The sequence below is a fragment of the Oncorhynchus nerka genome, unplaced genomic scaffold (assembly GCF_034236695.1).
Source record: "Oncorhynchus nerka isolate Pitt River unplaced genomic scaffold, Oner_Uvic_2.0 unplaced_scaffold_1931, whole genome shotgun sequence".
Taxonomy (NCBI): domain Eukaryota; kingdom Metazoa; phylum Chordata; class Actinopteri; order Salmoniformes; family Salmonidae; genus Oncorhynchus; species Oncorhynchus nerka.
In genome coordinates, this window is record NW_027039395.1 from 1 (window position 1) to 61,761 (window position 61,761).

General features: G+C 48.4%; 1 protein-coding gene across 1 annotated transcript; it reads right to left on the reverse strand.

Annotated features, from left to right (window-relative positions):
• Positions 1–8,514: 8,514 nt before the first annotated feature.
• On the reverse strand, positions 8,515–54,807 carry LOC135567618 (translation initiation factor eIF2B subunit delta-like; the record flags this gene model as incomplete). Its single annotated transcript, XM_065014904.1, has 11 exons — positions 8,515–8,653; positions 10,281–10,460; positions 14,002–14,129; positions 14,928–15,030; positions 16,891–16,967; positions 21,713–21,827; positions 39,364–39,455; positions 40,186–40,212; positions 40,501–40,583; positions 53,869–54,093; positions 54,636–54,807. Coding segments are annotated over 11 exons (1,341 nt in total), but the record flags the coding sequence as incomplete, so codon positions are not given.
• Positions 54,808–61,761: the final 6,954 nt, after the last annotated feature.

Consider the following 61,761-nt stretch of genomic DNA (forward strand, 5'->3'; position numbering starts at 1 on the left):
AATTCTGTAAAATGTCTTTAACTTATTCCTCAAGCAGTAAGTGATTTTCTCCAAAGGGATACAACTATTAACTTCCGATAGCCACATTGCAACTGGCAGGGAGGAATCCGATTTCCATTTCAAGGCAATACATTTCTTGGCCATCGCTAGCAATATTTCTGTTAGCTTTATAGTATGGCTTTGCCTAAGATTGGTGTTAGTAAAGTTACCCAGTAGACAGACCTCCGGGTCTAAAGGGAATGCAACCCCGTGAATTGAGGATATGGTATCGCATACCCCCTGCCAGAAACCGTGTAGTTTTGAACACTGCCAAGTGGAATGGAGGAATGTTCCTTCATCTGAGCCATATCTAAAACATAGGGAGGAGATATCTGGGTTGAACTTGTGCAGTCTAGATGGGGTGATATAGAGCTGATGGAGGAAATTAAACTGGATCAGTCTGTATCTGGAGTTCAATGTGGATGTAACCCCATCCCTGCATAGGTCACTCCATAGATCCTCATCAAGATCAATACTCAGATCTTTCTCCCATCTAAGTCGGGGTTTATCTAGCCCAGGCAGTGTTAGTCCTGACATAAGAGCATTGTAAACACGGGAAATGGTCTTCAACAGTGGTTGGTCTGCGTGGCAGAGTTGTTCAATAGGTGACATCTTAGGTAGGTTCCATTGTCCCTTGAGAGTCACCCTAATAAAGTTTCGTAGTTGTAGGTAGCTAAAGAAGTCCCTGGTAGGCAAGTGGTGTTTCTGTTTCAGCTGATCAAAAGACATAAGAACTCCCTCCTCGTAACAATGTTCCAGAAGAGTGATCCCCTTATCAGACCATGGTCTAAAGTTACTATTCTGGAAAAACATAGGGATCAATCTATTGTTCCATAAAGGGGTTTTAGGGGAAAGGAATCCCCCTCGTCCGAACAGCTCATGCAGTTTGCACCATGCCAGGACAGAATGTATGATTAAAGGGTTGTCTGTGATGGTTTTTATAGATTTTCTGTCCCATTTGTAAAACAAATCTGCCCCAGTGTCATCATTTACCTCAAGCTTTTCAATGTTCAACCATGAGGGAGAGGGACCATTGTCAAACCTCTGAGCCAGAAACCTAGACTAGTGCAGCCCAGTAGTACATTCTAAAATTGGGGAGGTTTAAGCCCCTTGACTGTAATCAAGGGTCAGTTTATCCAGGCCAACCCTAGGGGTTTTGCCGTGCCAGATAAACCGTCTGGTCAGCTTGTCGAGAGAGGAAAAAAATGCTGCGGGAACAGGGATAGGGAGAGATTGAAACAGATATAGAAACCTGGGCAGGACATTCATTTTAATTACATTGATTCTACCCAGTAGAGTGAGAGGTAAGTCCATCCATTTACAAAGGTCAACCTCCACCTTTTGCAACAAACTGGCCAGATTGAGTTTATAGAGGTTGTTCAGGTTACCATCCACCATTATGCCCAAATATGTGAAGCCCATAGGCGACCATCTGAAAGGAAACTTGTGCTTGATGGTATGATGGTCAAAGACAGACAACGGTAAGATTTCGCTTTTATCAAAATTGACCTTATATCCAGAGAAAGAACTATGACACTGTAGTAGGATCTGCAAGTGAGAGAGGGAGTGTTCTGGGTTTGTTAGAAATAAGACAAGGTCGTCCGCAAAGAGTGATAATTTATGGGTATGGGGTCCCACCTCAAAGGCATGTATGTCAGGGCACGTTCCAATAGCCTCAGCCAACGGTTCGATGGCGAGGGCAAAGAGGTGGGGGCTAATTGGGCAACCTTGTCTGTTCCCCCTATAAAGAGGGAAAGAGGAGGAAGTAATCCCATTGGTAGCAATCCTAGCTTTAGGAGATTTGTAGAGTGATTTTATCAAATTTACAAACACGGTACCTAAACCGAACTTTTCCAAGACGCGAAAGAGGTGTGGCCATTCAACCCTATCAAAGGCCTTTTCAGCGTCGAGGGAGACTGCGACACTAGGTATTTTGTTTTTGTTAGCAAGGTGAATTATATCAAAGAACCTTCTGAGATTATTGGAGGACAATCTATGAATTATGAAGCCAGTCTGATCTGGGTTGACCAACAGGGGAAGACATGACTCCAGTCTCTTAGATAGCATCTTGGTGACCAGTTTACAATCTGTGCTAAGGAGAGAGATTGGTCTGTAGGAGGCGCACTTTAGCCGGGTTTTTCCTTCTTGTGGATTACAGTAATCACTGCTTGAGAGAAGGACTCTGGAAAGCAGTTGTCTTCTGGCTTTTTTAAGTACCTCAGGAGATTTATTAGAAGGTAAGGATTTCAATGGCCTCCAACAATTCAGGAACTGAGAAGTGTTCACTCACCAGGCGCCACCTTCCTGACAGGCATGAGAGGTTGAGAGAGGAGAGAGAGGAGTCGATCTCTGATAGATCATCGCTTGATTGGGAAGTGTAGAGGTCTTCATAGTATTTTTAAAAGTATCATTAATTTCAGTAGGGTGGAAAAGATATCTCTTTAGTAAGAGTTTCTCTGGCATTAATTGTCCCTCTCAACTTCTCTCTGCTTTCAGTTGCCATGCCACTACTTTGTGAGCTTCTCTCCAAGCTCATAATAACGCTGTTTTGATTTAGTGATGGCCTCAGCTTGATATGTGTTCACAATATTATATTTAAGTTTTTTATTACTAAAAGCCCAGGATGATCTTTAGTCGGGCCTCTTGGTAGTTTTCTAGCTCGGAGATTTCAGATTCAAGGCACTAGTTTCCGCACCGTGTTTTTTCTTCAGCCCTTTAGTATAGGAAATAATCTGTCCCCTCAGATAGGCCTTCAATGTGTCCTAAAGAATGAAGTTGTCAGGAGCAGAGGTTTGTTTGTCAAAGAAAAATATTGATCTGCTCTTTGATGAATGCACAAAATTCAGGTTGCTTAGAAGTGTGAATTTAGTCTCCATCTATATGCTCCATTTACCTTGGTAGGAATGGAGATTGATAATACCAGAGGAGAATGGTCACTAGCAATCTGGGGAGATACTCGACATCTAACACTCTATGAAACAGTTGTGTCGAAAGTAAAAAGTTATCTATGCGTGTGTGTGTCTTGTGTGGGTGTGAATAAAAAGAGTAGTCCCTATCCTGTGGGTGCAACTGTCTCTAGATGTCTAGTAAATTGAGATCTTTCATGAATGACATGGTGAGCTTGCCAGCTTTGGTAAGAAGTGAGGGTTTATCAGAGGACCTATCAGGAACTGTATCTAAGCAAAAATTAAAATCTCCTCCAACCAGTAGCCATCCTAGTGGTGCTTGAGCAACCTGAAGGAAGACATTCTGAATAAACATTTGGTCATCGGAGTTAGGAGCATAAATATTCAATAGGGTCCAAGACTCTGAAAACATATGCCCCTGCACCAAAACAAACCTGCCAGAAGGATCAGAGATGGTGTTGTTGACGCAGAAGGGGATGTGTCTACTTATCAAAATTGCAGTTCCTCTTGCTTTGGAGTTAAAAGAGGATGCAAAAACCTGTCCTACCCTTTCCCTCTTCAATTTCTTGTGTTCACTGGCTGTAAGATGTGTTTCTTGTAAAAACACAATGTCAGCCTTTCATTTCTTAAGGTATGTATAGACTCTTTTCCTTTTAATCGGGCTGTTAAGACCTTTACGTTGAATGTGACATATTTTAGTGGATTAAACATAGGTTGGGTTTCAAATATGTAACTGAATTAGAAATCTATCATATTTAGATAATTAGGAAATGTTTCAACTTTGGTTTGAGCACAAAAGTGACCTGTGTGTCTCTTTAGGAAGGAAACAATAAACATAGAAAAAAGGAAGAAAATAAAAATCCCACCACCCCGATTGTCAGACTAGAACAACAATCCCAACAATCAAACATGAATACACTTGTAGAGATACGTTGCTGCTCGCTTTCCATCTTGTTCTTACTAGCTAAACCTTGGCGTAAACTAAAACCTGCGAGCTCACTAAATTGAAAACAAACGTTGTGAATAGATATTTATATTTATGGCTGAATATTTACTGCCCACGGTAAGGGATGCTTGAGTCTCTTTACGAAAGATTAACATAAATGAGGGGGAAAGCAGTGGGCCTAAACCCACTTATTGCTTCGCCCAGTAGATATGGACTAAACCAAAATATACTCTCCTGTAAATGTAATAGAACTCACCCCGGAAAGATACGGTTAGTTGAAAATGTACAAATCAATTATAGTGACCGGGAGATACCAGCAGTTCAATCCGGATAAGAGAAAACAAACCAACTGCATCTTATCCCCCAGAGAGACCGTCCTGGCTCAGACGTTGCATCTTATCCTCCAGAGAGACCGTCCTGGCTCAGACGTTGCATGTTATCCCCCAGAGAGACCGTCCTGGCTCAGACGTTGCATCTTATCCCCCAGAGAGACCGTCCTGGCTCAGACGTTGCATCTTATCCCCCAGAGAGACCGTCCTGGCTCAGACGTTGCATCTTATCCCCCAGAGAGACCGTCCTGGCTCAGACGTTGCATCTTATCCCCCAGAGAGACCGTCCTGGCTCAGACGTTGCATCTTATCCCCCAGAGAGACCGTCCTGGCTCAGACGTTGCATCTTATCCCCAGAGAGACCGTTCTGGCTCAGACGTTGCATCTTATCCCCCAGAGAGACCGTCCTGGCTCAGACGTTGCATCTTATCCCCCAGAGAGACCGTCCTGGCTCAGACGTTGCATCTTATCCCCCAGAGAGACCGTCCTGGCTCAGACGTTGCATCTTATCCCCCAGAGAGACCGTCCTGGCTCAGACGTTGCATCTTATCCCCCAGAGAGACCGTCCTGGCTCAGACGTTGCATCTTATCCCCCAGAGAGACCGTCCTGGCTCAGACGTTGCATCTTATCCCCCAGAGAGACCGTCCTGGCTCAGACGTTGCATTTTATCCCCCAGAGAGACCGTCCTGGCTCAGACGTTGCATTTTATCCCCCAGAGAGACCGTCCTGGCTCAGACGTTGCATCTTATCCCCCAGAGAGACCGTCCTGGCTCAGACGTTGCAGTTTTATCCCCAGAGAGACCGTCCTGCTCAGACGTTGCTCAGTTCTTTGAGAAAAAGTGCACTTCCGGTGTGTTGAAGAGATGGCTTGCCTTTGTACTGAACTTTCATCCGCGCAGGGTGGATGAGGTAGCCGGTGATGTTCTTTCCTTCAGTGCTTTGGCGGCAGGTCTGAACTGCTTGCGGCGTCTGGCAAGATCCGCGCTCACATCTGGGAAAAGGCTGACCCCTCTTTCCATCGATGGTGATATCCTGTCTTGGAAACGGAGGAACCTGATCAGGACGGCTCGTGGGGGCTCATCTGGCCGGGTTTCGCACTGATGTTCTGTGGGCGCGTTTCGATTTGTACGGCTTGGTGAAGCTTGCCATGTCTCCGGGATCCATTGAGTGAAGAAACGGGACCGGTCACTGCCCTCGCTGTCCTCTTTCAATCCACCACACGTGATATTAATATTGCCTACTCTGATTCTCCATCTGATCTACTTTGTTTTTGAGGTGAAAATTTGTCCTTTTTTAGCAGTTGTGTCAAGACCTGTCATGTCTAGCGATGCAGGTCTTCAACTGTGCTAATGCGCAGCTCTGCCTCAGTCGTTTTCTCAAAAAGAGATCATTCATGGAGGATTTCAGGTCACAATGGAAGAATGGAGTTCAGCCGATTTCTTATCGATTTTCAGAGAAAGACCTCTGTTACCATCCTGAATTTCCGGGAGGAGAGTAGCCAGCATCTTCCTGCAGGCTCACAAGAGGTTGTTGAGAGCAACAGTCTGAACTGTCGCCTGAGCAGGAGGGGCTAATGCTAATCTTGCTAGTTCAGATTATCATATTTTGGGAATCAACAACGCTTTGGTCAGCCTTCTTATTTTCGTTAGAGGTCCATGGCTCTTGGGAAGGTACTTGACAATTTATCAGCCGATGTTAGAATATTGTTTCAACGTTGTTATTTAGGTGTGTAATAGAATAACTTTGAAGAGCTCGGTTTGTCAACGTCTGCTCAGCTCCGCGGCATCACGTGCTCCCCCCACTATCTTTTTATCATACATTTCTCTCAGTCAACACCAACATGCTTGGTAAGTGCTGTGCTTGAACATCCCTTCCCTATAAGCTGCTCCGAAAGTCTGTTGTCAATTTGTTTACAGTAAAATAGCATTGTGATTGGTAAAACACCATTTTTCCCAAAGTTTACTTAAATGTTGGTAGAAATACTACTATCAAACAGCAAGAGCAATAATATATTATTCGTTAGTATGTAGAACATTGTAATACTGTAGGAAGATTCATCTCATTAGTCCAATAGACATTCATAAAAGGTAACTATAATTTCACAAAGTAATCACCCAATGGATACCATAAGGCTAATCATCTGATCAAATGCTTCCTTGGGAAGAAGAAATGCTGAAATATTCAAATGCAATGTTTGAGCTTCAACTTAGAAAACACTAAGTTTGGATCCTGATTGGTCAATGGCCATTTGTTGTTGACGATAATCCATGCAAAATTCTAAAATTCCATTTCAAGTATCAATCCACTGTCCCACGGCCCAGCCAGTCATTCAGAAACTGTCCCACGGCCCAGCCAGGCATTCATAAATGTAATCCATTGTCCTGCAGCCCAGCCAGGCATTCAAACTTCATCCGCTGTCCTGCAGCCCAGCCAGGCATTCAAACTTCATCCTCTGTTCTGCAGCCCAGGCATTCAAACTTCATCCGATGTTCTGCAGCCCAGCCAGGCATTCAAACTTCATCCGATGTTCTGCAGCCCAGCCAGGCATTCAAACTTCATCCGCTGTCCTGCAGCCCAGCCAGGCATTCAAACTTCATCCTCTGTTCTGCAGCCCAGCCAGGCATTCAAACTTCATCCTCTGTTCTGCAGCCCAGGCATTCAAACTTCATCCGCTGTTCTGCAGCCCAGCCAGGCATTCAAACTTCATCCGCTGTCCTGCAGCCTAGCCAGGCATTCAAACTTCATCCTGTTCTGTGCCCAACCAGACCAAACTTCATCCGTCCCTGCAGCCCAGCCAGGCATTCAAACTTCATCCCTCTGTTCTGCAGCCCAGGCATTCAAACTTCATCCGCTGTTCTGCAGCCCAGCCAGGCATTCAAACTTCATCCGCTGTCCTGCAGCCCAGCCAGGCATTCAAACTTCATCCTCTGTCCTGCAGCCCAGCCAGGCATTCAAACTTCATCCTCTGTCCTGCAGCCCAGCCAGGCATTCAAACTTCATCCTCTGTCCTGCAGCCCAGCCAGGCATTCAAACTTCATCCGCTGTCTTGCAGCCCAGCCCAGGCATTCAGAAAAGTAATCTTCCATGGATAAAATACTTATTTTCCCATCCTTCTTGCCTAACATTTGGTTTGGTACAGGGGTTAATACACCCATCTGACCAAAAACTGCCAAACATTTTCCTCTGCATCTCCACCGTGCCATGCATATGAACGAGACAGACAGCTTCTCTGAGCCAGGCCAATTCATTTATTAGGATCATTATAAAAATGGATATATCCAAAGAAATGGCAATAGAAACAAAAAGGTCAAACAACCAAATGCACAGTTTGCTGTCAATGCAGCTGCTTGTTGTGATTGTGTGTTTAGTTTAGATGGCTAGCTAACTTTAGCTAGCAAAGGAGAAGTAACGTTAGCCTAGCTATCCTCCATAAACATCTTATTGACCCGACAATCAATTGGTTGTTGCCTATTTGTACCTCTGCTATAAAGCTTACATGCCAACGATTTGTTTAGCACTTAGCGTGGAATGAGCAACTGGGAATAGAACGGGTCAAAATCCATCCCAATGGAATGAACGACTGGGTCAAACCATCCCAATAGAATGAACGACTGGGTCAAACCATCCCAATAGAATGAACGACTGGTCAAACCATCCCAATAAGAATGAACGACTGGGTCAAACCATCCCAATAGAATGAGCGACTGGGTCAAACCAATAGAATCCCAATAGAATGAACGACTGGGTCAAACCATCCCAATAGAATGAACGACTGGGTCAAACCATCCCAATAGAATGAACACTGGGTCAAACCATCCCAATAGAATGAACGACTGGGTCAAACCATCCCAATAGAATGAACGGCTAGGTCAAACCATCCCAATAGAATGAACGACTCAGTCAAACCATCCCAACAGAATGAACGACAGAACAAACAACTGGCTTTTACACAAACTATATCAGTCTGGTGGAAGGATGAAATAAAACTAATTTACTCATTAAAAATGTTCATGTTTTTAAATGAAAACATATGGTTAATCTTTTATTTTTATAATTTGGCTAACTGTTTTATAAAAGTTACAAGGTGCTGAACTCGAAATTATTGTGTGATAAACAGTCCTTTTTAGAGGGAGTTTCCGACCTAGGCTCAGAGCAGCCCTCTGTCGGGAGTTATCACATAATCCTTAGGTTCTCAGTGCCTTACTTATTAAATAATAAACTCAAGAAGGCTAAATGAATGCTTGTCACCTTAACAGCTCATTGAGACAAAGGAGTCAGTCTGTAATCTCTCACAGGAACTTGTATGTTTCCACAGCAGACCAGAACTGGCACGTTGAACGCCCTGGCCACCAGAGCTATCTGAGATGTGCCCACACGAGACATCACATAGCCATTAGCCAAAGCAGGGCATGGGCACCAGGAACACCCACACCTGGGGGAAAGGGCAAGTTTAATGATGGGAATTTTTAGTTAAATTAGACCACTTATAAAACGGACACATGTGCTGTGGGGAGGTTAGTTAAAAGAACAAGGAAGAGTTAAACCAAAATAACATTGTAAGGAAAACTTTTCACTGGGATTTTGGATTATCACAAGAGGTCCACGACGGGATAAATCAACAAGTGCATAAATTATAAAGTTCCACAGTGCAATGACACCTCCAGTCCTCTAGGAGGCAGTCAACTGTTTTGTGCCCACATCAGGGTGGTAGGCTGGCTACTGCCAGGATGACACAATGTTATTGCGATATTTAGGTGTCATTTGATACGATATTTACTGCGACCTCACGATTTCTACAGTGCCTCCAGAAAGAGACGGAATTCTAAACAGATTTAATAGATTTTGTAGCTCACCCATAATGACTGTGAAAACATGTTTAGAAAATGGTTGCAAATTTATTGAAAATGAAATACAGAAATATATCATTTACATAAGTATTCACACCCATGGCTTCCATCTGGCCACTCTCCATAATGCCCAGCTTGGTGAAATGCGGTAGAGACCGTTGTCCTTCTGGCAGGTTCTCCCATCTCAGCCAAGAAACTCTGTAGTTTTATCAGACTGGTCATTGGGTTCTTGGTCACCTCCTGACCAAGGTCCTTCTTGCCCAGTTTGGTCAGACATCCAGCTCTAGTCTGGGTAGTTACATATTTTTTCCCATTTCCCAATGATGGAGACCACTGTGCTCTGGGAAACCTTATACACTGTAGAAATTGTTTCATATCCTTCCCCAGATATATGCCTCATCACAATTCTCTCGGATATCTACGGACAGTTCCTTGAACTTCATGATATAGTTTCTGCTCTGACCTGCACTGTCAACTGTGGGACCTTACATAGACAGGCGTTTCTTTCTAAATCATGTCCAAACAATTGAATTGGCCACAGGTGGACTCCAATCAAGTTGTAGTGACATCTCAAGGATGATCAAATGAAATTGTCAAGTATCATAGCAAAGGGGTGGAAATGAAATATTTCTGTATTTAAGTTTTCACTTTTTCCACTTATTTTCCACCATAATTTGCAAATAAATTCATTAAAAATCATTTTTAATCATCATTTCTAATTTGTCTGTCATAGTTGAAGTGTACCTATGATGAAAATTACAGGCCTCTCATCTTTTAAGTGGAGAACTTCCACAATTGGTGGCTGACTAAATACTTTTTTGCCCCACTGTATGTATGAGGACTAGGTTACCTCAGGTAGTATGTATGAGGACTAGGTTACCTCAGGTAGTATGTATGAGGACTAGGTTACCTCAGGTAGTATGTATGAGGACTAGGTTACCTCAGGTAGTATGTATGAGGACTAGGTTACCTCGGGTAGTATGTATGAGGACTAGGTTACCTCGGGTAGTATGTATGAGGACTAGGGTTACCTCAGGTAGTATGTATGAGGACTAGGTTACCTCAGGTAGTATGTATGAGGACTAGGTTACCTCAGGTAATATGTATGAGGACTAGGTTACACTCAGGTAGTATGTATGAGGACTAGGTTACCTCAGGTAGTATGTATGAGGACTAGGTTACCTCAGGTAGTATGTATGAGGACTAGGTTACCTCAGGTAGTATGTATGAGAGCGCAGAAATGAGGACGTAGAGTGCAGCTGGATGCCTCTCTGTACGAGACGTCTCAGAGCCTCCCTTCCCTCCAGACGAGGCCGGCTGTCCACCACAATAACACGGAACTTCCTGCTCTTCTCAAACGCCTCGCACAGGATGTGGTTCACCAGGGACGAGCTACGGAAGGACAGGATAATGACATCAACAACTGATGAGTTCCTGACTGACCCCCTAGCCTGGTCCCAGATCTGCTAATAAGGGGGCGAAGGACGCAGGCACAACCGACCTCTAACCCTCAAACTCAACTCTGAACCTCGAAGCCAAGTCCACTGCATTTTACCCCCACTGTTCCCCTCTAATCAAATCAAATTTATTTACAAAGCCCTTCGTACATCAGCTGATATCTCAAAGTGCTGTACAGAAACCCAGCCTAAAACCCCAAACAGCAAACAATGCAGGTGTAGAAGCACGGTGGCTAGGAAAACTCCCTAGAAAGGCCAAAACCTAGGAAGAAACCTAGAGAGGAACCACGCTATGAGGGGTGGCCAGTCCTCTTCTGGCTGTGCCGGGTGGAGATTATAACAGAACATGGCCAAGATGTTCAAATGTTCATAAATGACCAGCATGGTCCAATAATAATAAGGCAGAACAGTTGAAACTGGAGCAGCAGCACGGCCAGCTGGACTGGGGACAGCAGGGACTGATTTAGACCTGGGAGACCAGGTGTGCATTTAATTATCAGGTAGATCAGAAAAGCAGCAGGCTCTGGACCTCGTAGGGTCAGAGTTGAGTACCCCTGTCCTATACTCTAAGGTGGTACTACTGTAGAGTTGAGTACCCCTGTCCTATACTCTAAGGTGGTACTACTGTAGAGTTGAGTACCCCTGTCCTATACTCTAAGGTGGTACTACTGTAGAGTTGAGTACCCCTGTCCTATACTCTAAGGTGGTACTACTGTAGAGTTGAGTACCCCTGTCCTATACTCTAAGGTGGTACTACTGTAGAGTTGAGAGGATTGGATAGACTTTACAGGTGAGAGACAGGATGGGAGATCAGTTATGTATTGTATTGTAATGTAGTGAATTTGGGGTGTATCCCAACCGCGACTCAAACCCTGGTCTCTGTGACTGTCAGTACAACACTTATACATGAACACCTTGGAGCGGATTCCACTTAGTCATTAACACCATGTAGCGGTTTCTACTTAGTCATTAACACCATGGAGTGGTTTCTACTTAGTCATTAACACCTTGGAGTGGTTTCTACTTAGTCATTAACACCTTGGAGTGGTTCTACTTAGTCATTAACACCATGGAGTGGTTTCTACTTAGTCATTAACACCATGTAGCGGTTTCTACTTAGTCATTAACACCTTGGAACAGATTCCACTTAGTCATTAACACCTTGGAACAGATTCCACTTAGTCATTAACACCTTGGAACAGATTCCACTTAGTCATTATCACCTTGGAGTGGTTTCTACTTAGTCATTAACACATTAACACCATGTAGCGGTTTCTACTTAGTCATTAACACCATGGAGTGGTTTCTACTTAGTCATTAACACCTTGGAGTGGTTTCTACTTAGTCATTAACACCTTGGAACAGATTCCACTTAGTCATTAACACCTTGGAACAGATTCCACTTAGTCATTAACACCTTGGAACAGATTCCACTTAGTCATTAACACCTTGGAACAGATTCCACTTAGTCATTATCACCTTGGAGTGGTTTCTACTTAGTCATTAACACCATGGAGTGGTTTCTACTTAGTCATTAACACCATGGAGTGGTTTCTACTTAGTCATTAACACCATGGAGTGGTTTCTACTTAGTCATTAACACCATGGAGTGGTTTCTACTTAGTCATTAACACCTTGGAGTGGTTTCTACTTAGTCATTAACACATTAACACCATGGAGTGGTTTCTACTTAGTCATTAACACCATGGAGTGGTTTCTACTTAGTCATTATCACCATGGAGCGGTTTCTACTTAGTCATTAACACCATGGAGTGGTTTCTACTTAGTCATTAACACCATGGAGCGGTTTCTACTTAGTCATTAACACCATGGAGTGGTTTCTACTTAGTCATTATCACCTTGGAGTGGTTTCTACTTAGTCATTAACACATTAACACCATGGAGTGGTTTCTACTTAGTCATTAACACCATGGAGTGGTTTCTACTTAGTCATTATCACCATGGAGCGGTTTCTACTTAGTCATTAACACCATGGAGTGGTTTCTACTTAGTCATTAACACCATGGAGCGGTTTCTACTTAGTCATTAACACCATGGAGTGGTTTCTACTTAGTCATTATCACCATGGAGCGGTTTCTACTTAGTCATTAACACCATGGAGCGGTTTCTACTTAGTCATTAACACCATGGAGTGGTTTCTACTTAGTCATTAACACATTAACACCATGGAGTGGTTTCTACTTAGTCATTAACACCATGGAGTGGTTTCTACTTAGTCATTAACACCATGGAGCGGTTTCTACTTAGTCATTAACACCATGGAGCGGTTTCTACTTAGTCATTAACACATTAACACCATGTAGTGGTTTCTACTTAGTCATTAACACCATGGAGTGGTTTCTACTTAGTCATTAACACATTAACACCATGGAGTGGTTTCTACTTAGTCATTAACACCATGGAGTGGTTTCTACTTAGTCATTAACACCATGGAGTGGTTTCTACTTAGTCATTAACACCATGGAGTGGTTTCTACTTAGTCATTAACACCATGGAGTGGTTTCTACTTAGTCATTATCACCATGGAGCGGTTTCTACTTAGTCATTAACACCATGGAGCGGTTTCTACTTAGTCATTAACACCTTGGAGTGATTTCTACTTAGTCATTATCACCATGGAGTGGTTTCTACTTAGTCATTAACACCTTGGAGCGGTTTCTACTTAGTCATTAACACCATGGAGTGGTTTCTACTTAGTCATTAACACATTAACACCATGGAGTGGTTTCTACTTAGTCATTAACACCATGGAGTGGTTTCTACTTAGTCATTAACACCTTGGAGCGGTTTCTACTTAGTCATTAACACCATGGAGTGGTTTCTACTTAGTCATTAACACCATGGAGTGGTTTCTACTTAGTCATTAACACATTAACACCTTGGAGTGGTTTCTACTTAGTCATTAACACCATGGAGTGGTTTCTACTTAGTCATTAACACCATGGAGTGGTTTCTACTTAGTCATTAACACCATGGAGTGGTTTCTACTTAGTCATTAACACATTAACACCTTGGAGTGGTTTCTACTTAGTCATTAACACCTTGGAGTGGTTTCTACTTAGTCATTAACACCATGGAGTGGTTTCTACTTAGTCATTAACACCTTGGAGTGGTTTCTACTTAGTCATTAACACCATGGAGCGGTTTCTACTTAGTCATTAACACCATGGAGTGGTTTCTACTTAGTCATTAACACCATGGAGTTGTTTCTACTTAGTCATTAACACCATGGAGTGGTTTCTACTTAGTCATTAACACCTTGGAACAGATTCCACTTAGTCATTAACACCTTGGAGCGGTTTCCCAGACACAGATTAAGAATAGGCCTGGACTGAAGATATTTCAATGGACATTCTCAATTGACCGTGCTATTTAACTCGGCTTAAATCGGTGTCCAGGTGTCCGGCCCTAAGAGGCTCAGACCTCTTGATTAAAAGTCGTTATTGTTTTCTTACCATCCATAAACTAGAATGACATCTCCATCACTGATCTTCTCTATAGCGTATTTAGATATGGCCTTGGCTGCCAGAACTATCTTCTCCTCTATGTACTGGTCTATACACGTCAGCAGTTTGGTCTTCGCCTATGGAGGGGGAGAGAGACAAAATGACCATATGGGGGAGAGACAAAATGACCACATGGGGGGAGAGAGATAAAATGACCATATGGGGGAGAGAGAGACAAAATGACCATATGGGGGGGGGGAGACAAAATTACCATATGGGGGGACAAAATTACCATATGGGGGGGACAAAATTACCATATGGGGGGAGAGAGACAAAATGACCATATGGAGGGGAGAGAGACAAAATGACCATATGGAGGGGAGAGAGACAAAATGACCACATGGGGAGAGAGACAAAATGACCATATGGGGTGGGGGGAGACAAAATGACCATATGGAGGGAGAGAGACAAAATGACCATATGGAAGGAGAGAGACAAAATGACCATATGGAAGGGAGAGAGACAAAATGACCATATGGGGGGAGAGAGAGAAAATGACCATATGGGGAGGGAGAGAGACAAAATGACCATATGGGGGAGAGAGACAAAATGACCATATGGAAGGGAGAGAGACAAAATGACCACATGGGGGAGAGAGACAAAATGACCACATGGGGGAGAGAGACAAAATGACCACATGGGGGGGGAGACAAAATGACCACATGGGGGGAGAGAGACAAAATGACCATATGGGGGGAGAGACAAAATGACCACATGGGGGGGAGAGAGACAAAATGACCACATGGGGGGGGGGAGACAAAATGACCACATGGGAAGGGGAGAGAGACAAAATGACCAGACGTAATATGGATATGATGAGTGAAACATCTTTCTGACCACAACCTGGCCACTGACACACTGTATTCTGAATGTACCTCCTCCTCTTTGCATTGACTTGGAATATTGGAGATTTCTTTCTTGATGTACTTGATTGCGTTGCCCATGCTCGCTGACAGAGGTCGACATTGATTGAGAAAGCTGCAACAACAACATGGTGGTACAAGCTCAACCCTGAGACATGATTCACAAGATGCTATTTCCACAGTAAGATGTGACATACAATGCATTCAGAAAGTATTCAGACACCTTGACTTTTTCCACATTGTTACGTTACAGCCTTATTCTAAAATGGATTAAATTGCCCCCCCCCACAATCTACACACAATACCCCATAATGACAAAGCAATACCCCATAATGACAAAGCAAAAACTTTATACATTTTTGCAAATGTATAAATAAATAAAATAACAAGTATTCAGACCCTTTACTCATTACTTTCTTGAAGCACCATTGGCAGCGATTACAGCCTCCAGTCTTCTTGGGTATGACGCTACAAGCTTGGCACACCTGTATTTGGGGAGTTTCTATCATTCTTATCTGCAGATCCTCTCAAGCTCTGTCAGGTTGGATGGGGAGCGTCGCTGCACAGCTATTTTCAGGTTTCTCCAGAGATGTTGATTGGGTTCAAGTCCGGGTTCTGTCTGGGACACTCAAGGACATTCAGAGACTTGTCCCGAAACCACTCCTGTGTTGTCTTGGCTGTGTGCTTAGGGTCGTTGTCCTGTTTGAAGGTGAACCTTTACCCCAGTCTGAGGTTCTGAGTGTTCTGGTTTTCATCAAGGATCTCTCTGTACTTTGCTCCGTTCATCTTTCCATCGATTCTGACTAGTCTTCCAGACCCTGTCGCTGAAAAACATCACCACAGCATGATGCTGCCACCAACATGCTTCACCGTAGGGATGGTGCCAGGTTTCCTCCAGATGTGATGCTTGGCATTCAGGCCAAAATAGTTCAATCTTGGTTTCATCAGACCAGAGAATCTTGTTTCACTCAAGAGTCCTTTAGGTGCCTTATGGCAAACTCCATGTCATGTGCCTTTACCGAGGAGCGGCTTCCGTCTGGCCACTCTACCAAAGGCCTGATTGGTGGAGTGCTGCAGAGATGGGAGAACCTTCCAGAAGGACAACCATCTCCACAGAGGAACTCTAGAGCTCTGTCAGAGTGACCATTGGGTTCTTGGTCACCTCCTGACCAAGGCCCTTCTCCCTCGATTGCTCAGTTCGGCATGGTGGAAAGTTCTAGAAAGTCTTGGTGGTTCCAAACTTCTTCTATTTAAGAATGATGGAGGCCACTGTGTTCTTGGGGATCTTCAATGTTGCAGAAATGTTTTGGTAGCCTTCCCCAGGTCTGTGCCTCGACACAATCCTGTCTCGGAGCTCTACGGACAATTCCTTCTACCTCATGGCTTGGTTTTTGCTCTGACATGCTGAGACTTTATATAGACAGGTGTGTGCCTTTCCAAAATCATGTCCAATCAATTGAATTTACCACAGGTGGACTCCAATCAAGTTGTAGAAACATTTCAAGGACGATCAATGGAAACAGGATGCACCTGAGCTCAATTTCGAGTCTCACAGTAAAGGGTCTGAATACTTATGTAAATAAGGTGTAAAAAGAAAAAATACTTATGTAAATAAGGTATCTGTTTTTTTTATATTAGTAATACATTTGCCAAAAATTGATAAAAAAACATTTTCATATTGTCATTATGGGGTTGTGTGATGTCATTATGGGGTATTGTCATGTCATTATGGGGTTGTGTGATGTCATTATGGGGTATTGTCATGTCATTATGGGGTTGTGTGATGTCATTATGGGGTATTGTCATGTCATTATGGGGTTGTGTGTGTAGATTGATGGGGGGGGACAATTTAATCCATTTTAGAATAAGGCTGTAACATAACAAAATGTGGGAAAATGTTAAGGGGTCTGAATACTTTCCCGAATGCACTGTATAAACAGAGTATTTCACAGAATGTGTTATGAGGATCCTGTACCTGATATAGGGCTTCAGTTTGTTGACCAGATCCCTGGACAGCTCTTCATTGGGTGGAGTAGTGTAGTCCCTGATCACCTGTTGGAAGAGGTATAGTCGTATGGATTGTCGCAGGTATAGTCGCAGGTATAGTCGTAGGTATAGTCCCAGGTATAGTCGTAGGGTATAGTTGTAGGGTATAGTCGTAGGTATGGTCGTAGGTATAGTCGTAGGTATAGTCCCAGGTATAGTCGTAGGGTATAGTCGTATGTATAGTCGTAGGGTATAGTCATAGGTATAGTCGTAGGTATAGTTGTAGGTATAGTCCCAGGTATAGTCGTAGGTATAGTCCCAGGTATAGTCGTAGGGTATAGTCGTAGGGTATAGTCGCAGGTATAGTCGCAGGTATAGTCGCAGGTATAGTCGTAGGTATAGTCGCAGGTATAGTCGTAGGTATAGTCGCAGGTATAGTCGCAGGTATAGTCACAGGTATAGTCGCATGTATAGTCGTAGGGTATAGTCGTAGGGTATAGTCGCATGTATAGTTGTAGGGTATAGTCGTAGGTATGGTCGTAGGTATAGTCGTAGGTATAGTCGTAGGGTATAGTCGTAGGGTATAGTCGCATGTATGGTCGTAGGTATAGTCGTAGGTATAGTCGTAGGGTATAGTCGTAGGTGTAGTCGTAGGGTATAGTCGTAGGTATAGTTGTGGGGTATAGTCGTAGGGTATAGTCGTATGGATGGTCGTAGGTATAGTCGTAGGGTGTAGTCGTAGGGTATAGTCGTAGGGTATAGTCGCAGGTATAGTTGTAGCAGGTATAGTCGCAGGTATATGTAGTCGTAGGTATAGTCGCAGGTATAGTCGCAGGTATAGTCGCATGTATAGTCGCAGGTATAGTCGTAGGGTATAGTCGTATGTATAGTCGCAGTTATAGTCGTAGGGTATAGTCGTAGGTATAGTCGCAGGTATAGTCGTAGGGTATAGTCGTAGGTATGGTCGTAGGTATAGTCGTAGGTATAGTCGTAGGGTATAGTCGTAGGGTATAGTCGCATGTATAGTTGTAGGGTATAGTCGTAGGTATGGTCGTAGGTATAGTCGTAGGTATAGTCGTAGGTATAGTCGTAGGGTATAGTCGTAGGTGTAGTCGTAGGGTATAGTCGTAGGTATAGTTGTGGGGTATAGTCGTAGGGTATAGTCGTATGGATGGTCGTAGGTATAGTCGTAGGTGTAGTCGTAGGGTATAGTCGTAGGGTATAGTCGCAGGTATAGTCGCAGGTATAGTCGCAGGTATAGTCGTAGTCGTAGGTATAGTCGCAGGTATAGTCGCAGGTATAGTCGCATGTATAGTCGCAGGTATAGTCGTAGGTATAGTCGTAGGTATAGTCGTAGGTATAGTCGTAGGGTATAGTCGTAGGGTATAGTCGTAGGTATAGTCGTAGGGTATAGTCGTAGGGTATAGTCGTAGGGTATAGTCGTAGGGTATAGTCGTAGGGTATAGTCGTAGGTATAGTCGTAGGGTATAGTCGTAGGTATAGTCGCAGGTATAGTCGTAGGTATAGTCGTAGTCGTAGGTATAGTCGTAGAGTATAGTCGTAGGTGTAGTCGTAGGTATAGTCGCAGGTATAGTCGTAGGGTATAGTCGTAGGTATAGTCGCAGGTATAGTCGTATGTATAGTCGCAGGTATAGTCGTATGTATAGTCGCAGGTATAGTCGTATGTATAGTCGCAGTTATAGTCGTAGGGTATAGTCGTATGTATAGTCGTAGGTATAGTCGCAGGTATAGTCGTAGGTATAGTCGTAGGTATAGTCGTAGGGTATAGTCGTAGGTATAGTCGTAGGGTATAGTCGTATGTATAGTCGTAGTCGCAGGTATAGTCGTAGGGTATAGTCGCAGGTATAGTCGTATGTATAGTCGTATGTATAGTCGCAGGTATAGTCGTATGTATAGTCGCAGGTATAGTCGTAGGGTATAGTCGTAGGTATAGTCGCAGGTATAGTCGTATGTATAGTCGCAGGTATAGTCGTATGTATAGTCGCAGGTATAGTCGTATGTATAGTCGCAGGTATAGTCGTATGTATAGTCGCAGGTATAGTCGTATGTATAGTCGCAGGTATAGTCGTAGGGTATAGTCGTAGGGTATAGTCGTATGTATAGTCGTATGTATAGTCGCATGTAAGGTCGTAGTCGCAGGTATAGTCGTAGGGTATAGTCGTAGGGTATAGTCGGAGGTATGGTCGTAGGTATAGTCGTAGGTATAGTCGTAGGTATAGTCGTAGGGTATAGTCGTAGGTGTAGTCGTAGTAGTATAGTCGTAAGGTATGAGTCGTAGGTATAGTAAGTAGGGTATAGTTGTATGGATGGTCGTAGGTATAGTCGTAAGGTGTAGTCGTAGGGTATAGTCGTGAGGTATAGTCGCAGGTATAGTACGCAGGTATAGTCGCAGGTATAGTCGTAGCCGCAGGTATAGTCGCAGGTATAGTCGCAGGTATAGTCGCAGGTATAGTCAGCAGGTATAGTCGCAGGTATAGTCGTATGTATAGTCGCAGGTATAGTCGTAGGTATAGTCGAAATATAGTCGAGGTATAGTCGTAGGGCATAGTCGTAGAGTGTAGTCGTAGGAGGTATAGTCGTAGGGTATAGTACGTAGGTATAGTGGTAGGGTATAGTCGTAGGGTATAGTCGTAGGTATAGTCGTGAGGGTATAGTCGTAGGTATAGTCGCAGGTATAGTCGTAGATATAGTCGAGTCGTAGGTATAGTCGTAGAGTATAGTCGTAGGTGTAGTCGCAGGTATAGTCGTTAGGGTATAGTCGTAGGGTATAGTCGAGGGTATAGTCGCAGGTATAGTCGTATGTATAGTCGCAGGTATAGTCGTATGTATAGTCGCAGGTATAGTCGTATGTATAGTCGCAGGTATAGTCGTATGTATAGTCGTAGGGTATAGTCGTAGGGTATAGTCGTAGGTATAGTCGCAGGTATAGTCGTAGGTATAGTCGTAGTCGTAGGTATAGTCGTAGAGTATAGTCGTAGGTGTAGTCGCAGGTATAGTCGCGGGTATAGTCGTAGGGTATAGTCGCAGGTATAGTCGCAGGTATAGTCGTATGTATAGTCGCAGGTATAGTCGTATGTATAGTCGCAGGTATAGTCGTATGTATAGTCGCAGGTATAGTCGTATGTATAGTCGTAGGGTATAGTCGTAGGGTATAGTCGTATGTATAGTCGTAGGGTATAGTCGCATGTATAGTCGTAGTCGCAGGTATAGTCGTAGGTATAGTCGCAGGTATAGTCGTAGGTATAGTCGTAGGTATAGTCGTAGGGTATAGTCGTAGGTGTAGTCGTAGGTATAGTCGTAGGTATAGTCGTAGGTGTAGTCGTAGGTATAGTCGTAGGTATAGTCGTAGGGTATAGTCGTAGGTATAGTCGCAGGTATAGTCGTAGGGTATAGTCGCAGAGTATAATCGTGTGTATAGTAGCACCAAAACAAAAAAAAGGCTGACATGTGGAATTGTTTTAGGAGATGGTCGCATGTATAGCTATTTGATTTAGAGTTGTAGGACCCCTTTGTTATAAAAAAATATTAAGTATTAGGATTTTATAGTCAATCCTTTGGTAAATATATATAGTCGTAGGGTATACACATAGGAGGTAAATATATATATAGTCAATTATTTAATAAAATATAGGTAATTTGGCCTTTACGTAGGTATACCATTCACATTCAGAAAAAGGTATAGTCCAAAAATGTTTTACCAAGGTGTTGAAGAGTCTGTAGGTATATCTAGTCGTAGGTATAGTCATAGGGTATAGTCGTATTTATAGTCTTTAGGGTATAGTCGCAAGTATAATCATAATTCCATTAGTTAAGAGAGTATAAGAAAAGGTATAGTCGTAATAGTCGTAGGTAGTCGATGTATAGTCGTAGGGTATAGTCGCAGGTATAGTCGTAGGTATAGTCGTAGGGTATCTCGCAGGTATAGTCGAAGTCGTAGGGTATAGTCCCAGTATAGTCGTAGGTAACAAAAAATAGTCGTAGGGTATAGTCCCAGGTATAGTCGTAGGTATAGTCGCAGGTATTGATGCAGGTATAGTCGTAGGTTTTGTTATGTAGTCGCAGATTTACTCGCAGGTGTATCAGGGTATAGTCAGGTATAGGGGTCGCAGGTATAGTCGCAGGTATGCAGGTATAGTCAGTATACTGTACAATCACCCGTGTGCATACGTAGCACCAAAACAAAAAAAAGGCTGACATGTGGAATTGTTTTAAGATGGTCATACTATAGCTATTTGATTTAGAATTGCAGGACCCCCTTTGTTATAAAAAAATATTAAGTATTGGATTTATATATTCAATCCTTTATTAAATATATATATATATATAACAATTATTTAATAAAATATTGAAACAAACCTTTACCCACCATACCATTCACATTCAGAAAAAGGCCAAGTCCAAAAATGTTTTACCAAGGTGTTGAAGAGTCTGTCCTATATCTAGGAGATATACACATTGTACACATATTTAACCACTTTCAGGGCACAGAACTAGAATCATAATTCCATTAGTTAAGATAGAGAAGAAAAATATGGTCCCATAGATCTAAGACAGAACCAAACAGTCGGACACATCAGATCTCGAGAAGACCGACAATTACCCACCAGGTCAGACAGAACACCGCTTGAGATACATCCAATGCAACAAAAATACAAAAATAAACAACCTCTAGCTGAAACAGACTCATTTTGATGTGGATTTGTTTGTTATGTAACAGATTACTCACCAGCATCAATCGACTCTAGGGGGTTAACTAAGAGCAGGTCTGGGGGTGGTCAGTCATACTGTACCTGTTTGAAGGCATGGAGCAGGGCCACAGAGCGAGCGTTGGATCCCGCCACGATACCCTGGGAGTACTGCAGACCCAACCGCACGATGGAGGGGTGGATCACTGTGGAGGGAATGCTGACAGACAGAACCACACAATTACCCACCAGATCACAGACAGAACCAAACAATTACCCATCAGATCTCAGACAGAACCAAACAATTACCCACCAGATCTCAGACAGAACCAAACAATTACCCATCAGATCACAGACAGAACCAAACAATTACCCATCAGATCACAGACAGAACCAAACAATTACCCACCAGATCTCAGACAGAACCAAACAATTACCCACCAGATCTCAGACAGAACCAAACAATTACCCACCAGATCTCAGACAGAACCAAACAATTACCCACCAGATCACAGACAGAACCAAACAATTACCCATCAGATCTAAGACAGAACCAAACAGTTACCCATCAGATCTCAGACAGAACCAAACAATTACCCACCAGATCTCAGACAGAACCAAACAATTACCCACCAGATCTCAGACAGAACCAAACAATTACCCACCAGATCTCAGACAGAACCAAACAATTACCCATCAGATCTCAGACAGAACCAAACAATTACCCATCAGATCACAGACAGAACCAAACAATTACCCACCAGATCTCAGACAGAACCAAACAATTACCCATCAGATCTCAGACAGATTAATAAACAATTACCCATCAGATCACAGACAGAACCAAACAATTACCCACCAGATCTCAGACAGAACCAAACAATTACCCACCAGATCACAGACAGATTAATAAACAATTACCCACCAGATCACAGACAGAACCAAACAATTACCCACCAGATCACAGACAGAACCAAACAATTACCCACCAGATCACAGACAGATTAATAAACAATTACCCACCAGATCACAGACAGAACCAAACAATTACCCACCAGATCTCAGACAGAACCAAACAATTACCCACCAGATCTCAGACAGAACCAAACAATTACCCATCAGATCTCAGACAGAACCAAACAATTACCCACCAGATCTCAGAACCAAACAATTACCCACCAGATCTCAGACAGAACCAAACAATTACCCATCATCAGATCACAGACAGAACCAAACAATTACCCACAAGATCTCAGACAGAACCAAACAATTACCCACCAGATCACAGACAGATTAATAAACAATTACCCACCAGATCACAGACAGAACCAAACAATTACCCATCAGATCACAGACAGATTAATAAACAATTACCCACCAGATCTCAGACAGAACCAAACAATTACCCACCAGATCACAGACAGAACCAAACAATTACCCACCAGATCTCAGACAGAACCAAACAATTACCCACCAGATCTCAGACAGAACCAAACAATTACCCACCAGATCACAGACAGAACCAAACAATTACCCACCAGATCTCAGACAGAACCAAACAATTACCCACCAGATCACAGACAGAACCAAACAATTACCCACCAGATCTCAGACAGAACCAAACAATTACCCACCAGATCACAGACAGAACCAAACAATTACCCACCAGATCACAGACAGAACCAAACAATTACCCACCAGATCTCAGACAGAACCAAACAATTACCCAACAATTACCCACCAGATCACAGACAGAACCAAACAATTACCCATCAGATCACAGACAGAACCAAACAATTACCCACCAGATCACAGACAGAACCAAACAATTACCCACCAGATCACAGACAGAACCAAACAATTACCCACCAGATCACAGACAGAACCAAACAATTACCCAACAATTACCCACCAGATCACAGACAGAACCAAACAATTACCCATCAGATCACAGACAGAACCAAACAATTACCCACCAGATCACAGACAGAACCAAACAATTACCCACCAGATCACAGACAGAACCAAACAATTACCCACCAGATCTCAGACAGAACCAAACCCTCCAGATCACAGACAGATTAATAAATTAATAAACAACCACTTGCCGAGACTTTTAGTTGAAAGGGTTAGACAATATGAGACGGATTTTACTCACTTAGTCCTACCTCAGGATTATATAGAAATTACAATACATGTGCATTTAGCTACAAGACAATCTTATCCATCAGGATAATTGTTTTTAAATAAAGAGGCAAAAACACGCTCATACTACAACCACTGTTATGGTCTGATATACCATTCCTGTCAGCCAAATCAGGGCTCGAAACCACCCAGTTTGAAATCACTTAAAAACAATCCCAGATCATTAAAACTAAGAGAGAACGGTTCAGGTGGGAACAGTGTCCCCGGGCAGAGCCATAGAAAACGCTCTCTAAATACCTCTGGTTGCACCAGTCGTAACTCTACGTCCGACAGGGGAAATGGTTCTCTACGACGGACCTAAAAATCCTCTCTGTTACAGCCAGCTGGGCAGAAACCCTTTCATGAGCCAACTCCGTTTCACGTTTCATGATATGCACAGAACATCTATATTTTCAAAAAAAAGGGTGCGAGTTTCATGTTCGTATTTCACAACCTCCGCGGGGGCTTCGAGTTTCCTCAAAGTCAATAATCCACTTGATTCATTCCACATCGCTAAATGTGTCTGATCAGATATAAAAAATATAAAAAAATAGAGGAAAGGACACCTCCACTTATTTATTTGCCCAGTCAGAGATCAAATAACCAAATACTGTTTACAGACAAGACATTCTAGTGAAACAAAAAAATGACAATGATTGACTATCGGAAGTCAAGGACTTTCAGCCATGATATAGCCGAAGCTAATACGCCAGTGAAGAGAGAAATAACCCACCTGTTATACCAGGCTAGCGTATGCTACATAACATGCTAGCTAAATGTTCTGATAACACTGTTAGATGAGCAAACTAGACTAAATATTATCGTCATGAACACGCAACTCGGCTAACATTTCCCCAGCTTTAATTGTGACCAAATATCACAAACGAAGATTCAGTGAAAACACAAAATCGGACATCGATCGATTTGTCAAGATGAGTCCCCCCCCCCCCCCTTTTTTAATGCCCAACTGGTGCAGGTAGGTAGTTACCTGAGTACCTGGGTGAGGGGGGCTCTGGGTAGGGGCAGGTAGGTAGTTACCTGAGTAGCTGGGTGAGGGGGTAGGGCAGGTAGGTAGTTACCTGAGTAGCTGGGTGAGGGGGGTAGGGGCAGGTAGGAGTTACCTGAGTAGCTGGGTGAGGGGGTAGGCAGGTAGGTAGTTACCTGAGTACCTGGGTGAGGGGGTAGGGGCAGGTAGGTAGTTACCTGAGTAGCTGGGTGAGGGGGCTCTGGGTAGGGGCAGGTAGGTAGTTACCTGAGTACCTGGGTGAGGGGGTAGGGCAGGTAGGTAGTTACCTGAGTAGCTGGGTGAGGGGGGGTAGGGGCAGGCAGGTAGTTACCTGAGTACCTGGGTGAGGGGGTAGGGGTAGGTAGGTAGTTACCTGAGTAGCTGGGTGAGGGGCTCTGGGTAGGGGCAGGTAGGCAGTTACCTGAGTAGCTGGGTGAGGGGGTAGGGGCAGGTAGGTAGTTACCTGAGTAGCTGGGGTGAGGGGTAGGGCAGGTAGGTAGTTAACTGAGTACCTGGGTGAGGGGGACCTGGGTAGGGGCAGGCAGGTAGTTACCTGAGTACCTGGGTGAGGGGGTAGGGGCAGGTAGGCAGTTACCTGAGTAGCTGAGTGAGGGGGTAGGGGCAGGTAGGTAGTTACCTGAGTACCTGGGTGAGGGGGCTCTGGTAGGGGCAGGTAGGTAGTTACCTGAGTAGCTGGGTGAGGGGGTAGGGGCAGGTAGGTAGTTACCTGAGTAGCTGGGTGAGGGGGTAGGGAAGGTAGGTAGTTACCTGAGTAGCTGGGTGAGGGGGTAGGGGCAGGTAGGTAGTTACCTGAGTAGCTGGGTGAGGGGGTAGGCAGGTAGGTAGTTACCTGAGTAGCTGGGTGAGGGGGTAGGGGCAGGCAGGTAGTTACCTGAGTACCTGGGTGAGGGGGTAGGAGCAGGTAGGCAGTTACCCGAGAGTGCTCTCTAGGGGCAGGTAGGTAGTTACCTGAGTAGCTGGGTGAGGGGGTAGGGGCAGGTAGGTAGTTACCTGAGTAGCTGGGTGAGGGTAGGGGCAGGTAGGTAGTTACCTGAGTACCTGGGTGAGGGGGCTCTGGGTAGGGGCAGGTAGGTAGTTACCTGAGTACCTGGGTGAGGGGGTAGGGCAGGTAGGTAGTTACCTGAGTAGCTGGGTGAGGGGGCTCTGGGTAGGGGCAGGTAGGTAGTTACCTGAGTACCTGGGTGAGGGGGTAGGGGCAGGTAGGTAGTTACCTGAGTAGCTAGGTGAGGGGGTAGGGGCAGGCAGGTAGTTACCTGAGCAGCTGGGTGAGGGGGTAGGGGCAGGTAGGTAGTTACCTGAGTACCTGGGTGAGGGGGCTCTGGGTAGGGGCAGGCAGGTAGTTACCTGAGTACCTGGGTGAGGGGGTCTGGAGGGGCAGGTAGGCAGTTACCTGAGTACCTGGGTGAGGGGGCTCTGGGTAGGGCAGGTAGGTAGTTACCTGAGTAGCTGGGTGAGGGGGTAGGGGCAGGTAGGTAGTTACCTGAGTAGCTGGGTGAGGGGTAGGGGCAGGTAGGTAGTTACCTGAGTAGCTGGGTGAGGGGGTAGGGGCAGGCAGGCAGTTACCTGAGTAGCTGGGTGAGGGGGTAGGGGCAGGTAGGTAGTTACCTGAGTAGCTGGGTGAGGGGGTAGGGGCAGGTAGATAGTTACCTGAGTAGCTGGGTGAGGGGGTAGGGGGCAGGTAGTTACCTGAGTAGCTGGGTGAGGGGGTAGGGGCAGGTAGGTAGTTACCTGAGTAGCTGGGTGAGGGTAGGGGCAGGTAGGTAGTTACCTGAGTACCTGGGTGAGGGGGTAGGGAGCAGGTAGGTAGTTACCTGAGTAGCTGGGTGAGGGGGCTCTGGGTAGGGGCAGGTAGGTAGTTACCTGAGTAGCTGGGTGAGGGGGTAGGGGCAGGTAGGTAGTTACCTGAGTAGCTGGGTGAGGGTAGGGGCAGGTAGGTAGTTACCTGAGTAGCTGGGTGAGGGTAGGGGCAGGCAGGTAGTCACCTGAGTAGCTGGGTGAGGGGGTAGGGGCAGGCAGGTAGTTACCTGAGTACCTGGGTGAGGGGGGGAGCAGGTAGGTAGTTACCTGAGTAGCTGGGTGAGGGGGCTCTGGGTAGGGGCAGGTAGGTAGTTACCTGAGTACCTGGGTGAGGGGGTAGGGGCAGGTAGGTAGTTACCTGAGTAGCTGGGTGAGGGGGGTAGGGGCAGGTAGGTAGTTACCTGAGTACCTGGGTGAGGGGGTAGGGTAGGTAGGTAGTTACCTGAGTAGCTGGGTGAGGGGGCTCTGGGTAGGGGCAGGTAGGTAGTTACCTGAGTAGCTGGGTGAGGGGGTAGGGGCAGGTAGGTAGTTACCTGAGTAGCTGGGTGAGGGTAGGGGCAGGTAGGTAGTTAACTGAGTACCTGGGTGAGGGGGCTCTGGGTAGGGGCAGGTAGGTAGTTACCTGAGTACCTGGGTGAGGGGTAGGGGCAGGTAGGTAGTTACCTGAGTAGCTGAGTGAGGGGGTAGGGGCAGGTAGGTAGTTACCTGAGTACCTGGGTGAGGGGGCTCTGGGTAGGGGCAGGTAGGTAGTTACCTGAGTAGCTGGGTGAGGGGGGTAGGGGCAGGTAGGTAGTTACCTGAGTAGCTGGGTGAGGGGGTAGGGGCAGGTAGGTAGTTACCTGAGTAGCTGGGTGAGGGGGTAGGGGAAGGTAGGTAGTTACCTGAGTAGCTGGGTGAGGGGTAGGGGCAGGTAGGTAGTTACCTGGTAGCTGTGAGGGGGGGTAGGGGCAGGTAGGTAGTTACCTGAGTAGCTGGGTGAGGGGGGGTAGGGGCAGGTAGGTAGTTACCTGAGTACCTGGGTGAGGGGGTAGGAGCAGGTAGGTAGTTACCTGAGTAGCTGGGTGAGGGGGCTCTGGGTAGGGGCAGGTAGGTAGTTACCTGAGTAGCTGGGTGAGGGGGTAGGGGCAGGTAGGTAGTTACCTGAGTAGCTGGGTGAGGGGGGTAGGGGCAGGTAGGTAGTTACCTGAGTAGCTGGGTGAGGGGGTAGGGGCAGGTAGGTAGTTAACTGAGTACCTGGGTGAGGGGGACTCTGGGTAGGGGCAGGTAGGTAGTTACACTGAGTACCTGGGTGAGGGGGTAGGGGCAGGTAGGTAGTTACCTGAGTAGCTGAGTGAGGGGGTAGGGGCAGGTAGGTAGTTACCTGAGTACCTGGGTGAGGGGGCTCTGGGTAGGGGCAGGTAGGTAGTTACCTGAGTAGCTGGGTGAGGGGTAGGGCAGGTAGGTAGTTACCTGAGTAGCTGGGTGAGGGGGTAGGGAAGGTAGGTAGTTACCTGAGTAGCTGGGTGAGGGGTAGGGGCAGGTAGGTAGTTACCTGAGTAGCTGGGTGAGGGGGTAGGGGCAGGTAGGTAGTTACCTGAGTAGCTGGGTGAGGGGGGTAGGGGCAGGTAGGTAGTTACCTGAGTACCTGGGTGAGGGGGTAGGAACAGGTAGGTAGTTACCTGGTAGCTGGGTGAGGGGGCTCTGGGTAGGGGCAGGTAGTTACCTGAGTAGCTGGGTGAGGGGGGTAGGGGCAGGTAGGTAGTTACCTGAGTAGCTGGAGTGAGGGGGTAGGGGCAGGCAGGTGTTACCTGAGTACCTGGGTGAGGGCTCTGGGTAGGGGCAGGTAGGTAGTTACCTGAGTACCTGGGTGAGGGGGTAGGAGCAGGTAGGTAGTTACCTGAGTAGCTGGGTGAGGGGCTCTGGGTAGGGGCAGGTAGGTAGTTACCTGAGTACCTGGGTGAGGGGTAGGGGCAGGTAGGTAGTTACCTGAGTAGCTAGGTGAGGGGGTAGGGGCAGGTAGGTAGTTACCTGAGTAGCTGGAGTGGGGGTAGGGGCAGGTAGGTAGTTACCTGAGTACCTGGGTGAGGGGGCTCTGGGTAGGGGCAGGTAGGTAGTTACCTGAGTACCTGGGTGAGGGGGTAGGGCAGGTAGGTAGTTACCTGAGTACCTGGGTGAGGGGCTCTGGGTAGGGGCAGGTAGGTAGTTACCTGAGTAGCTGGGTGAGGGCAGGGGCAGGCAGGTAGTTACCTGAGTAGCTGGGTGAGGGGGTAGGGGCAGGTAGGCAGTTACCAGTAGCTGGGTGAGGGGGTAGGGGCAGGTAGGTAGTTACCTGAGTAGCTGGAGTGAGGGGTAGGGGCAGGTAGGTAGTTACCTGAGTAGCTGGGTGAGGGGGTAGGGGCAGGTAGATAGTTACCTGAGTAGCTGGAGTGAGGGGGTAGGGGCAGGTAGGTAGTTACCTGAGTAGCTGGGTGAGGGGGTAGGGGCAGGTAGGTAGTTACCTGAGTAGCTGGGTGAGGGGGGTAGGGGCAGGTAGGTAGTTACCTGAGTACCTGGGTGAGGGGGTAGGAGCAGGTAGGTAGTTACCTGAGTAGCTGGGTGAGGGGGGCTCTGGGTAGGGGCAGGTAGGTAGTTACCTGAGTAGCTGGGTGGGGGGTAGGGGCAGGTAGGTAGTTACCTGAGTAGCTGGGTGAGGGGTAGGGGCAGGTAGGTAGTTACCTGAGTAGCTGGGTGAGGGGGGTAGGGGCAGGTAGGTAGTTACCTGAGTAGCTGGGTGAGGGGGTAGGGGCAGGTAGGTAGTTACCTGAGTACCTGGGTGAGGGGGGTAGGAGCAGGTAGGTAGTTACCTGAGTAGCTGGGTGAGGGGGCTCTGGGTAGGGGCAGGTAGGTAGTTACCTGAGTACCTGGGTGAGGGGTAGGGGCAGGTAGGTGTTACCTGAGTAGCTGGGTGAGGGGGTAGGGCAGGTAGGTAGTTACCTGAGTACCTGGGTGAGGGGGGGTAGGGGTAGGTAGGTAGTTACCTGAGTAGCTGGGTGAGGAGCTCTGGGTAGGGGCAGGTAGGTAGTTACCTGAGTAGCTGGGTGAGGAGGGTAGGGGCAGGCAGGTGGTTACCTGAGTAGCTGGGTGAGGGGGTAGGGGCAGGCAGGTAGTTAACTGAGTACCTGGGTGAGGGGGCTCTGGGTAGGGGCAGGTAGGCAGTTACCTGAGTACCTGGGTGAGGGGGTAGGGGCAGGTAGGTAGTTACCTGAGTAGCTGAGTGAGGGGGTAGGGGCAGGTAGGTAGTTACCTGAGTACCTGGGTGAGGGGCTCTGGGTAGGGGCAGGTAGGTAGTTACCTGAGTAGCTGGGTGAGGGGGGTAGGGGCAGGTAGGTAGTTACCTGAGTAGCTGGTGAGGGGGTAGGGAAGGTAGGTAGTTACCTGAGTAGCTGGGTGAGGGGGTAGGGCAGGTAGGTAGTTACCTGAGTAGCTGGAGTGAGGGGGTGGGGCAGGTAGGTAGTTACCTGAGTAGCTGGGTGAGGGGGTAGGGGCAGGTAGGTAGTTACCTGAGTACCTGGGTGAGGGGGTAGGAACAGGTAGGTAGTTACCTGAGTAGCTGGGTGAGGGGGCTCTGGGTAGGGGCAGGTAGGTAGTTACCTGAGTAGCTGGGTGAGGGGTAGGGCAGGTAGGTAGTTACCTGAGTAGCTGGGTGAGGGGGTAGGGGCAGGTAGGTAGTTACCTGAGTACCTGGGTGAGGGGGCTCTGGGTAGGGGCAGGTAGGTAGTTACCTGAGTACCTGGGTGAGGGGGTAGGAGCAGGTAGGTAGTTACCTGAGTAGCTGGGTGAGGGGGCTCTGGGTAGGGGCAGGTAGGTAGTTACCTGAGTACCTGGGTGAGGGGTAGGGGCAGGTAGGTAGTTACCTGAGTAGCTAGGTGAGGGGTAGGGGCAGGTAGGTAGTTACCTGAGTAGCTGGGTGAGGGGGTAGGGGCAGGTAGGTAGTTACCTGAGTACCTGGGTGAGGGGGCTCTGGGTAGGGGCAGGTAGGTAGTTACCTGAGTACCTGGGTGAGGGGGGTAGGGGCAGGTAGGTAGTTACCTGAGTACCTGGGTGAGGGGCTCTGGGTAGGGGCAGGTAGGCAGTTACCTGAGTAGCTGGGTGAGGGGGTAGGGGCAGGTAGGTAGTTACCTGAGTAGCTGGGTGAGGGGGTAGGGGCAGGTAGGTAGTTACCAGTAGCTGGGTGAGGGGGGTAGGGGCAGGTAGGTAGTTACCTGAGTAGCTGAGTGAGGGTAGGGGCAGGTAGGTAGTTACCTGAGTACCTGGGTGAGGGGGCTCTGGGTAGGGGCAGGTAGGTAGTTACCTGAGTAGCTGGAGTGAGGGGGTAGGGGCAGGTAGGTAGTTACCTGAGTAGCTGGGTGAGGGGGTAGGGGAAGGTAGGTAGTTACCTGAGTAGCTGGGTGAGGGGTAGGGGCAGGTAGGTAGTTACCTGAGTAGCTGGGTGAGGGGGTAGGGGCAGGTAGGTAGTTACCTGAGTAGCTGGGTGAGGGGGTAGGGGCAGGTAGGTAGTTACCTGAGTACCTGGGTGAGGGGGTAGGAACAGGTAGTTACCTGAGTAGCTGGGTGAGGGGGCTCTGGGTAGGGGCAGGTAGGTAGTTACCTGAGTAGCTGGTGAGGGGGTAGGGCAGGTAGGTAGTTACCTGAGTAGCTGGGTGAGGGGGTAGGGGCAGGTAGGTAGTTACCTGAGTACCTGGGTGAGGGGGCTCTGGGTAGGGGCAGGTAGGTAGTTACCTGAGTACCTGGGTGAGGGGCTCTGGGTAGGGGCAGGTAGGTAGTTACCTGAGTAGCTGGGTGAGGGGGTAGGGGCAGGTAGGTAGTTACCTGAGTAGCTGGGGTGAGGGGTAGGGAAGGCAGGTAGTTACCTGAGTAGCTGGGTGAGGGGGTAGGGGCAGGTAGGTAGTTACCTGAGTAGCTGGGTGAGGGGGTAGGGGCAGGTAGGTAGTTACCTGAGTAGCTGGGTGAGGGGGTAGGGGCAGGTAGGTAGTTACCTGAGTACCTGGGTGAGGGGGGTAGGAACAGGTAGGTAGTTACCTGAGTAGCTGGGTGAGGGGGCTCTGGGTAGGGCAGGTAGGTAGTTACCTGAGTAGCTGGGTGAGGGGTAGGGGCAGGTAGGTAGTTACCTGAGTAGCTGGGTGAGGGGGGTAGGGGCAGGTAGGTAGTTACCTGAGTACCTGGGTGAGGGGGCTCTGGGTAGGGGCAGGTAGGTAGTTACCTGAGTACCTGGGTGAGGGGGTAGGAGCAGGTAGGTAGTTACCTGAGTAGCTGGGTGAGGGGGCTCTGGGTAGGGGCAGGTAGTTACCTGAGTACCTGGAGTGAGGGGGTAGGGGCAGGTAGGTAGTTACCTGAGTAGCTAGGTGAGGGGGGTAGGGGCAGGTAGGTAGTTACCCGAGTAGCTGGGTGAGGGGGTAGGGGTAGGTAGTTACCTGAGTACCTGGGTGAGGGGGCTCTGGGTAGGGGCAGGCAGGTAGTTACCTGAGTACCTGGGTGAGGGGGTAGGGGCAGGTAGGTAGTTACCTGAGTACCTGGGTGAGGGGGCTCTGGGTAGGGGCAGGTAGGTAGTTACCTGAGTAGCTGGAGTGAGGGGGTAGGGGCAGGTAGGTAGTTACCTGAGTAGCTGGGTGAGGGGGTAGGGGCAGGTAGGTAGTTACCCGAGTAGCTGGGTGAGGGGGTAGGGGCAGGTAGGTAGTTACCTGAGTAGCTGGGTGAGGGGGTAGGGGCAGGTAGGTAGTTACCTGAGTAGCTGGGTGAGGGGGTAGGGCAGGTAGATAGTTACCTGAGTAGCTGGGTGAGGGGGGTAGGGGCAGGTAGGTAGTTACCTGGTAGCTGGGTGAGGGGGTAGGGGCAGGTAGGTAGTTACCTGAGTAGCTGGGTGAGGGGGGGGGCAGGTAGGTAGTTACCTGAGTACCTGGGTGAGGGGGTAGGAGCAGGTAGGTAGTTACCTGAGTAGCTGGGTGAGGGGGCTCTGGGTAGGGGCAGGTAGGTAGTTACCTGAGTAGCTGGGTGAGGGGGGGTAGGGGCAGGTAGGTAGTTACCTGAGTAGCTGGGTGAGGGGGTAGGGGCAGGTAGGTAGTTACCTGGTAGCTGGGTGAGGGGGGTAGGGGCAGGTAGGTAGTTACCTGAGTAGCTGGGTGAGGGGGTAGGGGCAGGTAGGTAGTTACCTGAGTACCTGGGTGAGGGTAGGAGCAGGTAGGTAGTTACCTGAGTAGCTGGGTGAGGGGGCTCTGGGTAGGGGCAGGTAGGTAGTTACCTGAGTACCTGGGTGAGGGGGGTAGGGGCAGGTAGGTAGTTACCTGAGTAGCTGGGTGAGGGGGTAGGGGCAGGTAGGTAGTTACCTGAGTACCTGGGTGAGGGGGTAGGGGTAGGTAGGTAGTTACCTGAGTAGCTGGGTGAGGGGGCTCTGGGTAGGGGCAGGTAGGTAGTTACCTGAGTAGCTGGGTGAGGGGGTAGGGGCAGGTAGGTAGTTACCTGAGTAGCTGGGTGAGGGGGTAGGGGCAGGTAGGTAGTTAACTGAGTACCTGGGTGAGGGGGCTCTGGGTAGGGGCAGGTAGGTAGTTACCTGAGTACCTGGGTGAGGGGGTAGGGGCAGGTAGGTAGTTACCTGAGTAGCTGAGTGAGGGGGTAGGGGCAGGTAGGTAGTTACCTGAGTACCTGGGTGAGGGGGCTCTGGGTAGGGGCAGGTAGGTAGTTACCTGAGTAGCTGGGTGAGGGGGTAGGGGCAGGTAGGTAGTTACCTGAGTAGCTGGGTGAGGGGGTAGGGGAAGGTAGGTAGTTACCTGAGTAGCTGGGTGAGGGGGTAGGGCAGGTAGGTAGTTACCTGAGTAGCTGGGTGAGGGGTAGGGGCAGGTAGGTAGTTACCTGAGTAGCTGGGTGAGGGGGTAGGGGCAGGTAGGTAGTTACCTGAGTACCTGGGTGAGGGGGTAGGAACAGGTAGGTAGTTACCTGAGTAGCTGGGTGAGGGGGGCTCTGGGTAGGGGCAGGCAGGTAGTTACCTGAGTAGCTGGGTGAGGGGGTAGGGGCAGGTAGGTAGTTACCTGAGTAGCTGGGTGAGGGGGTAGGGGCAGGTAGGTAGTTACCTGAGTACCTGGGTGAGGGGGCTCTGGGTAGGGGCAGGTAGGTAGTTACCTGAGTACCTGGGTGAGGGGGTAGGAGCAGGTAGGTAGTTACCTGAGTAGCTGGGTGAGGGGGCTCTGGGTAGGGGCAGGTAGGTAGTTACCTGAGTACCTGGGTGAGGGGGGTAGGGGCAGGTAGGTAGTTACCTGAGTAGCTAGGTGAGGGGGTAGGGGCAGGTAGGTAGTTACCTGAGTAGCTGGGTGAGGGGGTAGGGGCAGGTAGGTAGTTACCTGAGTACCTGGGTGAGGGGGCTCTGGGTAGGGGCAGGTAGGTAGTTACCTGAGTACCTGGGTGAGGGGGTAGGGGCAGGTAGGTAGTTACCTGAGTACCTGGGTGAGGGGGCTCTGGGTAGGGGCAGGTAGGTAGTTACCTGAGTAGCTGGGTGAGGGGGGGTAGGGGCAGGTAGGTAGTTACCTGAGTAGCTGGGTGAGGGGTAGGGGCAGGTAGGTAGTTACCCGAGTAGCTGGGTGAGGGGGGTAGGGGCAGGTAGGTAGTTACCTGGAGTAGCTGGGTGAGGGGGTAGGGGCAGGCAGGCAGTTACCTGAGTAGCTGGGTGAGGGGGTAGGGGCAGGTAGATAGTTACCTGAGTAGCTGGGTGAGGGGGTAGGGGCAGGTAGGTAGTTACCTGAGTAGCTGGGTGAGGGGGTAGGGAAGGTAGGTAGTTACCTGAGTAGCTGGGTGAGGGGGTAGGGGCAGGTAGGTAGTTACCTGAGTACCTGGGTGAGGGGGTAGGAGCAGGTAGGTAGTTACCTGAGTAGCTGGGTGAGGGGGCTCTGGGTAGGGGCAGGTAGGTAGTTACCTGAGTACCTGGGTGAGGGGGTAGGGGCAGGTAGGTAGTTACCTGAGTAGCTGGGTGAGGGGGGTAGGGGCAGGTAGGTAGTTACCTGAGTAGCTGGGTGAGGGGGTAGGGGCAGGTAGGTAGTTACCTGAGTACCTGGGTGAGGGGGCTCTGGGTAGGGGCAGGTAGGTAGTTACCTGAGTACCTGGGTGAGGGGGTAGGAGCAGGTAGGTAGTTACCTGAGTAGCTGGGTGAGGGGGCTCTGCAGGGGGCAGGTAGGTAGTTACTTGAGTACCTGGGTGAGGGGGTAGGGGCAGGTAGGTAGTTACCTGAGTAGCTAGGGTGAGGGGGTAGGGGCAGGTAGGTAGTTACCTGAGTAGCTGGGTGAGGGGGTAGGGGCAGGTAGGTAGTTACCTGAGTACCTGGGTGAGGGGGGTAGGGGCAGGTAGGTAGTTACCTGAGTACCTGGGTGGGGGCTCTGGGTAGGGGCAGGTAGGTAGTTACCTGAGTAGCTGGGTGAGGGGGTAGGGGCAGGTAGGTAGTTACCTGAGTAGCTGGGTGAGGGGGTAGGGGCAGGTAGGTAGTTACCTGAGTAGCTGGGTGAGGGGGGTAGGGGCAGGTAGGTAGTTACCCGAGTAGCTTGCAGTGAGGGGGTAGGGGCAGGTAGGTAGTTACCTGAGTAGCTGGAGTGAGGGGGTAGGGGCAGGTAGGTAGTTACCTGAGTAGCTGGGTGAGGGGTAGGGGCAGGCAGGTAGTTACCTGAGTAGCTGGGTGAGGGGGGTAGGGGCAGGTAGGTAGTTACCTGAGTACCTGGGTGAGGGGGCAGGAGCAGGTAGGTAGTTACCTGAGTAGCTGGGTGAGGGGGCTCTGGGTAGGGGCAGGTAGGTAGTTACCTGAGTACCTGGGTGAGGGGGTAGGGGCAGGTAGGTAGTTACCTGAGTAGCTGGGTGAGGGGGTAGGGGCAGGTAGGTAGTTACCTGAGTACCTGGGTGGGGGTAGGGGTAGGTAGGTAGTTACCTGAGTAGCTGGGTGAGGGGGCTCTGGGTAGGGGCAGGTAGGTAGTTACCTGAGTAGCTGGGTGAGGGGGTAGGGGCAGGTAGGTAGTTACCTGAGTACCTGGGTGAGGGGGCTCTGGGTAGGGGCAGGTAGGTAGTTACCTGAGTACCTGGGTGAGGGGGTAGGGGCAGGTAGGTAGTTACCTGAGTACCTGGGTGAGGAGGCTCTGGGTAGGGGAAGCCAGGTAGTTACCTGAGTAGCTGGGTGAGGGGGTAGGGGCAGGTAGGTAGTTACCTGAGTACCTGGGTGAGGGGGCTCTGGGTAGGGGCAGGTAGGTAGTTACCTGAGTTGCTGGGTGAGGGGGCTCTGGGTAGGGGCAGGCAGGTAGTTACCTGAGTTGCTGGGTGAGGGGGCTCTGGGTAGGGGCAGGTAGGTAGTTACCTGAGTACCTGGGTGAGGGGGCTCTGGGTAGGGGCAGGTAGGTAGTTACCTGAGTAGCTGGGTGAGGGGGTAGGGGCAGGTTGGTAGTTACCTGAGTAGCTGGGTGGAGGGTAGGGCAGGTAGGTAGTTACCTGAGTAGCTGGGTGAGGGGGCTCTGGGTAGGGGCAGGTAGGTAGTTACCTGAGTAGCTGGGTGAGGGGGTAGGGGCAGGTAGGTAGTTACCTGAGTAGCTGGGTGAGGGGGTAGGGGCAGGTAGGTAGTTACCTGAGTACCTGGGTGAGGGGGTAGGGTAGGTAGGTAGTTACCTGAGTAGCTGGGTGAGGGGGCTCTGGGTAGGGGCAGGTAGGTAGTTACCTGAGTACCTGGGTGAGGGGGCTCTGGGTAGGGGCAGGTAGGTAGTTACCTGAGTAACTGGGTGAGGGGGTAGGGGCAGGTAGGTAGTTACCTGAGTACCTGGGTGAGGGGCTCTGGGTAGGGGCAGGTAGGTAGTTACCTGAGTTGCTGGGTGAGGGGGCTCTGGGTAGGGGCAGGTAGGTAGTTACCTGAGTAGCTGGGTGAGGGGGCTCTGGGTAGGGGCAGGTAGGTAGTTACCTGAGTTGCTGGGTGAGGGGGGCTCTGGGTAGGGGCAGGTAGGTAGTTACCTGAGTAGCTGGGTGAGGGGGTAGGGGCAGGTAGGTAGTTACCTGAGTAGCTGGGTGAGGGGGTAGGGGCAGGTAGGTAGTTACCTGAGTAGCTGGGTGAGGGGGCTCTGGGTAGGGGCAGGTAGGTAGTTACCTGAGTAGCTGGGTGAGGGGGTAGGGGCAGGTAGGTAGTTACCTGAGTACCTGGGTGAGGGGGTAGGAGCAGGTAGGTAGTTACCTGAGTAGCTGGGTGAGGGGGCTCTGGGTAGGGGCAGGTAGGTAGTTACTTGAGTACCTGGGTGAGGGGGTAGGGGCAGGTAGGTAGTTACCTGAGTAGCTAGGTGAGGGGGTAGGGGCAGGTAGGTAGTTACCTGAGTAGCTGGGTGAGGGGGTAGGGGCAGGTAGGTAGTTACCTGAGTACCTGGGTGAGGGGGTAGGGGCAGGTAGGTAGTTACCTGAGTACCTGGGTGAGGGGCTCTGGTAGGGGCAGGTAGGTAGTTACCTGGAGTAGCTGGGTGAGGGGGTAGGGGCAGGTAGGTAGTTACCTGAGTAGCTGGGTGGGGGGTAGGGGCAGGTAGGTAGTTACCTGAGTAGCTGGGTGAGGGGGTAGGGGCAGGTAGGTAGTTACCTGAGTAGCTTGGTGAGGGGGTAGGGGCAGGTAGGTAGTTACCTGAGTAGCTGGGTGAGGGGGTAGGGGCAGGTAGGTAGTTACCTGAGTAGCTGGGTGAGGGGGGGTAGGGGCAGGTAGGTAGTTACCTGAGTAGCTGAGGGGGTAGGGCAGGTAGCAGTTACCTGAGTACCCTGGTGAGGGGGGGCAGGTAGGTAGTTACCTGAGTAGCTGGGTGAGGGGGGTAGGGGCAGGTAGGTAGTTACCTGAGTACCTGGGTGAGGGGGGGGGTGGGGGTCACCTGAGTACCAAGAGGTGAGGTAGGGGCAGGTAGGTAGTTACCTGAGTACCTGGGTGAGGGGGTAGGGGTAGGTAGGTAGTTACCTGAGTAGCTGGGTGAGGGGGCTCTGGGTAGGGGCAGGTAGGTAGTTACCTGAGTAGCTGGGTGAGGGGGTAGGGCAGGTAGGTAGTTACCTGAGTACCTGGGTGAGGGGGCTCTGGGTAGGGGCAGGTAGGTAGTTACCTGAGTACCTGGGTGAGGGGGTAGGGGCAGGTAGGTAGTTACCTGAGTACCTGGGTGAGGAGGCTCTGGGTAGGGGAAGCTAGGTAGTTACCTGAGTAGCTGGGTGAGGGGGGGGTAGGGGCAGGTAGGTAGTTACCTGAGTACCTGGGTGAGGGGGGCTCTGGGTAGGGGCAGGTAGGTAGTTACCTGAGTTGCTGGGTGAGGGGCTCTGGGTAGGGGCAGGTAGGTAGTTACCTGAGTTGCTGGGTGAGGGGGCTCTGGGTAGGGGCAGGTAGGTAGTTACCTGAGTACCTGGGTGAGGGGGCTCTGGGTAGGGGCAGGTAGGTAGTTACCTGAGTAGCTGGGTGAGGGGGGTAGGGGCAGGTAGGTAGTTACCTGAGTAGCTGGGTGAGGGGGTAGGGGCAGGTAGGTAGTTACCTGAGTAGCTGGGTGAGGGGGCTCTGGGTAGGGGCAGGTAGGTAGTTACCTGAGTAGCTGGGTGAGGGGGTAGGGGCAGGTAGGTAGTTACCTGAGTAGCTGGGTGAGGGGGTAGGGGCAGGTAGGTAGTTACCTGAGTACCTGGGTGAGGGGGTAGGGGTAGGTAGGTAGTTACCTGAGTAGCTGGGTGAGGGGGCTCTGGGTAGGGGCAGGTAGGTAGTTACCTGAGTACCTGGGTGAGGGGGCTCTGGGTAGGGGCAGGTAGGTAGTTACCTGAGTAACTGGGTGAGGGGGTAGGGGCAGGTAGGTAGTTACCTGAGTACCTGGGTGAGGGGGCTCTGGGTAGGGGCAGGTAGGTAGTTACCTGAGTTGCTGGGTGAGGGGGCTCTGGGTAGGGGCAGGTAGGTAGTTACCTGAGTAGCTGGGTGAGGGGGCTCTGGGTAGGGGCAGGTAGGTAGTTACCTGAGTTGCTGGGTGAGGGGGCTCTGGGTAGGGGCAGGTAGGTAGTTACCTGAGTAGCTGGGTGAGGGGGTAGGGGCAGGTAGGTAGTTACCTGAGTAGCTGGGTGAGGGGGTAGGGGCAGGTAGGTAGTTACCTGAGTAGCTGGGTGAGGGGGCTCTGGGTAGGGGCAGGTAGGTAGTTACCTGAGTAGCTGGGTGAGGGGGTAGGGGCAGGTAGGTAGTTACCTGAGTAGCTGGGTGAGGGGGTAGGGGCAGGTAGGTAGTTACCTGAGTACCTGGGTGAGGGGGTAGGGGTAGGTAGGTAGTTACCTGAGTAGCTGGGTGAGGGGGCTCTGGGTAGGGGCAGGTAGGTAGTTACCTGAGTACCTGGGTGAGGGGGCTCTGGGTAGGGGCAGGTAGGTAGTTACCTGAGTAGCTGGGTGAGGGGGTAGGGGCAGGTAGGTAGTTACCTGAGTACCTGGGTGAGGGGGCTCTGGGTAGGGGCAGGTAGGTAGTTACCTGAGTTGCTGGGTGAGGGGGCTCTGGGTAGGGGCAGGTAGGTAGTTACCTGAGTAGCTGGGTGAGGGGGCTCTGGGTAGGGGCAGGTAGGTAGTTACCTGAGTTGCTGGGTGAGGGGGCTCTGGGTAGGGGCAGGTAGGTAGTTACCTGAGTAGCTGGGTGAGAGGGGGTAGGGGCAGGTAGGTAGTTACCTGAGTAGCTGGGTGAGGGGGGCTCTGGGTAGGGGCAGGTAGGTAGTTACCTGAGTAGCTGGGTGAGGGGGGCTCTGGGTAGGGGCAGGTAGGTAGTTACCTGAGTTGCTGGGTGAGGGGGGCTTTGCGGCTATACTGGTGCAGGTGAGAGAACAGGCTGACTTTGTAGCCATAGTCGGATCGCAGTGGGATCTGAAATAAACACACACACACACACGTTTAGTTCACCGTGATCCTCTTGGGTTCAGAGGTCAAAGGTTCAAAGGTGGATGGGTGAGGTCAAGTCCAAACATACATAGATGACAACCCCCACAGCAACCAAGCATAACTCTGAGCAGTAGGCCGGCTCAACAACCACACCATATTCTGTGCTGTAGGCCAGCTCAACAACCACACCATAGTCTGTGCTGTAGGCCAGCTCAACAATGCCTAGAAGAACATATAAATGCCTAATAGAACATATAAATGCCTAGTAGAACATATAAATGCCTAGTAGAACATATTAATGCCTAGTAGAACATATAAATGCCTAGTAGAACATATTAATGCCTAGTAGAACATATAAATGCCTAGTAGAACATATAAATGCCTAGTAGAACATATACATGCCTAAATGCCTAGTAGAACATATAAATGCCTAGTAGAACATATAAATGCCTAGAACATATAAATGCCTAGTAGAACATATACATGACTAGTAGAACATATAAATGCCTAAATGCCTAGTAGAACATATAAATGCCTAGTAGAACATATAAATGCCTAGTAGAACATATTAATGCCCAGAGTCTCTGGTGGCACAGCTGGCGCTGCACAACAGAGCCCTTAACCACTGCGCCACCCGGGAGGCCCGACATGAACAGCCTTGAGCAAAACAAATCAACGGCACACAAAGCAAAGGCCAGACATTGACAGTTAATACCTTATTAGAGGCGCCGTGCGGTAGCGTCTGAAAGAAAATGTGAGGTACAGAATAGAAGCAATTGCGGTGAGACATGGAGGTAGGTTAGGTTAGGTTAGTGATGTGAGGAGGTTTGCCTGGTTACCTGACAACTCCCTGTGTTTCTATCTAGGACTTCATCTTACCCATAATCCAAAGTTTCCCCTAATAATACAAGGGAACCACTCAGACGATCTACTGAGACGGCTAATCTCAGTGTTACTGGTAAATCAGTCAAGCAGTGCCTTGATGAAAACAGAGCAGCACATTGTGGAAGGACAATAACATGCCACAAACCTGTTGTCTCTCCAACTTCTTGGCCAGTCGTTTCACCACTGCCGGGTCGTCCACTTGGACATGCTCAGGAAGTCTCTTCACCACTGACAGGGGACAGGAAGCCACAAATGATCGTTGAAAACATACTTACTGCAACTGCAGCAATATGTAGAATACTACTGAGGCACCATGTATACTACTACTGAGGTACCATGTATACTACTACTGAGGCACAATGTATACTACTACTGAGGTACCATGTATACTACTACTGAGGTACCATGTATACTACTACTGAGGTACCATGTATACTACTACTGAGGCACCATGTAGAATACTACTGAGGCACCATGTATACTACTACTGAGGTACCATGTATACTACTACTGAGGCACCATGTATACTACTACTGAGGCACCATGTAGAATACTACTGAGGCACCATGTATACTACTACTGAGGTACCATGTATACTACTACTGAGGCACCATGTATACTACTACTGAGGCACCATGTATACTACTACTGAGGTACCATGTATACTACTACTGAATACTACTCCCTTGTCCTCGATTGATGAATTAAGGTCACCATTTGGTAAGGAACTCCCCTCACATTAGGCCCTCCGTGGAATGTGTAAGTGCCCCCTGGTCACAGCCTGGCCTGAACTAATGAACTGCCCCCTAGTCACAGCATGAACTAATGAACTGCCCCCTGGTCACAGCCTGGCCTGAACTAATGAACTGCCCCCTAGTCACAGCATGAACTAATGAACTGCCCCCTAGTCACAGCCTGAACTAATGAACTGCCCCCTAGTCACAGCCTGAACTAATGAACTGCCCCTTAGTCACAGCCTGAACTAATGAACTGCCCCCTGGTCACAGCCTGAACTAATGAACTGCCCCCTAGTCACAGCCTGGCCTAATGAACTGCCCCCTAGTCACAGCCTGAACTAATGAACTGCCCCCTAGTCACAGCCTGAACTAATGAACTGCCCCCTGGTCACAGCCTGAACTAATGAACTGCCCCCTAGTCACAGCCTGAACTAATGAACTGCCCCCTAGTCACAGCCTGAACTAATGAACTGCCCCCTAGTCACAGCCTGAACTAATGAACTGCCCCTTAGTCACAGCCTGAACTAATGAACTGCCCCCTAGTCACAGCCTGAACTAATGAACTGCCCCCTAAACTAATGAACTGCCCCCTGGTCACAGCCTGAACTAATGAACTGCCCCCTAGTCACAGCCTGAACTAATGAACTGCCCCCTAAACTAATGAACTGCCCCCTGGTCACAACCTGAACTAATGAACTGCCCCCTAAACTAATGAACTGCCCCCTAAACTAATGAACTGCCCCCTAAACTAATGAACCCTAAACTAATGAACTGCCCCCTAAACTAATGAACTGCCCCTAAACTAATGAACTGCCCCTGGTCACAACCTGAACTAATGAACTGCCCCCTAGTCACAGCCTGAACTAATGAACTGCCCCCTAGTCACAGCCTGAACTAATGAACTGCCCCCTAGTCACAGCCTGAACTAATGAACTGCCCCCTTGTCACAGCCTGAACTAATGAACTGCCCCCTAGTCACAGCCTGGCCTGAACTAATGAACTGCCCCCTAGTCACAACCTGAACTAATGAACTGCCCCCTAGTCACAGCCTGAACTGATGAACTGCCCCCTAGTCACAACCTGAACTAATGAACTGCCCCCTAGTCACAGCCTGAACTAATGAACTGCCCCCTAGTCACAGCCTGAACTAATGAACTGCCCCCTAGTCACAGCCTGGACTAATGAACTGCCCCCTGGTCACAGCCTGAACTAATGAACTGCCCCCTGGTCACAGCCTGGCCTGAACTAATGAACTGCCCCCTGGTCACAGCCTGAACTAATGAACTGCCCCCTAGTCACAGCCTGAACTAATGAACTGCCCCCTGGTCACAGCCTGAACTAATGAACTGCCCCCTGGTCACAGCCTGAACTAATGAACTGCCCCCTAGTCACAGCCTGAACTAATGACCTGCCCCCTAGTCACAGCCTGGACTAATGAACTGCCCCCTAGTCACAGCCTGAACTAAAGAACTGCCCCCTAGTCACAGCCTGGACTAATGAACTACCCCCTAGTCACAGCCTGGCCTGAACTAATGAACTGCCCCCTAGTCACAGCCTGAACTAATGAACTGCCCACTAGTCACAGCCTGAACTAATGAACTGCCCCCTAGTCACAGCCTGAACTAATGAACTGCCCCCTAGTCACAGCCTGGCCTGAACTAATGAACTGCCCCCTAGTCACAGCCTGAACTAATGAACTACCCCCTAGTCACAGCCTGGCCTGAACTAATGAACTGCCCCCTAGTCACAGCCTGAACTAATGAACTGCCCCCTAGTCACAGCCTGAACTAATGAACTGCCCTCTAGTCACAGCCTGAACTAATGAACTGCCCCCTAGTCACAGCCTGAACTAATGAACTGCCCTCTAGTCACAGCCTGAACTAATGAACTGCCCCTAGTCACAGCCTGAACTAATGAACTGCCCCTGGTCACAGCCTGAACTAATGAACTGCCCCCTAGTCACAGCCTGGCCTGAATTAATGAACTGCCCCCTGGTCACAGCCTGGCCTGAACTAATGAACTGCCCCTAGTCACAGCCTGAACTAATGAACTGCCCCCTAGTCACTGCCTGGCCTAATGAACTGCCCCTAGTCACAGCCTGGCCTGAACTAATGAACTGCCCCCTGGTCACAGCCTGGCCTGAACTAATGAACTGCCCCTAGTCACAGCCTGAACTAATGAACTGCCCCTAGCCACAGCCTGAACTAATGAACTGCCCCCTGGACTAATGAACTGCCCCCTGGTCACAGCCTGGCCTGAACTAATGAACTGCCCCCTAGTCACAGCCTGAACTAATGAACTGCCCCTAGCCACAGCCTGAACTAATGAACTGCCCCTGGACTAATGAACTGCCCCCTGGTCACAGCCTGGCCTGAACTAATGAACTGCCCCCTAGTCACTGCCTGAACTAATGAACTGCCCCCTAGTCACAGCCTGAACTAATGAACTGCCCCCTGGTCACAACCTGAACTAATGAACTGCCCCCTGGTCACAGCCTGAACTAATGAACTGCCCCTGGTCACAGCCTGAACTAATGAACTGCCCCCTGGTCACAGCCTGAACTAATGAACTGCCCCCTAGTCACAGCATGAACTAATGAACTGCCCCCTGGTCACAGCCTGGCCTGAACTAATGAACTGCCCCCTAGTCACAGCATGAACTAATGAACTGCCCCCTAGTCACAGCCTGAACTAATGAACTGCCCCCTAGTCACAGCCTGAACTAATGAACTGCCCCTTAGTCACAGCCTGAACTAATGAACTGCCCCCTGGTCACAGCCTGAACTAATGAACTGCCCCCTAGTCACAGCCTGGCCTAATGAACTGCCCCTAGTCACAGCCTGAACTAATGAACTGCCCCTAGTCACAGCTGCCTGAACTAATGAACTGCCCCCTGGTCACAGCCTGAACTAATGAACTGCCCCTAGTCACAGCCTGAACTAATGAACTGCCCCTAGTCACAGCCTGAACTAATGAACTGCCCCTTAGTCACAGCCTGAACTAATGAACTGCCCCCTAGTCACAGCCTGAACTAATGAACTGCCCCTAAACTAATGAACTGCCCCTGGTCACAGCCTGAACTAATGAACTGCCCCTAGTCACAGCCTGAACTAATGAACTGCCCCTAAACTAATGAACTGCCCCTGGTCACAACCTGAACTAATGAACTGCCCCCTAAACTAATGAACTGCCCCTAAACTAATGAACTGCCCCTAAACTAATGAACCCTAAACTAATGAACTGCCCCCTAAACTAATGAACTGCCCCTAAACTAATGAACTGCCCCCTGGTCACAACCTGAACTAATGAACTGCCCTCTAGTCACAGCCTGAACTAATGAACTGCCCCTAGTCACAGCCTGAACTAATGAACTGCCCCTTGTCACAGCCTGAACTAATGAACTGCCCCCTAGTCACAGCCTGGCCTGAACTAATGAACTGCCCCCTAGTCACAACCTGAACTAATGAACTGCCCCTAGTCACAGCCTGAACTAATGAACTGCCCCTAGCCACAGCCTGAACTAATGAACTGCCCCTGGACTAATGAACTGCCCCCTGGTCACAGCCTGGCCTGAACTAATGAACTGCCCCCTAGTCACTGCCTGAACTAATGAACTGCCCCCTAGTCACAGCCTGAACTAATGAACTGCCCCCTGGTCACAGCCTGAACTAATGAACTGCCCCCTGGTCACAGCCTGAACTAATGAACTGCCCCCTAGTCACAGCCTGAACCTATGAACTGCCCCCTAGCCACAGCCTGAACTAATGAACTGCCCCCTGGACTAATGAACTGCCCCCTGGTCACAGCCTGGCCTGAACTAATGAACTGCCCCCTAGTCACTGCCTGAACTAATGAACTGCCCCCTAGTCACAACCTGAACTAATGAACTGCCCCCTAGTCACAGCCTGAACTGATGAACTGCCCCCTAGTCACAACCTGAACTAATGAACTGCCCCCTAGTCACAGCCTGAACTAATGAACTGCCCCCTAGTCACAGCCTGAACTAATGAACTGCCCCCTAGTCACAGCCTGGACTAATGAACTGCCCCCTGGTCACAGCCTGAACTAATGAACTGCCCCCTGGTCACAGCCTGAACTAATGAACTGCCCCCTAGCCACAGCCTGAACTAATGAACTGCCCCCTGGACTAATGAACTGCCCCCTGGTCACAGCCTGGCCTGAACTAATGAACTGCCCCCTAGTCACAACCTGAACTAATGAACTGCCCCCTAGTCACAGCCTGAACTAAAGAACTGCCCCCTAGTCACAGCCTGGACTAATGAACTACCCCCTAGTCACAGCCTGGCCTGAACTAATGAACTGCCCCCTAGTCACAGCCTGAACTAATGAACTGCCCACTAGTCACAGCCTGAACTAATGAACTGCCCCCTAGTCACAGCCTGAACTAATGAACTGCCCCCTAGTCACAGCCTGGCCTGAACTAATGAACTGCCCCCTAGTCACAGCCTGAACTAATGAACTACCCCCTAGTCACAGCCTGGCCTGAACTAATGAACTGCCCCCTAGTCACAGCCTGAACTAATGAACTGCCCCCTAGTCACAGCCTGAACTAATGAACTGCCCCCTAGTCACAGCCTGAACTAATGAACTGCCCTCTAGTCACAGCCTGAACTAATGAACTGCCCCCTAGTCACAGCCTGAACTAATGAACTGCCCCCTGGTCACAGCCTGAACTAATGAACTGCCCCCTAGTCACAGCCTGGCCTGAATTAATGAACTGCCCCCTGGTCACAGCCTGGCCTGAACTAATGAACTGCCCCCTAGTCACAGCCTGAACTAATGAACTGCCCCCTAGTCACTGCCTGGCCTAATGAACTGCCCCCTAGTCACAGCCTGGCCTGAACTAATGAACTGCCCCCTGGTCACAGCCTGGCCTGAACTAATGAACTGCCCCCTAGTCACAGCCTGAACTAATGAACTGCCCCCTAGCCACAGCCTGAACTAATGAACTGCCCCCTGGACTAATGAACTGCCCCCTGGTCACAGCCTGGCCTGAACTAATGAACTGCCCCCTAGTCACAGCCTGAACTAATGAACTGCCCCCTAGCCACAGCCTGAACTAATGAACTGCCCCCTGGACTAATGAACTGCCCCCTGGTCACAGCCTGGCCTGAACTAATGAACTGCCCCCTAGTCACTGCCTGAACTAATGAACTGCCCCCTAGTCACAGCCTGAACTAATGAACTGCCCCCTGGTCACAGCCTGAACTAATGAACTGCCCCCTGGTCACAGCCTGAACTAATGAACTGCCCCTGGTCACAGCCTGAACTAATGAACTGCCCCCTGGTCACAGCCTGAACTAATGAACTGCCCCCTAGTCACAGCATGAACTAATGAACTGCCCCCTGGTCACAGCCTGAACTAATGAACTGCCCCTTAGTCACAGCCTGAACTAATGAACTGCCCCCTGGTCACAGCCTGAACTAATGAACTGCCCCCTAGTCACAGCCTGGCCTAATGAACTGCCCCCTAGTCACAGCCTGAACTAATGAACTGCCCCCTAGTCACAGCCTGAACTAATGAACTGCCCCCTGGTCACAGCCTGAACTAATGAACTGCCCCTAGTCACAGCCTGAACTAATGAACTGCCCCCTAGTCACAGCCTGAACTAATGAACTGCCCCTTAGTCACAGCCTGAACTAATGAACTGCCCCCTAGTCACAGCCTGAACTAATGAACTGCCCCCTAAACTAATGAACTGCCCCCTGGTCACAGCCTGAACTAATGAACTGCCCCTAGTCACAGCCTGAACTAATGAACTGCCCCTAAACTAATGAACTGCCCCCTGGTCACAACCTGAACTAATGAACTGCCCCCTAAACTAATGAACTGCCCCCTAAACTAATGAACTGCCCCCTAAACTAATGAACCCTAAACTAATGAACTGCCCCCTAAACTAATGAACTGCCCCCTAAACTAATGAACTGCCCCCTGGTCACAACCTGAACTAATGAACTGCCCTCTAGTCACAGCCTGAACTAATGAACTGCCCCCTAGTCACAGCCTGAACTAATGAACTGCCCCCTTGTCACAGCCTGAACTAATGAACTGCCCCCTAGTCACAGCCTGGCCTGAACTAATGAACTGCCCCCTAGTCACAACCTGAACTAATGAACTGCCCCCTAGTCACAGCCTGAACTAATGAACTGCCCCCTAGCCACAGCCTGAACTAATGAACTGCCCCCTGGACTAATGAACTGCCCCCTGGTCACAGCCTGGCCTGAACTAATGAACTGCCCCCTAGTCACTGCCTGAACTAATGAACTGCCCCCTAGTCACAGCCTGAACTAATGAACTGCCCCCTGGTCACAGCCTGAACTAATGAACTGCCCCTGGTCACAGCCTGAACTAATGAACTGCCCCTAGTCACAGCCTGAACTAATGAACTGCCCCTAGCCACAGCCTGAACTAATGAACTGCCCCTGGACTAATGAACTGCCCCCTGGTCACAGCCTGGCCTGAACTAATGAACTGCCCCCTAGTCACTGCCTGAACTAATGAACTGCCCCCTAGTCACAACCTGAACTAATGAACTGCCCCCTAGTCACAGCCTGAACTGATGAACTGCCCCCTAGTCACAACCTGAACTAATGAACTGCCCCCTAGTCACAGCCTGAACTAATGAACTGCCCCCTAGTCACAGCCTGAACTAATGAACTGCCCCCTAGTCACAGCCTGGACTAATGAACTGCCCCCTGGTCACAGCCTGGCCTGAACTAATGAACTGCCCCCTGGTCACAGCCTGAACTAATGAACTGCCCCTAGTCACAGCCTGAACTAATGAACTGCCCCTGGTCACAGCCTGAACTAATGAACTGCCCCCTGGTCACAGCCTGAACTAATGAACTGCCCCCTAGTCACAGCCTGAACTAATGACCTGCCCCCTAGTCACAGCCTGGACTAATGAACTGCCCCCTAGTCACAGCCTGAACTAAAGAACTGCCCCCTAGTCACAGCCTGGACTAATGAACTACCCCCTAGTCACAGCCTGGCCTGAACTAATGAACTGCCCCCTAGTCACAGCCTGAACTAATGAACTGCCCACTAGTCACAGCCTGAACTAATGAACTGCCCCCTAGTCACAGCCTGAACTAATGAACTGCCCCCTAGTCACAGCCTGGCCTGAACTAATGAACTGCCCCCTAGTCACAGCCTGAACTAATGAACTACCCCCTAGTCACAGCCTGGCCTGAACTAATGAACTGCCCCCTAGTCACAGCCTGAACTAATGAACTGCCCCTAGTCACAGCCTGAACTAATGAACTGCCCCCTAGTCACAGCCTGAACTAATGAACTGCCCTCTAGTCACAGCCTGAACTAATGAACTGCCCCCTAGTCACAGCCTGAACTAATGAACTGCCCCCTGGTCACAGCCTGAACTAATGAACTGCCCCCTGGTCACAGCCTGAACTAATGAACTGCCCCTGGTCACAGCCTGAACTAATGAACTGCCCCCTGGTCACAGCCTGAACTAATGAACTGCCCCCTAGTCACAGCATGAACTAATGAACTGCCCCCTGGTCACAGCCTGAACTAATGAACTGCCCCTTAGTCACAGCCTGAACTAATGAACTGCCCCCTGGTCACAGCCTGAACTAATGAACTGCCCCCTAGTCACAGCCTGGCCTAATGAACTGCCCCCTAGTCACAGCCTGAACTAATGAACTGCCCCCTAGTCACAGCCTGAACTAATGAACTGCCCCCTGGTCACAGCCTGAACTAATGAACTGCCCCCTAGTCACAGCCTGAACTAATGAACTGCCCCCTAGTCACAGCCTGAACTAATGAACTGCCCCTTAGTCACAGCCTGAACTAATGAACTGCCCCCTAGTCACAGCCTGAACTAATGAACTGCCCCCTAAACTAATGAACTGCCCCCTGGTCACAGCCTGAACTAATGAACTGCCCCTAGTCACAGCCTGAACTAATGAACTGCCCCTAAACTAATGAACTGCCCCTGGTCACAACCTGAACTAATGAACTGCCCCTAAACTAATGAACTGCCCCTAAACTAATGAACTGCCCCTAAACTAATGAACCCTAAACTAATGAACTGCCCCTAAACTAATGAACTGCCCCTAAACTAATGAACTGCCCCCTGGTCACAACCTGAACTAATGAACTGCCCTCTAGTCACAGCCTGAACTAATGAACTGCCCCCTAGTCACAGCCTGAACTAATGAACTGCCCCCTTGTCACAGCCTGAACTAATGAACTGCCCCCTAGTCACAGCCTGGCCTGAACTAATGAACTGCCCCCTAGTCACAACCTGAACTAATGAACTGCCCCCTAGTCACAGCCTGAACTAATGAACTGCCCCCTAGCCACAGCCTGAACTAATGAACTGCCCCCTGGACTAATGAACTGCCCCCTGGTCACAGCCTGGCCTGAACTAATGAACTGCCCCCTAGTCACTGCCTGAACTAATGAACTGCCCCCTAGTCACAGCCTGAACTAATGAACTGCCCCCTGGTCACAGCCTGAACTAATGAACTGCCCCCTGGTCACAGCCTGAACTAATGAACTGCCCCCTAGTCACAGCCTGAACTAATGAACTGCCCCCTAGCCACAGCCTGAACTAATGAACTGCCCCTGGACTAATGAACTGCCCCCTGGTCACAGCCTGGCCTGAACTAATGAACTGCCCCCTAGTCACTGCCTGAACTAATGAACTGCCCCCTAGTCACAACCTGAACTAATGAACTGCCCCCTAGTCACAGCCTGAACTGATGAACTGCCCCCTAGTCACAACCTGAACTAATGAACTGCCCCCTAGTCACAGCCTGAACTAATGAACTGCCCCCTAGTCACAGCCTGAACTAATGAACTGCCCCCTAGTCACAGCCTGGACTAATGAACTGCCCCCTGGTCACAGCCTGGCCTGAACTAATGAACTGCCCCCTGGTCACAGCCTGAACTAATGAACTGCCCCCTAGTCACAGCCTGAACTAATGAACTGCCCCCTGGTCACAGCCTGAACTAATGAACTGCCCCCTGGTCACAGCCTGAACTAATGAACTGCCCCCTAGTCACAGCCTGAACTAATGACCTGCCCCCTAGTCACAGCCTGGACTAATGAACTGCCCCCTAGTCACAGCCTGAACTAAAGAACTGCCCCCTAGTCACAGCCTGGACTAATGAACTACCCCCTAGTCACAGCCTGGCCTGAACTAATGAACTGCCCCCTAGTCACAGCCTGAACTAATGAACTGCCCACTAGTCACAGCCTGAACTAATGAACTGCCCCCTAGTCACAGCCTGAACTAATGAACTGCCCCCTAGTCACAGCCTGGCCTGAACTAATGAACTGCCCCCTAGTCACAGCCTGAACTAATGAACTACCCCCTAGTCACAGCCTGGCCTGAACTAATGAACTGCCCCCTAGTCACAGCCTGAACTAATGAACTGCCCCCTAGTCACAGCCTGAACTAATGAACTGCCCCCTAGTCACAGCCTGAACTAATGAACTGCCCTCTAGTCACAGCCTGAACTAATGAACTGCCCCCTAGTCACAGCCTGAACTAATGAACTGCCCCCTGGTCACAGCCTGAACTAATGAACTGCCCCCTAGTCACAGCCTGGCCTGAATTAATGAACTGCCCCCTGGTCACAGCCTGGCCTGAACTAATGAACTGCCCCCTAGTCACAGCCTGAACTAATGAACTGCCCCCTAGTCACTGCCTGGCCTAATGAACTGCCCCCTAGTCACAGCCTGGCCTGAACTAATGAACTGCCCCCTGGTCACAGCCTGGCCTGAACTAATGAACTGCCCCCTAGTCACAGCCTGAACTAATGAACTGCCCCAGCCACAGCCTGAACTAATGAACTGCCCCTGGACTAATGAACTGCCCCCTGGTCACAGCCTGGCCTGAACTAATGAACTGCCCCTAGTCACAGCCTGAACTAATGAACTGCCCCTAGCCACAGCCTGAACTAATGAACTGCCCCCTGGACTAATGAACTGCCCCCTGGTCACAGCCTGGCCTGAACTAATGAACTGCCCCCTAGTCACTGCCTGAACTAATGAACTGCCCCCTAGTCACAGCCTGAACTAATGAACTGCCCCCTGGTCACAGCCTGAACTAATGAACTGCCCCCTGGTCACAGCCTGAACTAATGAACTGCCCCTGGTCACAGCCTGAACTAATGAACTGCCCCCTGGTCACAGCCTGAACTAATGAACTGCCCCCTAGTCACAGCCTGAACTAATGAACTACCCCCTAGTCACAGCCTGAACTAATGAACTACCCCCTAGTCACAGCCTGAACTAATGAACTAATGAACTGCCCCCTAGTCACAGCCTGGCCTGAACTAATGAACTGCCCCCTAGTCACAGCCTGGCCTGAACTAATGAACTGCCCCCTAGTCACAGCCTGGCCTGAACTAATGAACTGCCCCCTAGTCACAGCCTGAACTAATGAACTGCCCCCTAGTCACAGCCTGAAGTAATGAACTGCCCCCTGGTCACAGCCTGAACTAATGAACTGCCCCCTAGTCACAGCCTGAACTAATGAACTGCCCCCTAGTCACAACCTGAACTAATGAACTGCCCCCTGGTCACAGCCTGAACTAATGAACTGCCCCCTAGTCACAGCCTGGCCTGAACTAATGAACTGCCCCCTGGTCACAGCCTGAACTAATGAACTGCCCCCTAGTCGCAGCCTGGCCTGAACTAATGAACTGCCCCCTGGTCACAGCCTGAACTAATGAACTGCCCCCTGGTCACAGCCTGAACTAATGAACTGCCCCCTAGTCACAGCCTGAACTAATGAACTACCCCCTAGTCACAGCCTGAACTAATGAACTACCCCCTAGTCACAGCCTGGCCTAATGAACTGCCCCCTAGTCACAGCCTGAACTAATGAACTGCCCCCTAGTCACAGCCTGAACTAATGAACTGCCCCCTGGTCACAGCCTGAACTAATGAACTGCCCCTAGTCACAGCCTGAACTAATGAACTGCCCCTAGTCACAGCCTGAACTAATGAACTGCCCCCTAGTCACAGCCTGAACTAATGAACTGCCCCTTAGTCACAGCCTGAACTAATGAACTGCCCCCTAGTCACAGCCTGAACTAATGAACTGCCCCTAAACTAATGAACTGCCCCTGGTCACAGCCTGAACTAATGAACTGCCCCCTAGTCACAGCCTGAACTAATGAACTGCCCCTAAACTAATGAACTGCCCCTGGTCACAACCTGAACTAATGAACTGCCCCTAAACTAATGAACTGCCCCTAAACTAATGAACTGCCCCCTAAACTAATGAACCTAAACTAATGAACTGCCCCTAAACTAATGAACTGCCCCTAAACTAATGAACTGCCCCCTGGTCACAACCTGAACTAATGAACTGCCCCCTAGTCACAGCCTGAACTAATGAACTGCCCCCTAGTCACAGCCTGAACTAATGAACTGCCCCCTTGTCACAGCCTGAACTAATGAACTGCCCCCTAGTCACAGCCTGGCCTGAACTAATGAACTGCCCCCTAGTCACAACCTGAACTAATGAACTGCCCCCTAGTCACAGCCTGAACTGATGAACTGCCCCTAGTCACAACCTGAACTAATGAACTGCCCCCTAGTCACAGCCTGAACTAATGAACTGCCCCCTAGTCACAGCCTGAACTAATGAACTGCCCCCTAGTCACAGCCTGGACTAATGAACTGCCCCCTGGTCACAGCCTGAACTAATGAACTGCCCCCTGGTCACAGCCTGGCCTGAACTAATGAACTGCCCCCTGGTCACAGCCTGAACTAATGAACTGCCCCCTAGTCACAGCCTGAACTAATGAACTGCCCCCTGGTCACAGCCTGAACTAATGAACTGCCCCCTGGTCACAGCCTGAACTAATGAACTGCCCCCTAGTCACAGCCTGAACTAATGACCTGCCCCCTAGTCACAGCCTGGCCTGAACTCATTAGTTTTAGCCTGGCCTGAACTCATTAGTTTTAGCCTGGCCTGAACTCATTAGTTTTAGCCTGGCCTGAACTCATTAGTTTTAGCCTGGCCTGAACTCATTAGTTTTAGCGTGGCCTGAACTCATTAGTTTTAGCGTGGCCTGAACTCATTAGTTTTAGCGTGGCCTGAACTCATTAGTTTTAGCGTGGCCTGAACTCATTAGTTTTAGCCTGGCCTGAACTCATTAGTTTTAGCCTGGCCTGAACTCATTAGTTTTAGCCTGGCCTGAACTCATTAGTTTTAGCGTGGCCTGAACTCATTAGTTTTAGCGTGGCCTGAACTCATTAGTTTTAGCGTGGCCTGAACTCATTAGTTTTAGCGTGGCCTGAACTCATTAGTTTTAGCGTGGCCTGAACTCATTAGTTTTAGCGTGGCCTGAACTCATTAGTTTTAGCGTGGCCTGAACTCATTAGTTTTAGCGTGGCCTGAACTCATTAGTTTTAGCGTGGCCTGAACTCATTAGTTTTAGCGTGGCCTGAACTCATTAGTTTTAGCGTGGCCTGAACTCATTAGTTTTAGCGTGGCCTGAACTCATTAGTTTTAGCGTGGCCTGAACTCATTAGTTTTAGCGTGGCCTGAACTCATTAGTTTTAGCGTGGCCTGAACTCATTAGTTTTAGCGTGGGTGGGACGGGGGGGGTTGTTATTCTATGGGTGTTGTATCAATTGACTACCTATTTACCAATATGTGGAAGCAGCAGAGCTCTAATTGTCCAAGTCAAATTTCCCCTCTGAAACAAAGTTCATCAAATGATACATCATAAATCAACAAGGTGCTCCAGAGGTCCTGTTGTACCTGGGTTCAGTTCACTGAGAGGGACTTTGGTCTTGATGCCGGAGGACGAGGAGCCTGGTTGTTTGGCGGCCCTGTCAGTCTCCTGCCTGGCTCTCCTCTCTGCCTTCAGCTCAGCTTTGCTCTTGGCCGGCTTGTCTGCCGGGGAGGGTGTGGGAGAGGAGTGGAAGGGAGCTGAGGCAGGCACAGGTATTGGTGCAGAGGCAGGGGCAGGCAATGCTGAGGGAGCTGGGGAAACAGACAGACAGACTAGGTGAACGGACCAATGAAGTGGATGGAGGAACCATGAATGATAGGTAAATAGACCAATGACAAAGCTAGCAGTTTATGAAAATTAGTAAACAACTAACTGAAAATGACAGAAATGCTAACTTGCTGTAGGTCATGTAAGTGTTTGTTTCATGCAATATGCTTTGGGGACTTCACTGGACAAAGGTTGCTCTCCGGTTCTGTGATGAAACAAAGGTTTGTTTGAATTTATTCCATTTCTGGCTCTGGACAACATGACAGGAAAATCTTTAAAAGTATTTGCTTTTCAAAGATATTTAAAATTATACAATTTGTGCAAAAACCCTCCCGGAACGTTGAATAAATTCCCTGGTTTTCCAGAAATCCCGGTTGAAGAATCCAGATGTCCTGGGCATATTCCCTCCCGATTCCAGGAAACCTTCAACCAGGATTTCAGGAAAACCAGGAATCCTAATCAGACCCACTCTGATGATGTTCATCAAGTTCATCAATAAGCATTAGACCAGGCTAGAACACCACACCTTTCTGTGTTGCCACAGGTCGTGGTGGTGGCAACAGGGAGACAGGTGTCTTGTCCTTCTCTGTTTCTGACGGGACCTTTTCATTCTTGTTTTCCTTCGGTTTCTTCTTCTGTTGTTTCTTCTGTTTCCTCAGACGTTGCTTCTCCTCTTTGGTCAACTCCTTCCCTTCATTCTAGGAGGTGAAAGGGGAAATACAGTTGAATTCAAATCACTTTTTTTGACAGCATCCCTTTTGATTTAAACAAAAATGTTTGCCAGGGTCAGTGGTTATATACAGGGTCAGTAGCTATATACAGGGTCAGTAGTTATATACAGGGTCAGTAGCTATATACAGGGTCAGTAGCTATATACAGGGATAGTAGCTATATACAGGGTCAGTAGCTATATACAGGGTCAGTAGTTATATACAGGGACAGTAGTTATATACAGGGTCAGTAGCTATATACAGGGTCAGTAGTTATATACAGGGTCAGTAGTTATATACAGGGTCAGTAGCTATATACAGGGTCAGTAGCTATATACAGGGTCAGTAGCTATATACAGGGTCAGTAGCTATATACAGGGTCAGTAGTTATATACAGGGTCAGTAGTTATATACAGGGATAGTAGTTATATACAGGGTCAGTAGTTATATACAGGGTCAGTAGTTATATACAGGGTCAGTAGCTATATACAGGGTCAGTAGCTATATACAGGGTCAGTAGTTATATACAGGGTCAGTAGTTATATACAGGGTCAGTAGTTATATACAGGGTCAGTAGCTATATACAGGGTCAGTAGTTATATACAGGGTCAGTAGTTATATACAGGGATAGTAGTTATATACAGGGTCAGTAGCTATATACAGGGTCAGTAGTTATATACAGGGTCAGTAGTTATATACAGGGTCAGTAGCTATATACAGGGTCAGTAGCTATATACAGGGTCAGTAGTTATATACAGGGTCAGTAGCTATATACAGGGTCAGTAGTTATATACAGGGTCAGTGTCTATATACAGGGTCAGTAGCTATATACAGGGTCAGTAGTTATATACAGGGTCAGTAGCTATATACAGGGTCAGTAGCTATATACAGGGATAGTAGCTATATACAGGGTCAGTAGCTATATACAGGGTCAGTAGTTATATACAGGGACAGTAGCTATATACAGGGTCAGTAGCTATATACAGGGTCAGTAGCTATATACAGGGTCAGTAGCTATATACAGGGTCAGTAGCTATATACAGGACAGTAGCTATATACAGGGTCAGTAGCTATATACAGGGATAGTAGCTATATACAGGGTCAGTAGCTATATACAGGGCCAGTAGCTATATACAGGGTCAGTAGTTATATACAGGGTCAGTAGTTATATACAGGGTCAGTAGCTATATACAGGGTCAGTAGCTATATACAGGGACAGTAGCTATATACAGGGTCAGTATTTATGTACAGGGTCAGTAGTTATATACAGGGACAGTAGCTATATACAGGGTCAGTAGCTATATACAGGGTCAGTAGTTATATACAGGGTCAGTAGTTATATACAGGGTCAGTAGCTATATACAGGGTCAGTAGTTATATACAGGGTCAATAGCTATATACAGGGTCAGTAGCTATATACAGGGTCAGTAGCTATATACAGGGTCAGTAGCTATATACAGGGTCAGTAGCTATATACAGGGTCAGTAGCTATATACAGGGTCAGTAGCTATATACAGGGTCAGTAGCTATATACAGGGTCAGTAGCTATATACAGGGTCAGTAGTTATATACAGGGTCAGTAGCTATATACAGGGTCAGTAGCTATATACAGGGTCAGTAGCTATATACAGGGACAGTAGCTATATACAGGGTCAGTATTTATGTACAGGGTCAGTAGTTATATACAGGGACAGTAGCTATATACAGGGTCAGTAGCTATATACAGGGTCAGTAGTTATATACAGGGTCAGTAGTTATATACAGGGTCAGTAGCTATATACAGGGTCAGTAGCTATATACAGGGACAGTAGCTATATACAGGGTCAGTATTTATGTACAGGGTCAGTAGTTATATACAGGGACAGTAGCTATATACAGGGTCAGTAGCTATATACAGGGTCAGTAGTTATATACAGGGTCAGTAGTTATATACAGGGTCAGTAGCTATATACAGGGTCAGTAGTTATATACAGGGTCAATAGCTATATACAGGGTCAGTAGCTATATACAGGGTCAGTAGCTATACAGGGTCAGTAGCTATATACAGGGTCAGTAGCTATATACAGGGTCAGTAGCTATATACAGGGTCAGTAGCTATATACAGGGTCAGTAGTTATATACAGGGTCAGTAGCTATATACAGGGTCAGTAGCTATATACAGGGTCAGTAGCTATATACAGGGACAGTAGCTATATACAGGGTCAGTATTTATGTACAGGGTCAGTAGTTATATACAGGGACAGTAGCTATATACAGGGTCAGTAGCTATATACAGGGTCAGTAGTTATATACAGGGTCAGTAGTTATATACAGGGTCAGTAGCTATATACAGGGTCAGTAGCTATATACAGGGACAGTAGCTATATACAGGGTCAGTATTTATGTACAGGGCCAGTAGTTATATACAGGGTCAGTAGTTATATACAGGGATAGCAGCTATATACAGGGTCAGTATTTATGTACAGGGCCAGTAGTTATATACAGGGACAGTAGCTATATACAGGGTCAGTAGCTATATACAGGGTCAGTAGCTATATACAGGGTCAGTAGCTATATACAGGGTCAGTAGCTATATACAGGGTCAGTAGTTATATACAGGGTCAGTAGTTATATACAGGGTCAGTAGCTATATACAGGGACAGTAGCTATATACAGGGTCAGTATTTATGTACAGGGTCAGTAGTTATATACAGGGACAGTAGCTATATACAGGGTCAGTAGCTATATACAGGGTCAGTATTTATGTACAGGGTCAGTAGTTATATACAGGGTCAGTAGTTATATACAGGGATAGTAGCTATATACAGGGATAGTAGCTATATACAGGGATAGTAGCTATATACAGGGTCAGTAGTTATATACAGGGTCAGTAGTTATATACAGGGATAGTAGTTATATACAGGGTCAGTAGTTATATACAGGGTCAGTAGTTATATACAGGGTCAGTAGCTATATACAGGGTCAGTAGCTATATACAGGGTCAGTAGTTATATACAGGGTCAGTAGTTATATACAGGGTCAGTAGTTATATACAGGGTCAGTAGCTATATACAGGGTCAGTAGTTATATACAGGGTCAGTAGTTATATACAGGGATAGTAGTTATATACAGGGTCAGTAGCTATATACAGGGTCAGTAGTTATATACAGGGTCAGTAGTTATATACAGGGTCAGTAGTTATATACAGGGTCAGTAGCTATATACAGGGTCAGTAGCTATATACAGGGTCAGTAGCTATATACAGGGTCAGTAGTTATATACAGGGTCAGTAGCTATATACAGGGTCAGTAGTTATATACAGGGTCAGTGTCTATATACAGGGTCAGTAGCTATATACAGGGTCAGTAGTTATATACAGGGTCAGTAGCTATATACAGGGTCAGTAGTTATATACAGGGTCAGTAGTTATATACAGGGTCAGTAGCTATATACAGGGTCAGTAGCTATATACAGGGTCAGTAGTTATATACAGGGTCAGTAGCTATATACAGGGTCAGTAGCTATATACAGGGTCAGTAGTTATATACAGGGTCAGTAGCTATATACAGGGATAGTAGCTATATACAGGGTCAGTAGTTATATACAGGGACAGTAGTTATATACAGGGTCAGTAGTTATATACAGGGTCAGTAGCTATATACAGGGTCAGTAGTTATATACAGGGATAGTAGCTATATACAGGGTCAGTAGTTATATACAGGGTCAGTAGTTATATACAGGGATAGTAGTTATATACAGGGTCAGTAGTTATATACAGGGATATTAGCTATATACAGGGTCAGTAGCTATATACAGGGTCAGTAGTTATATACAGGGTCAGTAGCTATATACAGGGTCAGTAGCTATATACAGGGTCAGTAGCTATATACAGGGTCAGTAGCTATATACAGGGGCAGTAGCTATATACAGGGTCAGTAGCTATATACAGGGATAGTAGCTATATACAGGGATAGTAGTTATATACAGGGACAGTAGCTATATACAGGGTCAGTAGTTATATACAGGGTCAGTAGCTATATACAGGGTCAGTAGTTATATACAGGGTCAGTAGCTATATACAGGGTCAGTAGTTATATACAGGGTCAGTAGCTATATACAGGGATAGTAGCTATATACAGGGTCAGTAGTTATATACAGGGTCAGTAGCTATATACAGGGATAGTAGCTATATACAGGGTCAGTAGTTATATACAGGGTCAGTAGCTATATACAGGGTCAGTAGCTATATACAGGGTCAGTAGTTATATACAGGGTCAGTAGCTATATACAGGGTCAGTAGCTATATACAGGGTCAGTAGCTATATACAGGGATAGTAGCTATATACAGGGTCAGTAGTTATATACAGGGTCAGTAGCTATATACAGGGATAGTAGCTATATACAGGGTCAGTAGTTATATACAGGGTCAGTAGCTATATACAGGGTCAGTAGCTATATACAGGGTCAGTAGTTATATACAGGGTCAGTAGCTATATACAGGGTCAGTAGCTATACAGGGTCAGTAGCTATATACAGGGACAGTAGCTATATACAGGGTCAGTATTTATGTACAGGGTCAGTAGTTATATACAGGGACAGTAGCTATATACAGGGTCAGTAGCTATATACAGGGTCAGTAGTTATATACAGGGTCAGTAGTTATATACAGGGTCAGTAGCTATATACAGGGTCAGTAGCTATATACAGGGACAGTAGCTATATACAGGGTCAGTATTTATGTACAGGGCCAGTAGTTATATACAGGGTCAGTAGTTATATACAGGGATAGCAGCTATATACAGGGTCAGTATTTATGTACAGGGCCAGTAGTTATATACAGGGACAGTAGCTATATACAGGGTCAGTAGCTATATACAGGGTCAGTAGCTATATACAGGGTCAGTAGCTATATACAGGGTCAGTAGCTATATACAGGGTCAGTAGTTATATACAGGGTCAGTAGTTATATACAGGGTCAGTAGCTATACAGGGACAGTAGCTATATACAGGGTCAGTATTTATGTACAGGGTCAGTAGTTATATACAGGGACAGTAGCTATATACAGGGTCAGTAGCTATATACAGGGTCAGTATTTATGTACAGGGTCAGTAGTTATATACAGGGTCAGTAGTTATATACAGGGATAGTAGCTATATACAGGGATAGTAGCTATATACAGGGATAGTAGCTATATACAGGGTCAGTAGTTATATACAGGGTCAGTAGTTATATACAGGGATAGTAGTTATATACAGGGTCAGTAGTTATATACAGGGTCAGTAGTTATATACAGGGTCAGTAGCTATATACAGGGTCAGTAGCTATATACAGGGTCAGTAGTTATATACAGGGTCAGTAGTTATATACAGGGTCAGTAGTTATATACAGGGTCAGTAGCTATATACAGGGTCAGTAGTTATATACAGGGTCAGTAGTTATATACAGGGATAGTAGTTATATACAGGGTCAGTAGCTATATACAGGGTCAGTAGTTATATACAGGGTCAGTAGTTATATACAGGGTCAGTAGTTATATACAGGGTCAGTAGCTATATACAGGGTCAGTAGCTATATACAGGGTCAGTAGCTATATACAGGGTCAGTAGTTATATACAGGGTCAGTAGCTATATACAGGGTCAGTAGTTATATACAGGGTCAGTGTCTATATACAGGGTCAGTAGCTATATACAGGGTCAGTAGTTATATACAGGGTCAGTAGCTATATACAGGGTCAGTAGTTATATACAGGGTCAGTAGTTATATACAGGGTCAGTAGCTATATACAGGGTCAGTAGCTATATACAGGGTCAGTAGTTATATACAGGGTCAGTAGCTATATACAGGGTCAGTAGCTATATACAGGGTCAGTAGTTATATACAGGGTCAGTAGCTATATACAGGGATAGTAGCTATATACAGGGTCAGTAGTTATATACAGGGACAGTAGTTATATACAGGGTCAGTAGTTATATACAGGGTCAGTAGCTATATACAGGGTCAGTAGTTATATACAGGGATAGTAGCTATATACAGGGTCAGTAGTTATATACAGGGTCAGTAGTTATATACAGGGATAGTAGTTATATACAGGGTCAGTAGTTATATACAGGGATATTAGCTATATACAGGGTCAGTAGCTATATACAGGGTCAGTAGTTATATACAGGGTCAGTAGCTATATACAGGGTCAGTAGCTATATACAGGGTCAGTAGCTATATACAGGGTCAGTAGCTATATACAGGGGCAGTAGCTATATACAGGGTCAGTAGCTATATACAGGGATAGTAGCTATATACAGGGATAGTAGTTATATACAGGGACAGTAGCTATATACAGGGTCAGTAGTTATATACAGGGTCAGTAGCTATATACAGGGTCAGTAGTTATATACAGGGTCAGTAGCTATATACAGGGTCAGTAGTTTATACAGGGTCAGTAGCTATATACAGGGATAGTAGCTATATACAGGGTCAGTAGTTATATACAGGGTCAGTAGCTATATACAGGGATAGTAGCTATATACAGGGTCAGTAGTTATATACAGGGTCAGTAGCTATATACAGGGTCAGTAGCTATATACAGGGTCAGTAGTTATATACAGGGTCAGTAGCTATATACAGGGTCAGTAGCTATATACAGGGTCAGTAGCTATATACAGGGATAGTAGCTATATACAGGGTCAGTAGTTATATACAGGGTCAGTAGCTATATACAGGGATAGTAGCTATATACAGGGTCAGTAGTTATATACAGGGTCAGTAGCTATATACAGGGTCAGTAGCTATATACAGGGTCAGTAGTTATATACAGGGTCAGTAGCTATATACAGGGTCAGTAGTTATATACAGGGTCAGTAGCTATTTACAGGGTCAGTAGCTATTTACAGGGTCAATAGCTATATACAGGGTCAGTAGCTATATACAGGGTCAGTAGCTATATACAGGGTCAATAGCTATATAC